This window comes from Suncus etruscus, chromosome 13 (assembly GCF_024139225.1).
Source record: "Suncus etruscus isolate mSunEtr1 chromosome 13, mSunEtr1.pri.cur, whole genome shotgun sequence".
In the NCBI taxonomy this organism is placed as follows: domain Eukaryota; kingdom Metazoa; phylum Chordata; class Mammalia; order Eulipotyphla; family Soricidae; genus Suncus; species Suncus etruscus.
The window spans coordinates 18,266,416-18,338,504 of NC_064860.1; the positions used below are offsets into that span (position 1 = coordinate 18,266,416).

General features: G+C 39.1%; 1 protein-coding gene, 1 non-coding gene and 2 pseudogenes across 2 annotated transcripts; 3 read left to right on the plus strand and 1 right to left on the minus strand.

Moving 5' to 3' along the window:
* Window positions 1-2,247: 2,247 nt before the first annotated feature.
* On the plus strand, window positions 2,248-6,791 carry LOC126025737 (NUT family member 2G-like). Its single transcript, XM_049785520.1, has 6 exons — window positions 2,248-3,092; window positions 3,844-3,972; window positions 4,454-4,593; window positions 4,955-5,202; window positions 5,524-5,640; window positions 5,877-6,791. Exons 1-6 carry the CDS (start codon window positions 2,248-2,250, stop codon window positions 6,789-6,791), a joined length of 2,394 nt encoding a protein of 797 aa, XP_049641477.1.
* A 6,568-nt stretch (window positions 6,792-13,359) lies between these two features.
* Window positions 13,360-13,791, plus strand: LOC126026467 (small Cajal body-specific RNA 2). The gene has a single exon (XR_007501726.1). It is a non-coding gene; the product is annotated as a small Cajal body-specific RNA 2 (non-coding RNA).
* A 2,128-nt stretch (window positions 13,792-15,919) lies between these two features.
* LOC126026462 (uncharacterized) lies at window positions 15,920-16,296 on the plus strand (annotated as a pseudogene).
* Window positions 16,297-29,664: 13,368 nt separating this feature from the next.
* On the minus strand, window positions 29,665-30,113 carry LOC126025738 (ras-related protein Rab-18-like; annotated as a pseudogene).
* Between the last annotated feature and the right edge of the window lie 41,976 nt (window positions 30,114-72,089).

The following is a 72,089-nucleotide window of genomic DNA, read 5'->3' on the forward strand; positions in this document are numbered from 1 at the left end:
CTTGTCTTGTTGAGTTTGAGAAATGATTTGCAGATAAGAGGGTTTGGGTAGAGTTTTTGCACTAGAGGTCCTTCTGGAGCTGAATCCGGTATCAAGCAACAGTCCACATTTAGAGGGGTTGTGAAGGAGGGCTACAGAGAAAGATTGCTTTAAGGAATTCATCTTTCTCTTTGTTTTTGTTTTTGCCATTTAGATTATTATACGTTTTGGTGTTGGTTTATTGGGATCTATTTTATTAGGGACTGTTTTTTGCCTCTTGGATTTGTACCAGAGCATCTTTCCAGAGGGTGGAAGAGTTTTCTGCTATTATTTCCCTGACCACTTGTTCTTCCCCTTTCCCTAATTCCTTCCCCTCTGGTATTCCTACAATCTGTAGGTTATTTATTTATTTATTTATTTTGGTTTTTTGGTTTTTTATTTTGGGCCACACTCGGCGGTGCTCAGGGGGTTACTCCTGGCTATCTGCTCAGAAATAGCTCCTGGCAGGCACGTGGGGACCATATGGGACACCGGCATTCGAACCAACCACCTTTGGGTCCTGGATCAGCTGCTTGCAAGGCAAACGCCACTGTGCTATCTCTCTGGGCCCAGGTTATTTCTTTTATCTTTGTTTATTAAATACCTAACTTTTTCTTCCAATGCTTTACCTCTTATTTCTCTATTGGCTTCTTTGACATTTTTGGCTTGTAGTTTTTCTTCAAGTTCCTCTGTGCGATTCTCCAACTGTGTAATTTTGCTACTATGGCTTGCTAAGATGTTTTTTATTTCCTTTAATTCCATTTGTATGAACTCTCTCATCTTCTGTAAAAGTTCTTCTTTGGTTGATTTGTTCATCTATGGATTTCTTGAACTCATTGGTTAGTGACTCCTTTATTTGTACTGCTATATCTTTCATTGCCACTTTTAGGTCCTCATCAATTGGGCTCATGCATTTTGGTGGGTTTGGAAACTTGCTAGGATTGCTCTCTATATCCCCGGCTGCTATTGTCTTCCTTTGTTTACCATATTTCTTTGCATTTGGTGGTGCAGAGCGTTCTGCCTACAGGTTTCAGCCCTAATTTGTCTCCTGTGGTGTGGTCTTGGTCCCTTCTTTGGAGTGGCGCCCTAAGCAGGGATAATGATGGCAGTCTCTGAGGTTTGGCCCCACCCTTCGGCTCTTCCCTCCCGATACCTGTGAGAAGGAGCAGGGTTGCCCTCCGCCAGCAATCTTCAATTGCCCACAATGGCTCCTTCCTATACCTGTGAGGAGGTGTAGAATCGCCCTCCACACTGCAGCCCACAATGTCGGCCTCCATGCTGGTTGTCCCCCCCCCTCCCAGTAATATAACTTTTAACTGCCATCATTTACCTGACATAATCATTAGTTTACAGTTCCTGGACCATGGCATTTGTCTTACAGTTCAAAAATTCAGTGTAGCAAATGAACTTCATGGCAAATTGACAACAGTTTGGTACTAAAAATTGTGATGGATTCTTATGTTTATGTAACCTGCTTAGTATTGAATATCTCTTCCAAGAGGATCATCCAGAGAACAATGCCATTATCATTTGCCCTTAATGACATCAGATTTTAAAAGGGCTTTCTGTGAACTTTGTTATTATAATTTTTGTAAACATTTTAGAAAGGATAACAACATTATTTTTTTATTTTGGTTTTGGTTTTTGAGTCACATCTGGCAGTGCTCAGGGCTTACTCCTGGCTCTATGCTCAGAAATCGCTCTTGGCAGGCTCAGGGGACCATATGAGATTTGGGGATTCAAACCACTGACCTTCTGCATGAAAGGCAAATGCATTACCTCCATGCTATCTCTATGGCTCCCACAGCATTCTTTTTATGTACTAATTCTGTTCATTAAAAGAAGCCAGGGACAGTTGATGGTATACATGAGTTTTTAACACAATAGACCAGTTCCTCATATTATGTTTATAGTAAGGAAATAAAACACTAACTTAATGTGTAAAAAAAAAAATGGGTGGCATAAAGCCATATTTTGTGCTGATTGTGTATCGTTGGAATGGTTCAGCCACTGTTAGTGGCTGTTCAGGGCCTTTAACCGTCATCAGGCTTATGACCTGAGTACAGTAACACATTCCCCATGAGTGTGTTAGGCAGAGGCCAGGTGTGTCCAGGCTCTCAGTGCAGCTAGTAAGATAACTCACATGTGCCCTAATCTCTGGGTCTGGTTGAACAATAACTGAGCTTGAGGGGAAGGATCCCATTGAGTCAGGAACCCAATGGTGAGACAATGTTCACTGTCATTTACCCCATCACAGGGCCTTTAGTAGTGAGAGCTGGGACTGAGGACGTCCTGGGGAATATAGATGGACACTCATCCCTTTCCCTCTCCATAATCCTCACTCTCATCCCCCCTTTCCTCTTCTCCGCAGAATTTCCTGAGCAGCTCCCAGACATGACCCTGAATCGGGGAGTGTCTGGCTCAGATGTCACGGTCATGCACTTCCCCACTCCAGGGCCTGTCCAGCAGTCTCCCCGGGAACCAATTCGGTTGCCGCCCCCAGAGACCTTGGTCGTTGATCCCGGTAGTCCTCTTTTGCTGTCGCCTTTCGCCGCTGCAATCTCCCCAGTGGCAGGAGGTGCCGGACATGGACCCCATAACCCTGAGCCTGGCAGGGTCATCATCCAGGTTGCGCCTGAACCAGAGCTTTTGGCATCAGCAATACAACCTGCCATCCGACCACCGTTTACACCCAACTGGGCTGCAGCAGGGTCTCTGCCTAGAGGTGTGGGTTATTATCCTGCACCCCTTGCCACAACACCTGTGCAGATGACCTCGATGTCCACCACAGCCTCCAGTGTTTCCCAGGCAGTCCAGGGGGGTGTTGCTCCTCAAGCTCCACCACCAGTGGCCCAGGTGGGTCCCAGCGTTCTCCCATCCAATAGTGAGCCCCTTGCCCTGTGGATCTGTGAAGACATTGGTGTGGCCCCTGCCCCAAACAGAGGGCCCCGTGAATACTCCTGCAGCTCCCAGAGCATTTACCAAAATTTCCGGCGCTGGCAGCGCTACAAGCCTCTGGCCCAAAACTACCTTCACCACACTCCAGACACTGAAGCCCTTGCCTGCTTTTTCATGTGAGTCCTTTGGAGCCTCAGGCTCAGGGTAGCTTTTCAGAAGGGGACAGAGGGGAATCCCCAGAAAAAATGTATGGGACAGCTGTAGGAAGGACCAGAACCCAGTCCACAGGGACTGCAGACACACAGGAGGCATCCTCCAGGTTAGAATGGCATTCAGAACTGTGTCCACACTGCCCAGCACAGTGACTCCAACCTCACTACCCTCATGTCCTCAGAAATGCCACCAGAGAAGTTCTAGACCCAGTATTCCATAGAGACCGAGTCATGCCCTAAACACCCACCTCAGGTGCTGGCGCGATAGACCTCACTCAGTTCGATCCCTGGTGTCCCATATGGTCCCCCAAGCCAGGAGCACTTTCTGAGCACATAGCCAGGAGTATCCCCCAAGCATCACCGGGTGTGGCTTAAACACCAAAAAAAACACCAACCCACCCCTAAAAGAAAACCCGATCATCTCAGTCACTCATTGGAGTTCATGGCCAGCCTCTGAAACTGAGGGACAGTTCTCAGTTCCTATGACAATACAAGAGACAAGAATGCAGTGGTTAGAGAGGACTATCTCTGCCTTGGGCGTGGGGGCCTCTTAAAGCACCTCTCACAATTGAGGGTGGACAGTAGCAGGACAAGTAAGGTGGGATGTGGCAGAAAGAGTCCCAGGTAGAGGGTGAATAGGACTGTTAGAGGCTGATTGCACAAGAGTGCAGGCACATGGCTGGAGCAGACACTTACCCTGACTGTAACGTTCCAGCCCAGTGCTGCGCTCGCTGGGCCGCTTACAGCCCACCATGACTCTGGAGGAAGGCCTGGAAAGAGCCATGCGGGAATGGCAGTGCACCAACAACTATGAACGCATGAACTATTATGACATGGCGGCAAAGTGAGTGTGGCCTCGGCTCAGGCTGCAGAGGTCCGGGTTGGCTGCAAGCCTGGGGTGGCTGGGGCCTCTCCAAAGAGAGGCTGTGTGTGTGTGTGTGTGTGTGTGTGTGTGTGTGTGTGTGTGTGTGTGTGTGTGTGTGTGTGTGTGTTGGGGGGGGGAGGCAAGAGCACAGGGATCCTGCAGCCCAGAGAGGCCCTTCCCTGAAGAAGCTTCTCCCTCCCTGGGGTCCGAGGCATTCCCCATTCCCAACCTGCTTTGAACTTCCTACAGCAGATGTAGTCTGTAGGCTACACAGATGTAGATGTAGTAGATGTAGGCACACAGGAGCCCATGTCTCCCTCATTCTCAACAGTCCCAGGTTGCTGCGCTATGAGAACCTCCAACCCCACCCCACCCCCCTTCTCTTTGACCCTGCCTGCCCTTGGACTCTGTTATAGTCTGGCTAGGCCTCTCTTAGAGGAACTGTGCTCCCCCACTCCAGGTTCATGGAGTTTGAGGCAGAGGAGGAGATGCAGGCATCGATGCTGCAACGCAGCCATGGGGAGCAGGGCCTACAATCTGCCACCACTCCAATGCCTGAGCTTCAGAGGGCATCACTTGCAGCTGTGGGCCAGCAGCCAGGTAGGACCCTATATCCACATGAAAAGTCACAGGACCTTGTGGGTCTGTCCCTTCACAGGAGCCTTTGGTCTTCAGAACCCCCCACCCCCAGTCCTAGAGTTCAGCTGCTCCTGGTCCCCTGGTTTCTCCCTGTCCTTCACCCTGTCAGTTCCTCACACACTCCCCTGAGAAGTGGGTAGAGGCCCTGCAGACAGTACGCCCCCTCCTCACACTGAGGGTCTCCTCACCCCCTACTCCAGGCATGGGGTTCAGGGGTCCTGACACATCCTTCAGAGACCATGTCCCCAACTCTGTCCTCAGTGCCATGTGTTTGTGCAGAAATTTGGGTCCCTCAACCCCTTCCTTCCTGCTTTCCCCTCAGTCTGTGCCTCTGTGGCAGCTCTACCCCAAATACACACTGATGAACAGCAGCTCCCCAGGACCCAGGCTTCTCCTGAGATCCCCCCTGAGGCCGTGCAGGAGTATATTGATATCATGAATGAGCTGCTCAAGGGCCCTGCCTTGGAAGAGGCCAGGAACGAGCAAGAGGAGGAGGCCCAGCCTTGGTCCGACTCCAATATCCTCAGCTATGTGGATGAGCTGTGCTCCCAGGAAAACTTTGTCACCCAGGTGGCTGGAGGGGAATGGGAGGGTGGGGTGGAAGAACTGTGTTTTCTGTGTCTAAGCTGTGTGTATACGCCCGTGAGAGCCTGTGTGACCACTGATATGTGTGTATGTGCATGCTTGGGTTGAGTTTCCATGGTTGAGTGTCCATGTATTTCTCTGTGTAGGTTTTTGGCTCCTTTGCATGTGCTCATGTGTGAGCACCTAAGTCATGTGTTGTGAGCAGCCATCCCAGCCCCTGCCCTGTACCTGAGGATGAGGGGGGTGTTTGCCCCCTCATTCCTCCTGCTCCCTTGACTGATCCTCATTCGTCTCCCTTCTACCCAGGCGGAGACCATCATTCAACCCCACTTCCTGGATCACCTGCTCTCCCCAGATCCACAGTTGGATATTTCAGCCCTGGCAGAGGAGTTGGAAGGGGTGGACGGACGCATCCCCTCGCAGGTGAGGAGCAGGACGCAGCTGCAGGGTTAGTTCAGGGAGGGGACTCCATTGAACCTCAGAGAGAGGAGGACATAGACATGGGGGGAAGGGAGAGGCCATGGGCCATCAGGAACCTGAGGGGCACCAGCAGAGCCAGGGTTGTCTGTTCCTTAGAAGATTTGGGTCACCTCTTCCCCCACACAGCTCATCACCGCACACCCTTCTCTCATCTACCACTTTCCCCTCCTTGCCCCCAGCTTGCGGATGAGCACAGGCAGGCCCTGCACGAAGATCAGGCTGGGAAGGCGATGACCCCCAAGGACTCGAGTGCAGAGGAGATTGCAGCTGACCACGGGGCCCTGTCACCCACCCAGGCACACAGGCTAGGGGCCAGCAATGTCACCTGCGTGCCCACAAGTCGCTGTGGGCACCCCTCAAGGCCTATCCCACCAAAGGTTTCCTTGGTGGCTCTCCCCACCCAGGAGAGCAGGGCTGACCACATTCTGGGCCAGGACCCTCCAGGCATGATAATGCCTGTGTCAACTGAGGGTTCTAGTGAGGAGAAGGCGCTGTCCAGCCTGGCCTCACTCCTGGCCTCTCAGCAAAGCCTGGAGCCCTGCGGTGTGCCCCTGAGTCTTGCCCTTGCCCCTGGCCCCCAAAGCACCAGAAGTCGTGCTTGTCCCAGAACCCGCCTTCCTTCCAGAAGGGCTGTCCACACCTCGGGCCCCAATTCTGCCTCTTCTCTGAGCCAAGGGTCTGGCTCTACTGAGCAGACCCCAAAACCTGAGGCGCCCCCAAGGATGCAAGGCGTTTACAAGGTTACCTTTGTACCGGACAGCCCCACACTCAGCCCAAAGAAGAGGGCTTTGTCCTCGAGTCCTGCCCGTGCCACTGGCCCCTGCTGCCCCCGCGGTCAGGGTCGGGAGGGTCTGCGGCCTCACCCTCCGCAGAGAAGGGCCTTTCAGCACCCTGGCCCTACTGCTGCCCCATCTAAAAGACGGCGAGTCTGCGTGGGGTCAGAGTCTCGCCCTGCGGAGCAGACCCCTCGGTCTGAGAGGACCCGCATCCAGTATAGGGGTGTGACCGTGGAGCTGGATGGCCACACGCTCCCTCTGGACAGGTTGCAGCCTGTGGTGGTCCTGAGGAGGATCAAGATCCCCGGCCTCCCTTAGGATGGGGGTGTGGGCCACTCCCTCGCAGCCTCCCCAGGAGCCTTGGCTGCTCCTCTTGGCCCTTAGATAGGGCTGTTAGTTATTTAATTTTATTTATTTTATATTATTATTTTGTTTTTATTTTATTATTTATATTATATTATTTATTTTATTATTATATTATTTCTTTTATTTTATTACAATATTTTAGTTTATTATTTTATATTAATTTTTTATTTTAATTTTATTTCATTGTATTGTATTATTTTATTTTATATTTTTAATTTAATTTTATTTTATGTCATTATTTTGTTTTATTTAGTTAATTATTTTATATTATTTTATTTTATGATTTTTTAAATTTCATTTTATTTTATTTTATTTTATTTCATTATTTCATTTTATTATTTTAGTTTACTATTTTTTATTTTATTTTATTTATTTTATTATATTATTTCTTTTATTTTATTTCATGTTTTATTTTAATAGTTTTATTTATTATTTGTATGTTTTATTTCACTTAATTTTACTATTTTATTATATTATTTTATTTTATTTCATTATTTTTATTTATTTTATTATTTTATTTTATTATTTTATTTATTTTATTTCATTTATTTCACTTATTTATGGGACGCCGGGATTTGAACCAATCACCTTAGGTCCCGGATTGGCTGCTTGCAAGGCAAATGCCACTGTACTATCTTTATTTTATTTTATTTTACTTATTTTATTATGTTATTATATTATTTATTTTATTTTATTATATTGTTTTATTTTAGTTTATTATTTCATTTTATTTTATAATTTTATTTTGTTTTATTGTATTGTATTTTAATTTATTTCATTTTATTTATTATATTATATTATATTATTTATTTTGTTTTATTTCATTATTCTGTTTTAATTGATTTCTTTACTTTATTATTTTATTATTTTATTTTATTTCATTATTGTAATTTTAATTATTTTATTTTATAACTTTTTATTTTTACTCTATTATTTTATTTTATTATTTTAGTTATTTATTTTTTGTTATGTTATTGTATTTATTTTATTATTTTATTATTCTCTTTTATTTTATTTTATTATTTTACTTTGTTTTATTATTATAGTTTTATATTTTATGATATTATTTTATTTTATTTTATTTTCATATTACATTATTTTATTTTATATTATTTGTTTCATTGTATTTTATTTTATTATTATATTTTACTTATTTTATTTATTTTAGTTTATTATTTTAGTTATGTATTTATTTTTATTTTACATTATTTATTTATTTTATTATTCTCTTTAATTTTATTTTATTAGTTTACTTAAGTTTATTATTTGATTTGATTTGATTTGATTTATTTTTATTATATTATTTACTTTTTATTTCATTATTTTATTTTATTTTATTAATTGATCTAATTTTTATATTCTTTTATGTTATTTATTTATTTTTATTTCATTATTTTATTTTATTTTGTTATTTACTTTAGTTTATTTTTTATTTTTATTATTTTATTATATTCTTTTTTATTTCATTTTTTGTTTTATTTTATTATTTAATTATATTTTATATTACATTTATTTTATTATTTTCTTTTTATTTTATTTTATTATTGTTAATTATTTTATTTTGTTACTTATTTTATTATATTTTTCATTTTATTATTTTATTATATTATTTTAATTTTATTTTATTATATTTATTGTATTTTATGATATTATTTTATAGTTTTATTTCATTATTTATTATTTTGGTATATTATTTTTTATTTATTATTTCATTTCATTTTATTTATTTTATATTTTTAGTTTTTCTTTTATTTAATTTTTTATTATTATAGTTTATTATTTTACTCATTTATTTATATTTATTTGATTATATTTTTATTAATATATAATATTTATTTTATTTCATTATCGTTTTTATTTTCGTAGTTTATTATTTTCTTTTATTATTTGAATATTTTCTTTTATTTTATTTCGTTATTTTATTTCATCATTTAGGTTTATTACTTTTATTTTAGCTTATTATTTATTATATTATTTATTTAATTTATTTATTGTATATTATGATTTTAGTTTTTATTTAATATATTTTATTTTATTCTTATTTCATTTATTTCATTTTATTATTTTCTTTTATGTTTTTTATAATATTATTTTAGTTTATTATTATAGCTTATTTATATATTTTTAGTTTTATTTAATTTAATTATTTTATTCAATCATTTTATTAATTTCTTTTATTTCATTATTTTATTTTATTTTTTATATTTATTTTATTTAATATTTAATTATTCATTTTATTTTGTTACTTTATTTTACTTTTCATTTTTTATATTATTTTTAATTAATTTTATTTTATTTATTTTATTATTTTCTTTTCTTTTATTTCATTATTTTATTTTTATTATAGTTTTGTATTTTATTTATTTTATTATATTATTTTCTTTTTTATATCATTATTTTATTTTACATTATTTTATTATTTTATTTCATTATTTTGTGTTATTTGATTTATTTTATTATTTTAGTTTATTATTTTATTTTTAATTTGATTTTATTTTTATATAATATTATTTGTTTCATTATTGTAATTTATTTTATAATTTTATTTTCTTTATTTTAGTTTATTTCATTTTATTTATTTTAGTTTATTATTTTAGTTATGTATTTATTTTTATTTTACTTTACTTCTTTATTTTACTATTCCTTTTTATTTTATTTTAGTTTAATTTAGTTTATTATTTTATTTGATTTTATTCATTTTTCATTATTTTATTTAATTTTTATTTTATTTTATTATTATTTTATTTAATGTAATTTCTATATTATATTATTTTACTTAATTATTTTATTTCATTATTTTATTTTATTAGTTTATTATTTTATTTATATTTATTATTTTCTTATTTTCTTTTTATTTCATTGGTTTTTTTAGTTTATTATAGTTTAATATTTAATTTTATTTTGTGATTTTATTTTATTTTATTATTTTTATTTTATTTTAATTTTATTTTATTACGATTATTGTATTTTTTGTGTGTGTGTGTGGTTTTTGGGTCACACCCGGCAGTGCTCAGGGGTTATTCCTGGCTCCAGGCTCAGAAATTGCTCCTGGCAGGCACGGGGGACCATATGGGATGCTGGGATTCGAACCGATGACCTCCTGCATGAAAGGCAAACGCCTACCTCCATGCTATCTCTCCGGCCCCCGATTATTGTATTTTTATGAAATTATTTTTATTTCATTTCATTAATTTATTGTATTTGTTATTTTAGTTTATTTTTATATTTATTTTATTTTTTATTTAATTATTTTATTTTGTTACTTTATTTTACTTTTTATTTTTTATGTTATTTTTTAATTCATTTCATTTTATTTATTTTATTATTATCTTTTATTTTATTTATTTTCTTTTATTATTTTCTTTCTTATATCATTATTTTATTTTACATTATTTTATTATTTTATTCCATTATTTTGTTTTATTTGATTTATTTTATTATTTTAGTTTATTGTTTTATTTTTAATTTGATTTTATTTTTATATAATTTTATTTGTTTCATTATTGTATTTTATTTTATTATTTTATTTTCTTTATTTTAGTTTATTTCATTTTATTTATTTTAGTTTATTATTTTAGTTATGTATTTATTTTTATTTTACTTTAATTCTTTATTTTACTATTCCTTCTTATTTTAGGTTAGTTTAGTTTATTATTTTATTTGATATTATTCATTTTTCATTATATTATTTTCTTTTTATTATTTTATTTTATGTTATTATTTTATTTGATTAAATTTTTATATTATTTTAATTTTATTTAATTATTTTATTTAACTATTTTATTTTATTATATAAGTTTATCTTATTTATTTTTATTATTTTATTATTTTCTTTTTATTTCATTGTTTTATTTTATTATTTTAGTTTATTATTTTATTTATTATTTATTTATTTGATTTAATTATTTTATTTTATTTTATTAGTTTATTATTTTATTTATTTTTATTATTTTACTATTTTATTTTTATTTCATTGTTTTATTTTATTATTTTATTTTAGTTTAGTTTATTGTTTTAGTTTGTCATTTTAGTTTGTTATTTTATTTATTTATTATTTATTTTATTTTATTTCATTATTTTATTTTATTATTTTATTATTTTATTTATATTTATTATTTTATTATTTTCTTTTTATTTCATTGTTTTATTTTATTATTTTATTTTAGTTTAGTTTATTATTTTAGTTTGTTATTTTATTTATTTATTATTTATTTTATTTTATTTCATTCTTTTATTTTATTTTATTAGTTTATTATTTTATTTATATTTATTATTTTCTTTTTATTTCATTGTTTTATTTTATTTTATTTTATTCTTAGTTTAGTTTAGTTTATTATTTTAGTTTGTTATTTTAGTTTATTATTTTATTTATTTATTATTTATTTTATTTTATTTCATTATTTTATTTTATTTTATTAGTTTATTATTTTATTTATTTTTATTATTTTACTATTTTGTTTTTATTTCATTGTTTTATTTTATTTTTAGTTTAGTTTAGTTTATTATTTTAGTTTGTTATTTTAGTTTGTTATTTTATTTATTTATTATTTATTTTATTTCATTATTTTATTTTATTAGTTTATTATTTTATTTATTTTTATTATTTTACTATTTTGTTTTTATTTCATTGTTTTATTTTATTATTTTATTTTATTTTAGTTTATTATTTTAGTTTGTTATTTTAGTTTGTTATTTTATTTATTATTTATTTTATTTTATTTCATTATTTTATTTTATTAGTTTATTATTTTATTTTTATTATTTTACTATTTTGTTTTTATTTCATTGTTTTATTTTATTATTTTATTTTATTTTAGTTTATTATTTTAGTTTGTTATTTTAGTTTGTTATTTTATTTATTTATTATTTATTTTATTTTATTTCATTATTTTATTTTATTTTATTATTTTATTTATATTTATTATTTTATTATTTTCTTTTATTTCATTGTTTTATTTTATTATTTTATTTTAGTTTAGTTTATTATTTTATTTATTATTTATTTTATTTTATTTCATTATTTTATTTTATTTTATTAGTTTATTATTTTATTTATTTTTATTATTTGATTATTTTCTTTTTATTTCATTGTTTTATTTTATTATTTTAGTTTAGTTTAGTTTATTATTTTAGTTTGTTATTTTATTTATTTATTATTTATTTTATTTAATTATTATATTTTATTTTATTAGTTTATTATTTTATTTATTTTAATTATTTGATTATTTCTTTTTATTTCATTGTTTTATTTTATTTTACTTTATTTTTATTTTATTTTAGTTTATTATTTTTGTTTGTTATTTTAGTTTGTTATTTTATTTATTTATTATTTATTTATTTTATTTTATTTCATTATTTTATTTTATTTTATTAGTTTATTATTTTATTTATTTTTTATTATTTTACTATTTTCTTTTTATTTCATTGTTTTATTTTATTATTTTATTTTATTTTATTATTTTATTTGTTATTTTATTTTATTGTGTGTGTGTGTGTGTGTGTGTGTGTGTGTGTCTGTTTGTGTGTGTGTGTGCGTGCGCGCCTCAGAGGTAGTGCTCAGTTGTCACTCCTAGCTATACACTCAGAAATCGCTCCTAGTTTGGCTGACCATATAGCACTCCATTGGATCGAATCACAGTGCTCTTATATTCCTGCATGCATGGCAAACTCCCTACTGTATACTCCACCACTACAATCACTGAAAAAAAATGTTGTTTTTTTTTGTTTGTTTGTTTGGTTTTTTTTTGCTTCTTTTGTCCACACCTGGTAGCGCTCAGGCTCAGGGGTTAATCCTGGCTATGGGCTAAGAAATTACTCCTGGCTTTGGGCCAGAGCTGTGGCACAAGCAGGAAGGCATCTGCCTTGCCCACACTTCCCTAGAAAGAAGAGTGGCTCAATCTGACCCTGGTCTCTACGGTCCCTCAAACCAGGAGACATTTTTAAGCACAGAGCCAGGAGTAACTTCTGAGTGACATCTTGTGTGGTCCATAGACCCCAAAATAAGAAATTGCTCCTGGCTTGGGGGGGGGGGTGGGGGATGGACACCACCATATGGAAAGCCTGGAATTGAAAAAAAAGGATGCCTTAGGTTATTGCGTGCCAGGCAGCCGCCCTACAGCTTCTCCACTGCTCAGCCCAAAGATTACTATTTTTATTGGAACAATTTGTTTTCAGGTTCATGGTCATGGATTCAACAACCAGTTTTCATATACAACTAAAAGAGTCTAAAGCATAAGTTCTTTTTCTGCTCTAAATTTGAGTCTACAAAGGTAGAGTGCTAATAGATGAAGGGGCAAAGGCACATTCTTACTACCAAGTAAGCTTCAGACTTTCTATTCAATTAATACTACTCATGTTTTGGTTCCTATATATCACCTAAGACTCAGGTTACAATTCAAACTCTAATTCAATAGGTCTAAGAATTGATGGAATAATTAATTAGATGGAAGACACTTTTACTTCTTGCCCAGTAAAAAGAGAGAAGGATTAAGATTTTATATGATGTGTTTTCATGATGTTACATAATAAAAATGAGCTTCTATTTCAGAATGCTTAAGGAATCTGAAAAATATTGATGTATAGTAAAAAAAAAATACATAAACTAGGGGCAGTGCAACCTGGGGTGTGGTGATGAGTGTGTGAGCATGAGTGTGCAAGGCAAGTATGTTAGCCCACCCCAGCGACCCTCCCCACCTACTCCTTGATCTTATTGGATCAGGTAAAACCCCCACCCTCAGCTCCACCAGTGTTGATCCGGGATGAGAAAAATCTCCCTTCTGCGAACCCCCTGCTTGGGCCCTGTGCAGTGAGACCTTCTGGAGGCTAGTTCAGTCCCAGCCCAGAGTTGGTTCCGAAAAGGTCTTGTGCTCGGAAATGATGAACTGATCAGATAAACGAGACCTGGAGGTTCGCCTCCCGGGTTACTGATTTATCAAAGAGGTTTCTGATCTGAGCCTTGAATGAAAAAATACATAAAATATATGTTTATAAGAGAAAAATTAATGGAGTATTTAGATACTGCTTGCACTAATCTTGAGGGAATCTCTCAATCACTACTCAGATGCTCAATGGACCCCATTGACAATTCTTGGTCAAGTTTTTCTACATTTCAATACAAAAATATAAGGAATAATCCTTTATTTGAGCACAGAGCTACATTCAAGAAATTAAACCTAGAGTTTTACCATGTGAAGCATGTTCTCTGTCACATAAAACTATCATACTTGTCATGCCTTAGCCTGTCCACATTGACCACCCTTGCAATGCAAGGAGGCTTCATGATGGGGACAGAATGATGGCTCAAGCAGTAGGCCTTTTGCTTGAAAGCGATGAACTAGGACAGACCTTGGTTCAATCGTCTGCTGTCCCATATGTTTCCCCAAGCCATGAGCAATTTCTAAGCACAGAGCTAGGAATAATTCCTGAATATTACCAGTTGTGTCTTAAAACCAAGAAAAATTAAAAAAAAATGAAATTGTTCCTGGCAAGTTTGGGATAACTTATGGGATGCTGGGGGAAAAATTCAGGTCCATCCTGGTTCAGTCTGTGCAAGGAAAATGCCCTGTTGCATTGCTAACTCTCCAGCCCCTCAATTTCTTATTTTGAAGACTTTAATTTTTCGTCTTAATACAATTTTGAGAATTTTGATGGGAGTCAAATCTTGAATATTCTGGAATAATCCTTTATTTGAGCACAGAGCTTCATTCAAGAAATTAAACCTAGAGTTTTACCATGTGAAGCATGTTCTCTGTCACATAAAACTATCATCCTTGTCCTCTTTCCTAAATTTTATATTATCAGAGTGCATTATATTTTATTTTATATTTTCTGTGGGCTACATCCAGTTTAGTTCAGGAGTTACTGTGGCTCTGTGCCCTAAAACTGCTTCTGGCTTGGAGAACAATATGGAATGCCTGTGGAGCAAACCACGGGTGTCATAGGTGTTTGCATGCAACTCTAATGCAATACAACTATCACCAATGCTCTTGCCCATAGAAGACTCTGTGTGTGTGTGTGTGTGTGTGTGTGTGTGTGTGTGTGTGTGTGTGTGTGTGTGTGTGTGTCTTGCGCCTCGGTGGTGATGCATGCTCAGGGTTCACTCCAGGCTTTGCACTCAGAAATTGCTCCTGGTTTGGGGGACCATATAGGACACCAGTGGATCAAAGCACAGTGCTCCTATGTTCCTGCATGCAAGGCAAACACCCTATTGCATGCACCACCACTCCAGCCACTGGAAAAAAATTTTTTTTTTCTTTTTGTCCACAACTGGTAATGGTCAAGATTTACTCCTGGCTATGGACTAAGAAATTACTCCTGGTTTCAGACCAGAGCTGTGGCACAAGTGGCAAGGAATCTGCATTGCCCGCACTAGCCTAGGAATGACCGTGGTTCAATTTCCTGATGTCTAATATGGTCCCCCGAGCCAGGAGCAATTTTTAAGTGCAGAGCCAGGAGTAACTTCTGAGTGTCACCTTGTGTGGTCCATAAACCATAAAAAGAAAAAGAAAGAAAAAGGAATTGCTCCTGGCTTGGGGGACCATATGGGATACCAGGAATTGAAACAAGGTATGTCCTAGGTTATTATGTGCCAGGCAACAGCCCTACAGCTTCTCCACCATTCCAGCCCAAAGATTACTACTTCTTATTGAAACAATTTTTTCAAATTTACTTTTATGTATTCAACAATCAGTTTTCATATACAACTAACAGAGTCTAAAGCGTAAGTTCTTAATGTGCACTAAATTTGGAGTCTACAAAGATAGAGTGCAAATATATGAAGGAGCAAAGTCATATACATGCTATCAAATAAGCTTCAGACTTTCTATTCAGTTAATACTTCTCAGGTTTTGGTTCCTCTATATCAACTAAAACTCATGTTACAATTCAAATTATAATTCAACAGGTCTAAGGTTTGATATCATAATTTATTAGATGGAGGACACTTTAGCTTCTTGTCCAATAAAGAGATAAGGATTAAGATTTTATAGAATGTGTTTTCATGATTTTACATAATAAAAATTAGCATCTATTTTAGAATCCTTTAGGAATCTGAAAAATATTGATTTCTATTTAAAAAATCATAAAATAGGGGGCAGTGCGGCCTGGGGTGTGGTGATGAGTGTGTGAGTGTGAGTGAGCAAGGCAAATGTGTGCGCCCACCCCAGCACACTTACCCTGCCTACACCTTGATCTTATTTGATCTGGTCTAACCCCAATCCTCAGCCCCACTGCGGTCAACACAAGATGAGGAAAACCTCCCTCCTGCGTAGTCCCCTGCTTGTGCCCTGTGGAATTAGGCCTTCCCGGAGGCAGCAGCATCACCTGCGGCCTAGTTCAATCTTGGCCCAAAGTTGGTTCCAAGGAGTCCAGTGCTTGGATGTGATGAATTGATCAGATAAACGAGGACCAGAGGTTCACCTCCCCAATTGCTGATTTATCAAAGGTAATTCTGATCTGAGCCTAGAATAAAAAATATACATAAAACATATGTTACTAAAATAAAAATTAATGTAGTATTTTGATACTGCTTGCATTAACCTTGAGGAAATCTCCCAAACACTACTCAGAAGGTCCATGAGCCCCATTGACAATTCTCAGTCAAGTTTATCTACATTTCATTACTAGAAGCTAAAGAGGTATTTGTTATGCTTTACCTTGTCCACACTGACAACCTTGCAATTCAATGAGGCCTCATGATGGGGCTGGCGCAGTGGCGCAAGTGGTAGGCAGTCTGATCATGCTAACCTAGGACTTACCATGGTTCATTCCCCTGGGGTTCCATAGGATTCCTAAAGTGATGAGAAATTTCTAAACAAAGAGCTCGAATAAGCTCTGAACTTTACTGGGTGTGGCCCAAAGACCAAGAAAAATAAAAAAAAATTGCTCCTGGTAGCTCAGGGGAACATATGGGAAGCCGAGAAACAAACCCGGGTCCATCCAGGTTCAGCCTTGTGCAAGGGAAATGCCCTGCTACTGTGCTAACTCTCCAACTCCTCAATTTAATATTTTTCAGATTGTTTATTTTTTCATCTTGATTGGTGTTTGATGTGAGTCAAACCTAACAATATGCTGGAGTAATACTTTATCAGAACACAGAACTTCACATAATTAAAGAAATTGAGCCTGGTATTTTACCATGTAAAACATGTTCTCTAATGCATAAAGCAATCATCCTTTCCTCTTGACTAATTTGTATATTATCAGACTGAATTTTATTTTATTTTAATATTTTTCTTGGGGCTACCCCCTGCTTGAGTTACACAAGGCTATGCACTAAAAAATTGCTCCTAGTTGAAGCACTATATGGGATGCCAGTGGCTCGAACCAGGGTCTGTCCTAGATTAACTTGTGCAACTCTAATGCAATGCTGCTTCTACTAATGCTCCTACCAGTGGAAAACATTTTAGTTTTTTAGCTTTTTGCGCCACATTCTGTGAGGCTGAGGGGTGATAACTCCTGGATATGAGCTCAGAACTCCATCCTGTCTTAGGGACAATATCAGATGCCAAGGGATTGAACTGAGGTTCATTCTAGGTTTGAGCATGCAAGGCAAATGGCCTACAGCATGTACCACAGTTCTATCTCCTGGAAAACATTTTTTTTTTTTGGCCACACCTGATTATGCTCAGGGGTTTCTCCTTGCTATGCGCTCAGAAACTGCTCCTACCTTTCGGGACCACATGGAATGCCAGGTAATCTAACCAATGTCTGTTTTAGGTTAGGTCATGCCAGGCAAACGCCCTACCATTTGCGCCACTGCTCCAGTTCCTGGAATATTGGGTTCTTTTAATGGCAAGATTTGTTCTCAGATTCACATTCACTGCATTCTACAAAATTTTCATATATAACTAAAACTGTCTAAAACATAAAATTGGGGGTCAGCGAGGTGGCGCTAGAGGTAAAGTGTCTGCCTTGCAAGCATTAGCCAAGGAAGGGCCGCAGTTCGATCCCCAGTGTCCCATATGGTCCCCCCAAGCCAGGGGCAATTTCTGAGCACTTACCCCTGAGCATCAAACGGGTGTGGCCCGAAAAAAATAACCAACAATAAAACATAAGATTTATGCTCTAGATTTTTTTGCTCTAAATTTGGAGTCTACATTGATAGAGCACAAATATATGAAAGACCAAAGTAATATATTTACTATAAAATAAGCTTCAAACTTCATATTTAATTAATATTTTTCATGTTTTGGTTTCTATATATCACCTAAAAATCTTGGTACAGTTCAAAATTATTATTTAGTAGGTCTATAATTTGATGTACCAATTTTTTAGATAGAGGACACTTTTACTTCCTGCTCAATAAGTTTCTATAGGATGACTGTTCATAATTTTACATAATAAAAATTAGCATCTATATAAGAATGCTTAAAGGAATCTGAATAATTTTTATTTATGGTAAAATGTAAAAAATACAGAAAATATATTAATAAAATAAACATTAATGGATAATTTAGTTACTGCTTGCATTAATCTTGAGGTATTCTCCCAATCACTTCTCAGAAGTTCCATGGACCCCATTGACATTTCTTGTCACGTTTAATTTATATTTAAATACAAGAGGGTAAGGAGGTACCCGTCATGCCTTAGCTTGTTCACATTGAGCACCATTGCAATGCAATGAGGCCTCATGATGGGGCCAGAGCAGTACTGCAGGCTATTTTCCTTGCATGCGCAAACCTTGGACAGAATGCATTTCCATCCCCTGGTATCCTATGTTTCCCCAAGCCATGTAAAATTCTTTTTTTTGTTTGTTTTTTTGTTTTTGGGGGGCCACACCCATTTGACACTCAGGGGTTACTCCTGGCTCTGAGCTCAGAAATCGCTCATGACTGGGGGGACCATTTGGGATGCCAGAAATTCAACCTGGTCCTTTCTACTCTAGTGCTTGAAGGGCAGATGCCGTACCTCTATCATCACCACTCCAGCCCCTAGCCATGAACAATTTCTGAGCACATAGCCAAGAAAAAGCCCTGAACAACACAGGTGTGGCACAAAAACAAACAAAAAATCAGAAAAAGGAAAAAAGAATGAAATTGCACCTTCAGCTCAGGGATACATATGGGATAACAGGTAAGAAACCCAGATCCACCCTGGTTTGGCCATATGCAAGAAATATGCCCTGCCACTGAGCTAAATATCCAGCCACTAAATTAGATATTTTTAGGACTATTTAATTTTTGTCTTATTTTATTTTTTTGTTTTATTTGAGTCAAAGCTAGCAATATTCTGGAGTAAGCCTTTATCAGAACACAGAGCTCCATGCAATTCAAGAAACTGAACCTGGGGTTTTACCATATGAAGCATGTTGTTTAATGCATAAATATATCATCCTGTTCCTCTTCTCTAATATGTATATTATAAGACTGTGTTTGTCATAATACCTCTTGCACCAACACTCCTAAAACTGGAAAAAAAAATTTTTTTTTTGCTTTTTGTACCATACCCAGTGACACTCAGGGGTAAATCATGGCTATTCGCTTAGAAATGACTCCTGGCTTGGAGAATGATATGAGATGTCCATGTGTTGAACTGCAGTCTGGCGTCACAAGCGTTAGGCCTTTTGCTTGAACAAGCTCAACTAGGTACAGACCATACATAGTTCAGTCCCCCTGGCGTCCCATCATGTCCCCCAAGTCATGAGCAATTTCTAAGTGCAGAGCTAGGAATAACTCCTGAATGTCACCTGTTGTGTCTTAAAACAAGGAAAAATAAAAAAGCAAATGAAATTTCTCTGGCAAGTATGGCATAAAATATAGGATGCTGGGAAAAAAAACCCAGGTCCATCCTGGTTCAGTCTTGTGCAAGGAAAATGCCCTGCTGCTGTTCTAATTCTCCAACCCCTCAATTTGCTCTTTTGAAGCGTACTTAGTTTTTCATCTTGATGGAGTTTGATGTGAGTCAAACCTAGTAATATTCAGTAGTAATCCTTTATCAGAACAGAGCGCCATTCAAGACATTAAACTTAGAGTTTTACCATGTGAAGCATGCTCTCTAACACATAAAGCTATCATCCTTTTCCTCTTCTCTAAATTTCAAATGATCAGAGCGCATTTAAATTTATTTTATTTAATATTTTGCTGCGGGCTACACCCGGTGTATCTCAGGAGTTACACTGGCTCTGTGCTCAAAAATTGCTTCTTGCTTGGAGAATGATATGGGATGCCCATGTGTTGAACCGCAGTCTGGCCTCAATATGGGGACAGAGTGATGTCGCAAGCGTTAGGCCTTTTGCTTGAACAAGCTCAACTAGGTACAGACCATACATAGTTCAGTCCCCCTGGATGCTGGAAAAAAACCCAGGTCCAACCTGGTTCAGTCTTTTTTTTTTTTTGGTTTTTGGGCCACACCCGGTGACACTCAGGGGTTACTCCTGGTTATGCGCTCAGAAGTCGCTCCTGGCTTGGGGGACCATATGGGACGCCGGGGGATCGAACCCCTGTCCGTCCTAGGCTAGTGCAGGCAAGGCAGGCACCTTACCTCCAGCGCCACCGCCCGGCCCCTGGTTCAGTCTTGTGCAAGGAAAATGCCCTGCTGCTGTTCTAATTCTCCAACCCCTCAATTTGCTCTTTTGAAGCGTACTTAGTTTTTCATCTTGATGGAGTTTGATGTGAGTCAAACCTAGTAATATTCAGTAGTAATCCTTTATCAGAACAGAGCTCCATTCAAGAAATTAAACCTGGAGTTTTACCATGTGAAGCATGTTCTCTAACACATAAAGCTATCGTCCTTTTCCTCTTCTCTAAATTTCAAATGGTCAGAGTGCATTTAATTTTATTTTATTTAATATTTTGCTGCGGGCTACACCCGGTGTATCTCAGGAGTTACACTGGCTCTGTGCTCAAAAATTGCTTCTTGCTTGGAAAATGATATGGAATGCCTGTGGAGCAAACCATGGGGTGTCATAGGTGTTCGCATGCAACTCTAATGTAATATTACTATCACCAATGCTCTAGATCACGGAAGACATTTGTGTGTGTGTGTGTGTGTGTGTGTGTGTGTGTGTGTGTTGTGCCTCATTAGTGACGCGCTCAGGGGTCTCACCGAACTATGAATTCAGAAATGGCTCCTGGTTTGGTGGACCATATAGGACTCCAGTGGATCGAAGCACAGTGAGTCTGAAGTTCCTGCATGCAAGGCAAACTCCCTAATGCATGCTCCATCATTATTATTGTATTATTTTAGTTTAATATTTTATTATTTTATTTTATTATTAAATTTTATTTTATTTGTCTTATTATACTATTGATTTTATTTTATTATTTTATTTTTATTTCATTTTATTTATTTTATTATTTTTTCTTTTATTTTAATTATTTTAGTTTAGTTTATTATTTTATTTATTTTTATTTTATTTTATATTATTCTCCTATTTTATTTTATTATTTTATTTATTTATTTATTTTGTTTTTTGGGTCACACCCATTTGACGCTCAGGGGTTACTCCTGGCTATGCGCTCAGAAATCACCCTTGGCTTGGGGGGACCATATGGGACCCAGGGTATCAAACCGCGGTCCTTCCTTGGCTAGCGCTTGCAAGGCAGACACCTTACCTCTAGCGCCACCTTCCCGGCCCCTTATTATTTTCTTTTAGTATATTATTTTAGTTTATTGTTTTATTTATTGTATTTTTATTTTATTTAATTTTGTTATTTAATTTAATTTTTATTTAGTTATCTTTATTTTCTTTTCTTTTATTTAATTCTTTTCTTTTATTATTATTGTTTTTATTTTATTTTATTTCTTATTTCATTTTATTATTTTTGTTTATTATTTTATTTTGTTATTTTTATTTTATTTTATTTCATTTACTTTATTTCATTATTTTATTTTATTGTTGTAGTTTATTATTTTATTTTACTTATTTATTTATTTATTTTTGGTTTTTGGGCCACACCCGGCAATGCTCAGGGGTTACTCCTGGCTGTCTGCTCAGAAATAGCTCCTGGCAGGCACGGGGGACCATATGGGACACCGGGATTCGAACCAATCACCTTAGTTCTTGGATCGGCTGCTTGCAAGGCAAACACTGCTGTGCTATCTCTCCGGGCCCTTACTTATTTATTTTTATTTTTCATTTTATTATTTTATTTTATTTGTTTTATTTTATTTTATTTCATTATTTCATTTTATTTTGTTTTATTTACTTTATTTTATTTTGTTATTTTATTTTATTTATTTTAATTTATATTTTTATTATTTTATTTTATTTTATTTCATTATTTTAGTTTAATATTTTAGTTTATTTGATTAATCATATTTTATTTTATTTATTATTTTATTATCTTATTTTATTTCATTTCATTATATTTTTATTTTACTATTTTAGTTAATTATTTTTTATTTATTTTATTATTTTATTTTATTTCATTTCATTATATTTTTATTTTATTATTTTAGTTAATTATTTTATTTTTTTTTTTCAGGTCTTGGATTTGTTATTTATTTATTTTTTTTTTTTTTTTACTTTTTTTTTTTTTTAATTTTTTTTTATTTAAACACCTTGATTACATACATGATTGTGTTTGGGTTTCAGTCATAAAAAGAACACCACCCATCACCAGTGCAACATTCCCATCACCCAAGTCCCAAATCACCCTCCTCCCCACCCAACCCCCGCCTGTACCCTAAACAGGCTCTACATTTCCCTCATACATTCTCAATATTAGGACAGTTCAAAATGTAGTTATTTCTCTAACTAAACTCATCACTCTTTGTGGTGAGCTTCCTGAGGTGAGCTGGAACTTCCAGCTCTTTTCTCTTTTGTGTCTGAAAATTATTATTACAAGGGTGTCTTTCATTTTTCTTAAAACCCATAGATGAGTGAGACCATTCTGCGTTTTTCTCTCTCTCTCTGACTTATTTCACTCAGCATAATAGATTCCATGTACATCCATGTATAGGAAAATTTCATGACTTCATCTCTCCTGACAGCTGCATAATATTCCATTGTGTATATGTACCACAGTTTCTTTAGCCATTCATCTGTTGAAGGGCATCTTGGTTGTTTCCAGAGTCTTGCTATGGTAAATAGAGCTGCAATGAATATAGGTGTAAGGAAGGGGTTTTTGTATTGTATTTTTGTGTTCCTAGGGTATATTCCTAGGAGTGGTATAGCTGGATCGTATGGGAGCTCGATTTCCAGTTTTTGGAGGAATCTCCATATCGCTTTCCATAAAGGTTGAACTAGACAGCATTCCCACCAGCAGTGGATAAGAGTTCCTTTCTCTCCACATCCCCGCCAACACTGTTTATTCTCATTCTTTGTGATGTGTGCCATTCTCTGGGGTGTGAGGTGGTATCTCATCGTTGTTTTGATTTGCATCTCCCTGATGATTAGTGATGTGGAACATTTTTTCATGTGTCTTTTGGCCATGCGTATTTCTTCTTTGTCAAAGTGTCTGTTCATTTCTTCTCCCCATTTTTTGATGGGGTTAGATGTTTTTTTCTTGTAAAGTTCTGTCAGTGCCTTGTATATTTTGGAGATTAGCCCCTTATCTGATGGGTATTGGGTGAATAGTTTCTCCCACTCAGTGGGTGGCTCTTGTATCCTGGGCACTATTTCCTTTGAGGTGCAGAAGCTTCTCAGCTTAATATATTCCCATCTGTTAATCTCTGCTTTCACTTGCTTGGAGAGTGCAGTTTCCTCCTTGAAGATGCCTGTAATGTCCTGTAGTGTTTTGCCTATGTGCTGTTCTATATATCTTATGGTTTTGGGGCTGATATCGAGGTCTTTAATCCATTTGGATTTTACCTTTGTACATGATGTTAGCTGGGGGTCTAAGTTTAATTTTTTGCAAGTGGCTATCCAATTGTGCCAACACCACTTGTTGAAGAGGCTTTCCCTGCTCCATTTAGGATTTCCTGCTCCTTTATCAAAAATTAGATGGTTGTATCTCTGGGGAACATTTTCTGGGTATTCAAGCCTATTCCACTGATCTGAGGACCTATCCTTATTCCAATACCATGCTGTTTTGATAACTGTTGCTTTGTAGTACAGTTTAAAGTTGGGAAAAGTAATTCCTCCCATATTCTTTTTCCCAATGATTGCTTTAGCTATTCGAGGGTGTTTATTGTTCCAAATGAATTTCAAAAGTGTCTGATCCACTTCTTTGAAGAATGTCATGGGTATCTTTAGAGGGATGGCATTAAATCTGTATAATGCCTTGGGGAGTATTGACATTTTGATGATGTTAATCCTGCCAATCCATGAGCAGGGTATGTGTTTCCATTTCCGTGTGTCCTCTCTTATTTCTTGGAGCAGAGTTTTATAGTTTTCTTTGTATAGGTCCTTCACATATTTAGTCAAGTTGATTCCAAGATATTTGAGTTTGTGTGGTACTATTGTGAATGGGGTTGTTTTCTTAATGTCCATTTCTTCTTTATTACTGTTGGTGTATAGAAAGGCCATTGATTTTTGTGTGTTAATTTTGTAGCCTGCCACCTTGCTATATGAGTCTATTGTTTCTAGAAGCTTTTTGATAGAGTCTTTAGGGTTTTCTAAGTAGAGTATCATGTCATCTGCAAACAGTGAGAGCTTGACTTCTTCCTTTCCTATCTGGATTCCCTTGATATCCTTTTCTTGCCTAATCGCTATAGCAAGTACTTCCAGTGCTATGTTGAATAGGAGTGGTGAGAGAGGACAGCCTTGTCTTGTGCCAGAATTTAGAGGGAAGGCTTTCAGTTTTTCTCCATTGAGGATAATATTTGCCACTGGCTTGTGGTAGATGGCCTTCACTATATTGAGAAAGGTTCCCTCCATTCCCATCTTGCTGAGAGTTTTGATCAAGAATGGGTGTTGGACCTTATCAAATGCTTTCTCTGCATCTATTGATATGATCATGTGGTTTTTATTTTTCTTGTTATTGATGTTGTGTATTATGTTGATAGATTTACGGATGTTAAACCAGCCTTGCATTCCTGGGATGAAACCTACTTGATTGTAGTGGATGATCTTCTTAATGAGGCATTGAATCCTATTTGCCAGGATTTTGTTGAGGATCTTTGCATCTGCATTCATCAGCGATATTGGTCTGTAATTTTCTTTTTTGGTAGCGTCTCTGTCTGGTTTAGGTATCAAGGTGATGTTGGCTTCATAAAAGCTATTTGGAAGTGTTTCTGTTTGTTCAATTTCATGAAAGAGTCTTGCCAAGATTGGCAGTAGTTCCTCTTGGAAAGTTTGATAGAATTCATTAGTGAATCCATCTGGACCTGGGCTTTTGTTTTTCGGCAGACATTTGATTACTGTTTTAATTTCATCAATGGTGATGGGGGTGTTTAGATATGCTACATCCTCTTCCTTCAACCGTGGAAGATTATAAGAGTCCAAGAATTTATCCATTTCTTCCAGGTTCTCATTTTTAGTGGCGTAGAGTTTTTCAAAGTAGTTTCTGATTACCCTTTGAATCTCTGTCATATCAGTAGTGATCTCTCCTTTTTCATTCCTGATACGAGTTATCAAGTTTCTCTCTCTCTCTTTCTTTGTTAGGTTTGCCAGTGGTCTATCAATCTTGTTTATTTTTTCAAAGAACCAACTTCTGCTTTCGTTGATCTTTCGGATTGTTTTTTGAGTTTCCACTTCGTTGATTTCTGCTCTCAGCTTTGTTATTTCCTTCTGTCTTCCTGTTCTTGGGTCCTTTTGTTGAGCATTTTCTAGTTCTATTAGCTGTGTCATTAAGCTACTCAGGTAAGCTCCTTCTTCCTTCCTGATGTGTGCTTGCAAAGCTATAAATTTTCCTCTCAGTACTGCTTTTGCTGTGTCCCATAAGTTCTGAGAGTTTGTGTCTTTATTGTCATTTGTTTCCAGGAACCTTTTTAATTCCTCCTTGATTTCATCTCGGACCCACTGGTTATTGAGCATGAGGCTGTTTAACTTCCAGGTGTTAAAGTGTTTCTTCTGAGTCCCTTTGGAGTTCACAAATAATTTCAGAGCCTTGTGGTCAGCGAAGGTAATCTGCAAAATTTCTATCCTCTTGATCTTATGGAGGTATGTTTTATGTGCCAGCATGTAGTCTATCCTGGAGAATGTCCCATGTACATTGGAGAAGAATGTGTATCCAGGTTTCTGGGGATGGAGTGTCCTATATATATCCACTAGGCCTCTTTCTTCCATTTCTCTCCTCAGGTCTAGTATATTCTTGTTGGGTTTCAGTCTGGTTGACCTGTCCAGTGTTGACAAAGCCGTGTTTAGGTCCCCCACAATTATTGTGTTGTTGTTGATATTATTTTTCAGATTTGTCAGCAGTTGTATTAAATATTTTGCTGGCCCCTCATTCGGTGCATATATGTTTAGGAGAGTGAATTCTTCCTGCTCTACGTACCCCTTGATTAATATAAAATGTCCGTTTTTGTCCCTTACAACCTTCCTGAGTATAAAGTTTGCATTATCTGATATTAGTATGGCCACTCCAGCTTTTTTATGGGTGTTGTTTGCTTGGATAACTTTTCTCCAGCCTTTTATTTTGAGTCTATGTTTGTTCTGACTATTCAGGTGCGTTTCTTGTAGGCAGCAGAAGGTTGGATTGAGTTTTTTGATCCATTTAGCCACTCTGTGTCTCTTAACTGGTGCATTTAGTCCATTGACGTTGAGAGAAAGAATTGTCCTGGGATTTAACGCCATCTTTATTTCAAAATTTGGTGTGTCTTTTGGGTAGTCTTGTCTTAGATTAGGTCTTTCAGTTTTTCTCTTAAGACTGGTTTTGTGTCTGTGAAGTTTCTGAGCTGTTTTTTGTCTGTGAAACCATGTATTCTTCCATCAAACCGGAAAGTGAGTTTTGCTGGGTATAGTATTCTGGGTGAAGCATTCATTTCATTCAGTCTTGTCACAATATCCCACCACTGCTTTCTGGCATTGAGCGTTTCTGGTGACAGGTCTGCTGTAAATCTCAGGGAAGCTTGCTTAAACATGATTTCCCCTTTTGATCTTGCTGTTTTCAGAATTCTGTCTCTATCTGTGGGATTTGTCATTGTGACTAGGATGTGTCTTGGGGTGGTTTTTCTGGGGTCTCTTTTGGTTGGTACTCTTCGGGCATGCAGGATTTGATCACATATATTCTTTAGCTCTGGAAGTTTCTCTTTAATGATGTTCTTGACCATTGATTCTTCCTGGAAATTTTCTTCCTGGGTCTCTGGGACTCCAATGATTCTTAAGTTGTTTCTGTTGATCTTATCATAGACTTCTATTTTCGTCTGTTCCCATTCTTTGACTAATTTTTCCATTGTCTGCTCATTTGCTTTAAGTTTTTTGTCCAATCTCTCCTGCTGTATGGAATTGTTATGTATCTCATCTTCCACAGCACCAAGTCTATTCTCAGCTTCTGATACCCTGTCCCAGAGCTTATCCATTTTGTCATTCACTTCGTTTACTGAGTTTTTCAGGCCTGTTAGTTGACATGTTATTTCAGTTTGGAGTTTTGTCATTTCTGCCTTCATATTTTCTTGGTTCTTATTAGTGTTCTGTTCAACTCGATCCATGGTTTCTTGGAGTCTGTTGAGCACCTTCCATATTGCTAGTCTAAAGTCCTTATCTGAGAGGTTGATTAGTTGTTCAGTCATTATCTGGTCCTCAGAATTGTCATCTTCATTCTCTATGTCTGATGCTGGCCTGCGCTGTTTCCCCATTGTCACATTTGTATTGTGGGTTTTTCTACGTGTTGTAGTGGTATTCATTGTCTATATGATGTAGGCAGCACACTCCTCTGGCTCCTCCCTTTCTGGATGGGCTGACTTGCCTCTAATGGAGGGGAGTCCTCCGTGGATGAAGCCTCACACTGGGTCAAATCTTAGGCCCGAGCATGTAACAGAGAAGACAGTCCAGAGAGAAATGTTTGCTTCTGTGATATAGCGCCGTTCTTAGTGTGATTTTTCCTTCTTGTTGCAATGGAGTTCTTTCCTTAGAAAGAGTGCACGGCCGCGTAGCGAAGCGGAGCGGCCGTGCTCCTCTGAGCCTCTTTTTGCCCCACTCGCAAGAGTTTCACGCAAGAGGACAGTAGACAGACATAGACAGGTCACACTCACAGTCTTTCACAGCTGAGCCCCACTGGGCCGGTGTACTTTCGCGGATTTTCCCCGCCTGGTGTCACACACAGGGAGCCAGCTTTTGCAAAGGTTAGCCGGTTTTTATGCTCTGAAGTCCCTCCCTGAAAATGGCGTCTGGGCGAGCGAGGTTTCTGGAGGCTCTTTTTGCCCCACTCGCAAGAGTTTCACGCAAGAGGACAGTAGACAGACATAGACAGGTCACACTCACAGTCTTTCACAGCTGAGCCCCACTGGGCTGGTGTACTTTCGCGGATTTTCCCCGCCTGGTGTCACACACAGGGAGCCAGCTTTTGCAAAGGATAGCCGGTTTTTATGCTCTGAAGTCCCTCCCTAGTTAATTATTTTTATTTATTTTATTATTTTGTTTTTGTTGTTGTTGTTGTTGTTTTTGGTTTTTGGGCCACACCCAGCGGTGCTCAGGGGTGACTCCTGGCTATCTGCTCAGAAATAGCTCCTGGCAGGCACAGGGGACCATATGGGACACCAGGATTCGAACCAACCACCTTTGGTCCTGGATCTGCTGCTTGCAAGGCAAACGCCACTGTGCTATCTCTCCGGCCCCCTATTTTATTTTGTTTTTTTTTTTTTTGTTTTGTTTTGTTTTGTTTTATTTTATTTACTTTAGTTTATTGTTTTATTTTACTTATTTATTTTTCTTTTTATTTCATTTTATTTTTTATTTATTTTATTTTATTTTATTATTTTATTTTATTTTATTTTATTTTATATTTTGCTGCGGGCTACACCCAGTGTAGTTCATGAGTTACTCTGGTTCTTTGCTGAAAAACTGCTTCTGGCTTGGAGAACGATATGGAATGCCTGTGGATCAAACCACGGGGTGTCCTAGGTGATCACGTGCAACTTTCAGCATCTGAGCACCTCAGTGCTATACCCTCAAAAATCGCTCCTGATTTGTGCGACCATATAGGACTCCATTGGATCGAATCATAGTGCTCTTATGTTCCTGCATGCGTGGCAAACTCCCTACTGCATGCTCCACTGCTTCAACTACTGAAAACATTTTCTTTTCTTTCTTTCTTTCTTTATTTTATTTTATTTATTTATTTATTTATTTTTGCATTTTTTGTCCACACCTGGTACCGATCAGGGGTTAATCCTGGCTACGGGCTAAGAAATTACTCCTGGCTTTGGGCCAGAGCTGTGGCACGAGCACTATGGCAACTAACTGCCTTACCGTAGAAAGAAGAGTGGCTCAATCTGACCTTGGTGTCCCATACAGTCCCTCAAAAACTGGAGACATTTTTAAGCACAGAGCCAGGAGTAACTTCTGAGTGACACCTTGTGTGGCCCATAGACCCCAAAATAAGAAATTGCTCCTGGCTTGGGGGACCATATGGAAAGCCTGGAATTGAAAAAAAGGCATGCCTTAGGTTATTGCGTACCAGTTTATTATTTTATTATTTGTTTATTCTTTTATTATTTTATTTTATTTTATTTATTTTGTTATTTTCTTTTATTTCATTATTTCATTTTATTATTTTATTTTATCTTTTATTTTATTATTTTAGTTTATTATTTTAGTTTATTATTTTATTTTAATTATTTTATTTTATTTTATTTTTTATTTTATTATTTGGTTTATTTATTTTTATTTTGTTTTATTATTTCAGTTTATTTATCTTATTTTATTATTTTAGTTTATTATTTTAGTTTATTTTTTATTTTATTTTAGTTTATTTTTTCATTTTATTTTAGTTCATTTTATTTTATTTTATATTTTGCTGCGGGCTACACCTAGTGTGGTTCAGGAGTTACTCTGGTTTTGTGCTCAAAACTCTATACACAACATGGAATATTTTCGGGCAAATTTCGGTTCTTCATTTCTATCTACTTCACGATTTTCCTTGTCACTTTTATTTCCAACTAGCATGTTTACTCTATCATTTCTCGTGCAGTGTTTCCAATTCATTTAACCAATTATCCAGCTTAACAAAAGCATCTCTTCTTGTGGCATTACAAACTAATATTACAACCTGTGCACCTCTGTCATAGCTGGGAGTTCATGTTCTGAATCTCTTGACCTGCAGTAGCCCATATTGCAAGTTTGGCCTTCTTTCCATCCACTGGGATTGTTTTCACTTGAAAGTCAACACCTATTCTTGCTGCAAGTTCTGGATCAAAAGTATCATCTGTGAACCTCAAGAACAAGCTAGACTTCCCCACGCCACTCTCGCCAAGGACAAGGATCTTGAGGGTGGTCGACAAGTCCTCGTCCATCCTGACCCTGCTCTGTTCCACCTGCCGCCGCCCCGCTGTGGTTTTCCTCGACCCTTACACAGCGACCCGCGCATGCCGCAGCCGCAGCTCTTCTAAGGATAGTTAGAATCAGAAAACTGCAGGTATGCGGGGCAATTTGGGGGGAGATTTGCCAAGTGTTTCTTTTTTTTTTTTTTTTTTTTTTTTTTGGTTTTTGGGCCACACCCGATAACGCTCAGGGGTTACTCCTGGCTATGTGCTCAGAAGTTGCTCCTGGCTTGGGGGACCATATGGGACACCGGGGGATCGAACCGTGGTCCGTCCAAGGCTAGCGCAGGCAAGGCAGGCACCTTACCTTTAGCGCCACCGAACGGCCCCAAAGTGTTTCTTTATGTTGCTGACCAGAAATAAAATTTCACTCCTGTGAAATTTTACAGGGTTGGCAGGGCAAATCTGCCAGGCCATTTGATTCTTATTATAGTTATGAATCTTTTGAGCATCTCTGTAGTTTTGTCCAGTTCTCAAGAGAGGCTGAAATATATTACGTTGTTCTTTGTAGACCAGAAAATCAGCATGAACTTTATGCTGGGCTATCATTTTATTTCTGCACTTTAGAGCTTCAGAGCTCAGTCACTCATCTCAGGGACTCCAGTTTATTCATCAAAGGAGTGTTATTAGTCAAACAACATCACAATTATATGTAGTAACAGATGAAGTACTTAATGTATCTTGATCCTTCCAAGCAACAGGCTGAGAATTCTTTTTCTTCTGTGTCTACAAAAATTGTGAACACTAGAGTTGATCTCTAATTTATGAGGGTAGAGAGGCGGAGTGAAACATTCTTATCATACCTTACCATATTCACCAGCAGAATACACTCTCTTGTCATACTCTCATGGACTATTCTTCTGACAGACAGTAGTGTGAACTTTGAAAGAGAGCACCATGAACTTAAATAAATATAAACCAGACAAAGGGAAATAGGTTCCCTGGACAGGTCCCTATCAAGTAAAGAAATATAATGAATAATAAATGTTTTCTCCAAAATTGTTGCAAACTCATATGATTTCACTAGAGATTTGTACCGAAATCTAGCAAAATAGTCTTATCATATAATCAACCAATCTACCAGTACATTTTCAGAGTTGATCAGAATAAAGATATTTACACAGAATCTTGTCCAGAAGTGTTATAGCCCCTTTAGTGATAATAACCAAACAGACAGTGGTCAATGTATTTCAAATGGTGAGTTAAAATAGAAAGACAGGGGCCAGAGAGATAGCATGGGGGTAAGGCATTTGCCTTTCATACAGAAGGTCATCAGTTCGAATCCCGGTGTCCCATATGGTCCCCCCGTTCCTGCCAGGAGCAATTTCTGAGCCTGGAGCCAGGAATAACCCCTGAGCACTGCTGGGTGTGACCCAAAAACCACAAAAAAAAAAAAAAAAAAAAAAGAAAAAGGAAAAAAAAGAAAAAGAAAGAAAGACAGGGACCAAAGAGTCAGCATAGCGGTAGGGCACTTACCTTGCACTCAGGACAGATGATGGTTCGAAACCCAGCATTCCATTTGGTCCCCTGACCTGGCAGGAGCGATTTCTTAGTGCAGAGCCAGGAATAATGCCTGAGCGCTGCAGCTGGGGTGGTCCAAAACCAAAAGGAAAAAAAATAAAGAAAATCTCAATTCTAATTCTAAAAAATAGTGTTTGAACTCTTGGAATGAATTGCTTATTTATGATTAAAAAGAATCAGTGACTGAAACTGAGATTTAAAAACAGTTCCTAGAGCTGTCTACCAAGTATACTTTGCACCCATGTTCTACTTGTCTAGAAATCTTGTAAATCCAATACAGCTATATTCAGTTAACATTTTAGAAAAGAGGAAAACAAACCAACCAACCAACCACAGTAGCTCTCTGACTTCATCAGAAATCTTAGTCCAATCTCTAGCCCCTTTGCAGGTTACTGGAAGAATGAAATGACTTGTCTGAAACACAACAAGAAGGCTCTTTTGTTTGTTTGTTTGTTTGTTTGTTTTATGGATCACACCTGGCAGTGCTCAGGGCGTTACTTTGGTTCTGTACTGACTGAGCAGTTACCCCTGGCAGGCTCAGGGAACCATATATGATGCCAAGGATCAAACGCAGTTCAGCCCTGTGCAAGGCAAATGCCTTACCCTGTGCTGTCGATACGGCACCTCAACAGAACTTTTTTTTTTTTGGTTTGTTTTTGGGTCCTACCATCTGCGCTCAAGGGTTAATCTGGGCTCTGCAGTCAGAAATTGCTCCTGGGGGCACGGAGCAGTCCTGCAAGCAGTAAGGTGTTTGCCTTGCACACGCTAACCTAAGAAGAACCATGGTTGCATCCCACCATGTCCCATATGGTCCCCCATGGAGGAGCGATTTCTGAGCACATAGCCAGGAGTGACCCCTGAGCATCACAGGGTGTGCCCCCACCAACACTCCCCAAAAATAACTCATCCTAGCAGGCTCGGGTGACTACATGGGATTACAGGAATCGAACTCAAGTCTGTCCGCCATGGATCATCCCCGTAAAAGGCAAATGCCCTACTGCCGTGCTATTGCACCAACCCCAATAGAAGTTTTTTGTTTTTGTTTTTGCTTTTGGTTTTGGTTTGGGGTCACACTTGGCAGCGCTCAGGGGTTACTCCTGCCTCTGTGCTCAGAAATCGCCCCTGGCAGGCTCGGGGGACCATAACAGATGCCGGGATTCTAACCACCTCCATACGCTCGGTCTGGCCCCAAATTTTCAGGTGTCTTATTTCTGTGTGTCACGCCAGCATCGCTCAGTTTCTCCTGGTTCTGCGGTAAGAAATCGTCCCTGCCAGGCTCAGGGGACCATATGGGATGCCAGAAATCGAACCTAGGTCTGTCTGTCCTGGGTCAGCTGCGTGCAAGGCAAATGACCTACTGTTGTGCTATCTCTCTGGTCTCCTCTAGTATCATCATCTTTTTTGTTTGTTTGTTTGTTTGTTTTTGGCATTCCGGGATTAATCCTTGCTCTGCACTCAGAAATCGCTCCTGGCAGACGCAGTTACCATTTGGGATGTCGGGATTTGAACCAGGTTTATTCTGAATCTGCTGCATGCAAGGCAAATGCCCTATTGCTGTGCTATAGCTCTGGTTCAACAGAACTCTTTGAATCAAGGATCTTCAACCTTTTACACCTGAAAACAGGGACAATGGAGACTTATGTTGTGATCTCTAAGGAAGATAGTTTTTGCCTGGGGGAGTTTTGGACCAAACCCAGAAACACTCCAGGTACTCCTAACTGCACTGAGAAGTTGCTCCTGTGGCCAGAACTGTAGCACAGCAGTAGGGCATTTGCCTTGCATGCAGCTGACCCAGGCCAGACAGACCTGGGTTCGATTCCTGGCATCCCATATGATCCCCTGAGCACAGAGCCCGGAGTAACTCCTGAGCTCACCGGGTGTGCCTCCCCCCCAAAAAAAGTTAAACTGGGATCAATGCTCTGAAAGACAGTTTTTTTCTGCTGAATTTAACAGTAAGTTGATACCCAACATTAGCTTCACATGAATGAACACCGGAGTTGTAATTGTATGTTTTTTTGGTTTTGGGGTGTTTTATTTTTTTGTTTATTTTTTTTTTCTGTCACACCCAGCAGCACTCAAGAATTACTCCTTGCTGTGTGCTCAGAAATCACTCCTGGTAGGCTCAGGGGACCATATGAGATGCTGGGATTCTAACCACTGTCCAGCTTGGATCTGCTTCCAAGGCAAATGCCCTACTGTTGTGCTATCTCTCTAATCCCCTCTTGTATCTTTTTTTTTTTTTTTGGTCAAAATGGCAGCATTCAGGGGTTACTTAGGGTAGGCACCCATCTACTCATTGTGCTATCGCTCTGACCCTAGGGAAGATTTTATGTGTTTTTTTTGTTTTTTTGTTTTTTTGTTATTTGGGCCATGCCCTTTGATGCTCATGTTTTACTCCTGGCTGTGCGTTCAGAAATTGCTCTTGGCTCAAGGGATCATTTGGGATGCCGGGGACTGAACCTAGGTATGTCCTGGGCAGCCGCATGCAAGGCAAACACCATACTGTTGTGCTATCACTCTGGCCTCCCTAAGGAAGATTTTTAATTTTATAATAGGTCCAGAAAATACAGTGAGTAGGGCATTTGCCTTCCATGCAGCCAAATCAGCTTCAATGTCTGGCATCCTATGTGGTCCCCCAAGCATCACCAGCAGCAATTCCTGAATGCTGCTGAGCCACAAATAGCCCTGAGCATTACTGGGCAGGACACAAAAGGCTATATATATATATATATATATATATATATATATATATATATTTTTTTTTTTTTTTGGTTTTTGGGCCACACCCGGTAACGCTCAGGGGTTACTCCTGGCTATGTGCTCAGAAGTTGCTCCTGGCTTGGGGGACCATATGGGACACCGGGGGATCGAACCGCGGTCCGTCCAAAGCTAGCACAGGCAAGGCAGGCACCTTACCTTTAGCGCCACCGCCCGGCCCCAAAAGGCTATATTTAATATAAAGTAATTTTATAAGGGGCTGGAGCGATAGCACAGCAGGTAGGCATTTGCCTTGCACGCAGCTGACCCAGGATAGATCTCTGGCATCCCATATGGTTCCCTGAGCCTGCCAGAAGTAACTTCATTTTTTTTTTCATTTGGAGTCACACCTGGCAGGTGCTCAGGGTTTATTCCTGGCTCTGAGCTCAGAAGTCCCATCTGGCAGGCTCGGGGAACTCCAGTCCCATATGGGACTCCAGGATTCAAAGCAGGGTCCATCCTGTGTTAGCCCCGTGCAAGGCAAATGCCTTGCTGCTGTGCTATTGCTCCAGTCCTCAGGAGTAAGTTCTGAGCACCGCTAGGTGTGGCAAAAAAAAAAAAAAAAAAAGACAAAAAAAATTATCTATACATAAAAACTTTTTTTGAGGGGATTGGGACACACCCAGCAGTGCTCAGGGGTTACTCCTGGCTCTACATTCAGAAATCACTCCTGGATGGCTCAGGGGACCATATGGGATGCTGGGATTCGAACCACCAACTGTCCTGGATGGTCTGTATGCAAGGCAAATACCCTACCATTGTCATTGTGCTATCTCTCTGGTCTCCCCTAGTATCATCTTTTTTTTTTTTTTTTTTTTTTTTTATTGGCTCTCAGGGGTTATTCCTGGCTCTGTGCTCAGAAGTCAATCCTGGCAGGAGCTCAGTTACCATATGGGATGCCGGAATTTGAACCAGGGTCTATCCTGAATTGGCTGTGTGCAAGGCAAACACCCTACTGCTGTGCTAGAGCTCTGGCCACAACAGAACTCTTTTAATCAAAGGTTTTCAACCTTTTACACCTGAAAACAGGGACAATCAGGAGACATATGTTGTGATCTCTAAGGAAGATTTTTTTTGTTTTTGCCTGGGGGAGTTTTGGAGGAAACCCAGAAACACTCCAGGTACTCCTAACTGCACTGAGAAGTCACTTCTGTGGCCAGAGCTATAGCACAGCAGTAGGGCATTTGCCTTGCATGCAGCTGACCCAGGCCAGACAGACCTGGGTTCGATTCCTGGCATCCCATATGATCCCCTGAGCACAGAGCCAGGAGTAACCCCTGAGCTCACCAGTTGTGCCCCTCCAAAAAAAAAAAAAAAGTTAAACTGGGAGCAATGTTCTGAAAGACAGTTTTTTCTGCTGAATTTAACAGTAAGTTGATACCCAACATTAGCTTCACATGAATGAACACCGGAATTGTAATTGTCTGTTTTTTGGGGTTTGGGTTTTTTTTATGTTATTTGTTTTTTGATTTTTGATTTTCGGTCATACCCAGCATCACTCAGGAGTTACTCCCTGCTTTGCACTCAGAAAGCACTCCTGGTAAGCTCAGGGACCATATGTGATGCCAGGTTCGAACCACTATTTATCCAGGATCTGCGTCCAAGGCAAGAGCCCTATTGTTGTGCTATGTCTCTGATCCCCTTTTGTATCATCTTTTGTTTTTATTTTTGTTTTTTTACTTCTTTTTTTTTTTTTTTTTTTGGTCCTACCTGGCAGCACTCATGTTATTCAGGGTAGGCAACTACCCTACCCTCTGTGCTATCGCTCTGACCCTACAGAAGATTTTTTGTGGTTAGATTTGTTTTTTGTTTTTGTTTTGTTTTTGCTATTTGGGCCACACCCTTTGACACACATGGTTTACTCCTGGCTATGCACTTAGAAATCTCACCTGGCTCGGGGGACCATATGGGAAGAAGGGGACTGAACCCAGATATGTCCTGGGCAGCCATGTGCAAGGCACACCCTCTACTGATGTGCTATCACTCCAGCTCCCTAGGGAAGATTTTTAATTTTATAATAGGGCCAGAAAATACAGTGGGTAGGGCATTTGCCTTGCATCCAGCTGACTCAGCTTCAATGTTTGGCAACCTATGTGGTCCTCCAAGCATCACCAGCAGTAATTCCTGAATGCTGCTGAGCCACAAATAGCCCTGAACATTACTGATTACAATCCAAAAAACTATATACAAAAAAAAAAACAACTATATACAATATAAAGTACTTTTATAAGGGGCTGGAGCGATAGCACAGCACGTAGGCAATTGCCTTGTACGCAGCTGACCTAGGATAGATCTCTGGCTTCCCATATTGTTCCCTGAGCCTGCCAGGAGTAACTTTTTTTTTTTTTTGTTTTTTGCTTTATATTTTTTTGTTCTGGGGTCATACCTGGTGGGTACTCAGGGATTATTCCTGGTTCTGTGCTCAGAACTTCCTGGCAGGCTCAGGGGACCATATGGGACTCCGGGATTCAAACCGTGTTAGGCTTGTGTAAGGCAAATGCCTTACTGCTGTGCTATTGCTCCAGCCCTCAGGAGTCTAAGTTCTGAGCACCGCTGGGTATGGCAAAAAAAAAAAAAAAAAGACAAAAAAATTATCTATATCTAAAGAACTTTTTTTTTGTTGTTGTTGTTTTTTTGTTTTTGGGTCACACCAGCAATGCTCATGGGTTGCTCCTGGCTCTACTTTCTAAATCGCTCCTGGCAGGTTCGGGGTCCATATGGGATTCTGGGATTCGAATCACTGTCCTTCAGCATGCAAAGCAAATGCCCTAGCTCCATGCTATTATCTCTCTGGCCCCTATAAAGAAGCTATTTATTTTTGGCTTTTTGTTGTTTTTGTTTGTTTGTTTTTGAGCCTGGCTCTGTGATCACAAATCACTCCTGGCTGGCTCGGGGAACATATGGGATGCTGAAGATCAAACCCAAGGCCATGCCGACTCAGCTATGTTCAAGGCAAATGCCCTACAGCTGTGCTATTTCTCTCAAACCCAACAGAACTTTTTTTTTTTAAATCAAAGATTTTCAACCTTTCAACCTGAAAACAGGGACAAATGGGAGACATATGTTGTCATGTCTAAGGAAGATATTTGTTTTAGCAGGGGAGTATTTGGGGCCACATCCGGCAGCACTCGAGTTATTCCTAACTGCACTGAGAAGTCGCTCCTGTGGCCAGAGCTATAGCACAGTGGTAGGGCATTTGCCTTGCACGCGGCTGACCCAGGAAGGACAGACTTGGGTTCAATTCCCGGCATCCCATATGGTCCCCCCAGCCTGCCAGGGATTATTTCTGAGTGCATACCCAGGAGTAACCCCTGAGCTTCACTGGGTGCCCACCCACCAAAAAAATTGTTTCTGGCAGAATCAGGGACCATATGGAATGCCAGGAATTGAACCCATGTATGTCCATCCTGGGTCAGCCTCTTGCAAGGCAAATGCCTTCTGTGCTATTTTTCCTGACCCAACAGAACTTTTTTAATCATAGATTTTCCACCTTTTCCACCTGAAACAGAGACAATATGGAAAATATGCTGTGATCTCTAAGGAATATATTTTGGAGGGGTGAGTTTGAGCCAGACCCTGCAGCACTCAGTTACTCCTAACTGCACTCAAAAGTCGCTCCTGTGGCCAAACTATAGCACAGCAGTAGGGCATTTGCCTTGCACATAGCTTACCCAGGACGGAGAGACTTGGGTTTGATTTTTGGCATCCTGTTTGGTCCCCCAGCATGCCAGGGAGAAATTCTGAGTGCAGAGCCAGGAGTAACCCCTGAGCACCACCCCCCCAAAAAAGTTAAACTGGGAGCAATGCTCTGAAAGACAGATCTTTCTGCTGAATTTTCACAGTAAGTTGATATACTCAACATTAGCTTCACATGAATGAACAGCTGAATTGTAATTGTATGTTTTTGGGGGGGGTTTTGTTTGTTTGTTTGTTTGGTTATTTTGTTTTGTTTTGGTTTTTGGTTTTTGGTTTTTGGGTCACACCTGGTGGTGCTCAGGAGTTACTCCTGGCTCTGAGCTCAGAAATCTCACTGAGCAGGGATGCTGGGATCGAACCACCATCTTTCCTGGATCAATTGTGTGCAAGGCAAATGCTCTACTGTTGTGCTATTTCTCTGGTTCGCCCCTTGCAGGCTCAAGGACAATATGAGATGCCAGGATTCAAACCACTGAATCAGCTGTGTGCAAGACAAATGCTCTACTGTTGTGCTATTTCTCTGGTCCTTTCTTGTATCTTTTTTTTTTTTTTTGGTCACACCCAGCAGCACTCAGGGGTTACTCCTGGCTCTTGGCTCAGAAATTGCTCTTTGCAGGCTCAGGGACCATATGAGATGCCAGGATTCAAACCACTGAATCAGCTATGTGCAAGACAAATGTCCTACCACTGAGCTATAGCTCCAGCCCCAACAGAGCTCTTTTAATCAAAGAATTTTTTTTTTGGTTTTGGGGTCACACCCAGCAGTGCTCAGGGGTTACTCCTGGCTCTATGCTCAGAAATCGCTCCTGGCAGGTTCGGGGGACCATATGGGATGCCGGGATTCAAAACACCAACCTTCTGCATGAAAGGCAAACACCTTACCTCCATGCTATCTCTCCGGCCCCTAATTAAAGAATTTCTATCTTTTACACCTGTAAACAGTGACAATGGGAGAAATACATTGTGATCTCTAAGGAAAATATTTTGTGGTGGGGGCAGTTTGGGGCCACAGCTGGCAGCACTCCGAGTTACTTCTAATTGCACACAGAAGTAGCTGTTGGGGCCGGAGCTATCGCACAGAAGTAGGGTGTTTGCCTTGCATACTGCTGGCCCAGAACGAATAGACTTAGGTTTGATTCCTGGCATCCCATATGGCCCCCCCCATATCAGGAGTAATTTCTGAGTGCGTAGCCAGGAGTAACCCCTGAGTGTCAATGGGTGTGGCCCAAAAACCTAATTTAAAAAAATTTTTTCTCCTGGTAGGCCTGGGGCAACCATATGGGATACCAGGGGGCTCGAACCTGGGTCTGTTTCAGGTTGGCTGCATGCAAAGTACCCACCCTACCCACTGTGCTACCACTCTGACCCTAGTGAACATTTTTTGTTGGTGGTTTTTTTTGTTTTGTTTTGTTTTGGGGTGTTTTGTTTTTGTTTTTTGATTGTTTTTTTTTGTTTTTTGTTTGTTTTTATTTCTTTTTTTGAGCCATACCCTATGACGCTCATGGTTTACTCCTGGCTATGTGCTCAGAAATCGCTCCAGGTTCAGGGAACCATATGGGATGCAGGGGACTGAACCCTGGTATGTCCTGGGCATACTTGTGCAAGTCAAATGCCCTACTGCTGTGCTATCGCTTCAGCCCTCCAGGGAAGATTTTTAATTTTATTATATGGCCATAAAATACAATGGGTAGAGCATTTGCCTATGCTGAGCCACAAATAGCCCTGAGCATTACTGGGTAGGACCAAAAAAATTATATACAATATAAAGTACTTTTATAAGGGGCTGGAGTGATAACGCAGCAGGTAGACATTTGCAGCTGACCCAGGTTAGGTCTCTGGCATCCCATATGGTTCCCTGAGCCTGCCAAGAATAACTTCTTTTTTTGTTTGTTTTTGCTTTTGTTTTGGGGTCACACTTGGCGGGTACTCAGGGGTTACTCTTGCTCTGTGCTAGAAATCCCTCCTGGCAGGCTCGGGGGACCATATGGAACATCGAGGGATTGAATCATGGTTCATCCTTGGTCAGCTGCGTGCAAGGCAAATGCCCTACCACTGTGCCATTGCTCTGGCCCCTGTTCATTACTTTATTTTAGTCTCTATCTGAATGATTGAGGTCACACCACATTCCTCTGAATTACTTAGTTTGTCATGATGCTCTCTGGTTCATCCAAGTTGCAGTATACTGCAAGATTTCATCTTTCCATATGGCCGGATATTTTCCAGGTGTGTATTTACAATCATTTCTGATCTGTTCATGTCTTGTTAGACATTTGGTCATTATCCTTCCTGTTGTACTGTGAAATGCAATGAAGATACATGGGCCTATATAGTTTTTATTTAAAGGGCGTTTTTTTTTGGGGGGGGGGGTTATGTGTAGCATCACTAAGTCCTAAGCAACCTATATTCTTTCTTTTTGATAAATCTCCAAAGTTTTCTACATCATTAAAAAATGACGCCCATACCACACTCCACCAACACTGGTTTTACAAGCTTTTTGTGAAGAGAATAAGTTCATCTCTCTGTTATGATAAATTTCATTGTTTACCTGATATCAAGTTATCCTTTGATAGCAAGCGAATGAACCCTTTTCACATAACTGCATGTGACTACACAAGAGTATATGTCCTTCTCAGGGATATGTATGTTCATCTTTATTTTTATTGGATATTTTGAGCTTTATGAGTGCATTATATATTGTATTTTTGAAATCAATCCTTTGTAAAAAAAAGGGGGGGGAATTATCAAGTTGATTTCTTCAAATAACTTTAGAGATCACCACAAAGAGTATTGAACTCTGTTAGGGAAATAACTACACTAACAACTCGTATGATAATGTTAAAGAATGAGAGAATTAGAATGCCTGTCACAAATACAGGGGGGAAGTGGGGGGATTGGTGGTGAGAATGTTGCACTGGTGAAGGGGGGTATTCTGTTTATGACTGAAACCCAACTACAAATGTAATCATGGTACTTAAATAAAGATTTATATATTTTTTCTTTTAATTTTTTTAAATTTTATTTAAACACCTTGATTACATACATGATAGAGTTTGGGTTTCAGTCATGTAAAGAACACCAACCATCACCAGTGCAACATTCCCATCACCAATGTCCCAAGTCTCCCTCCTCCCCACCTGACCCCGGCCTGTACTCTAAACAGGCTCTCCATTTCCCTCATACATTCTCATTATTAGGACAGTTCAAAATGTAGTTATTTCTCTAACTAAACTCATCACTCTTTGTGGTGAGCTTCCTGAGGTGAGCTGGAATTTCCAGCTCTTTTCTCTTTTGTGTCTGAAAATTATTATTGCAAGAATGTCTTTCATTTTTCTTAAAACCCATTAATGAGTCAGACCATTCTGCATTTTTCTCTCTCTCTTTGACTTATTTCACTCAGCATAATAGATTTCGTGTACATCCATGTATAGGAAAATTTCATGACTTCATCTCTCCTGACAGCTGCATAATATTCCATTGTGTATATGTACCACAGTTTCTTTAGCCATTTGTCTGTTGAAGGGCATCTTGGTTGTTTCCATAGTCTTGCTATGGTAAATAGTGCTGCAATGAATATAGGTGTAAGGAAGGGGTTGTTTTTGTATTGTATTTTTATGCTCCTAGGGTATGTTCCTAGGAGTGGTATAGCTGGATCATATGGGAGCTCGATTTCCAGTTTTTGGAGGAATCTCCATATTGCTTTCCATAAAGGTTGAACTAGATGGCATTCCCACCAGCAGTGGATAAGAGTTCCTTTCTCTCCACATCCCCACCAACACTGTTTATTCTCATTCTTTGTGATGTGTGCCATTCTCTGTAGTGTGAGGTGGTATCTCATCATTGTTTTGATTTGCATCTCCCTGATGATTAGTGATGTGGAGCATTTTTTCATGTGTTTTTTGGCCATTTGTATTTCTTCTTTGTCAAAGTGTCTGTTCATTTCTTCTCCCCATTTTTTGATGGGATTAGATGTTTTTTTCTTGTAAAGTTCTGTCAGTGCCTTGTATATTTTGGATATTATCCCCTTATCTGATGGGTATTGGGTGAATAGTTTCTCCCACTCAATGGGTGGCTCTTGTATCCTGGGCACTATTTCCTTTGAGGTGCAGAAGCTTCTCAACTTAATATATTCCCATCTGTTAATCTTTGCTTTCACTTGCTTGGAGAGTGCAGTTTCCTCCTTGAAGATGCCTGTAGTGTCAATGTCCTGGAGTGTTTTGCCTATGTGTTGTTCTATATATCTTATGGTTTTGGGTCTGATATCGAGGTCTTTAATCCATTTGGATTTTTACCTTCGTATATGATGTTAGCTGGGGGTCTAAGATCAATTTTTTGCAAGTGGCTATCCAGTTGTGCCAACACCACTTGTTGAAGAGGCTTTCCCTGCTCCATTTAGGATTTCCTGCTCCTTTATCAAAAATTAGGTGATTGTATGTCTGGGGAACATTTTCTGAGTATTCAAGCCTATTCCACTGATCTGAGGGCCTGTCCTTATTCCAATACCATGCTGTTTTGATAACTATTGCTTTGTAGTACAGTATAAAGTTGCGAAAGTAATTCCTCCCATATTCTTTTTCCCAATGATTGCTTTAGCTATTTGAGGGTGTTTATTGTTCCAAACGAATTTCAAAAGTTCCTGATCCACTTCTTTGAAGAATGTCATGGGAATCTTTAGAGGGATAGCATTAAATCTGTATAATGCCTTGGGGAGTATTGCCATTTTGATGATGTTAATCCTGCCAATCCATGAGCAGGGTATGCGTTTCCATTTCTGCGTGTCCTCTCTTATTTCTTGGAGCAGAGTTTTATAGTTTTCTTTGTATAGGTCCTTCACATTTTTAGTCAAGTTGATTCCAAGATATTTGAGTTTGTGCGGCACTATTGTGAATGGGGTTGTTTGCTTAATGTCCATTTCTTCCTTATTACTATTGGTGTATAGAAAGGCCATTGATTTTTGTGTGTTAATTTTGTAGCCTGCCACCTTGCTATATGAATCTATTGTTTCTAGAAGCTTTTTGATAGAGTCTTTAGGTTTTTCTAAGTAGAGTATCATGTCATCTGCAAACAGTGAGAGCTTGACTTCTTCCTTTCCTATCTGGATTCCCTTGATATCTTTTTCTTGCCTAATCGCTATAGCAAGTACTTCCAGTGCTATGTTGAATAGGAGTGGTGAGAGAGGACAGCCTTGTCTTGTGCCAGAATTTAGAGGGAAGGCTTTTAATTTTTCTCCATTGAGAATAATATTTGCCACTGGCTTGTGGTAGATGGCCTTAACTATGTTGAGAAAGGTTCCTTCCATTCCCATCTTGCTGAGAGTTTTGGTCAAGACTGGGTGTTGGACCTTATCAAATGCTTCCTCTGCATCTATTGATATGATCATGTGGTTTTTGTTTTTCTTGTTATTGATGTTGTGTATTATGTTGATAGATTTACGGATGTTAAACCATCCTTGCATTCCTGGGATGAAACCTACTTGATCATAGTGGATGATCTTCTTAATGAGGCATTGAATCCTATTTGCCAGGATTTTGTTGAGGATCTTTGCATCTGCATTCATCAGCGATATTGGTCTGTAATTTTCTTTTTTCATAGCATCTCTGTCTGGTTTAGGTATCAAGGTGATATTGGCTTCATAAAAGCTATTTGGAAGTGTTTCCTTTTGTTTAATTTCATGAAAGAGTCTTGCCAGGATTGCTAGTAGTTCCTCTTGGAAAGTTTGAAAGAATTCATTAGTGTATCCATCTGGGCCTGGGCTTTTGTTTTTGGGCAGACATTTGATTACCGTTTTAATTTCATCAATGGTGAAGGGGGTGTTTAGATATGCTACATCCTCTTCCTTCAACCGTGGAAGATTATAAGAGTCCAAGAATTTATCCATTTCTTCCAGGTTCTCATTTTTAGTGGCGTAGAGTTTCTCAAAGTAGTTTCTGATTATCCTTTGAATCTCTGTCATATCAGTAGTGATCTCTCCTTTTTCATTCCTAATACGAGTTATCAAGTTTCTCTCTCTCTCTTTCTTTGTTAGGTTTGCCAGTGGTCTATCAATCTTGTTTATTTTTTCAAAGAACCAACTTCTGCTTTCGTTGATCTTTCGGATTGTTTTTTGGGTTTCCACTTCGTTGATTTCTTCTCTCAGCTTTGTTATTTCCTTCTGTCTCAATAAAGATTTATATTTAAAAAAATCTTTAGAGCTTATTTTCTCTGCCCCTAAGCCCCCAACAAACCCCCAATAAGTCTCACTGTAAACGCGGGACTCTGTGTGTTCCCACGTCACAAAAGTACATAAAGGAATGTGTGTGTGTGTATGTGTGTGTGTGTGTGTGTGTGTGTGTGTGTGTAGAATTTTTTAAACTGATTGTATTTTACATTAGTTTTAAGAGGTACCACCCCTCACAACACAACATATTTAAAACCTCATTCTTATTTTACTCTTTGAGAACATCCCATTGTCTTTAGAAACCTCTGACTCGTTCTTCTAGGATTTATCCAGTCTTTCTGTGTGCTCTTAACACCTTCTGTTGTTTATCTTTTTTATTAATTAGTTCTAAGCTCTGGTTGGCACTTTATTATGTCTTAGTGTTGAAGTATTTACTGTGTTCATTCAATTATCCTCTGACCATTTTAAATTTTTAGCATGAATAGTATGTATTTCTTTTCACTTTTCTGTTCTGCTATTCACTCCTATGGGATATATATATTGGTTTTGGGGTCACACCCAGCAGCGCTCAGGGCTTACTCCTGGCTCTACACTCAGAAATAGCCCCTGGCAGGCATGGGGGACCATAGGATGTCAGGATTCGAACTACCGACCTTCTGCATACAAGGTAAATGCTTTACCTCCATGCTATCTCTCCAGACCCTGGGATATATTTTTATATCTTCTATCTTTGCTCAAAATCATTTCTATTTGTTAAACTAACTAACTAACTAACTAACCTAGGGCGGACTGCAGTTTGATCCCCCAGCGTCCAATATGGTCCCCCAAGCCAGGAGCAATTTCTGAGCACATAGCCAGGAGTAACCATTGAGTGTCACTGGGTGTGGCCCAAAAAGCGAAAAAAGAAAAAGGAATGTACATCACTCTTCTCCAGTATACTTTTCCTGCCTCCAATGTCCCAATTTCCCTCCCATTTTTCCCCAACCAAGCTCTACTTGTCTCTAGGGCAGCCATTTTACTTCTCTCTCTTTACCTTTTATTGAAACTGTGGTTTGAACTATTGTTAATGAAGGAGTAACATGCATATAATTTTACCCTGTCAGCACCTAGTTCTTGTCCAGAGTGATCATTTCCAACTATTATTGTGTGAATGGACCCTTCTTCTCTACCCTAATTGTACTCACTGCTCTTTGTGACAAGCTTCCTATCATGCCATCACTTGGGCCCCTATATATTTTCTTTAAAAAAAAAAATTCTCCATGTGATTCCAATGCACAACTATATTGAAAATCCCAGCTCTTATAAGACATGCAGGCACCTTCAAAACTTCAAAAACAAGTCACATTTCTCTCATCACAAGTTCAGACCTAATTGGACTAAATTGCTTTAGGAATGTCCTACAAAAAGACTGATTGTCTTTTGTATATTCCAGAATCCTGTCTGGGGCAGCACTGTTGAGTCAAAGAGCATTTATCCTCAAGTAATAATTTCTTTCCACCCTCAAGTAATAATTTTCAGGACAAGATTATTGAGCCTAAGGATACGCTTGAACATTATCTTCCTTTTACTCCTAGAGTAGAAAATTTAATAATATCAAAAGAAAGCTCCAATTGCTTGAAAATTCTTCTTATGAATCCAGAACTATCAACTTTATAAAGGGCCTGGGAGGGATAATGGGGCTGTAGGCCCATGAGTTACCATCATCTGTTGGCAAAGCTTATCATTGAGAAGTTTCACTTAAAGATCATTCTTTCCATTATCATCACTGAAGTGAAGCCAAAAGGTGGGGGTGGGGAATTGACAGCTTGAACTCTAGAAACTTGGCTTTAAAAATGCTTATATTAATTCAATACAATAAAACTTATTCCCAGTAATTCTCAAGGTGCTCTTCAAATTGAAATTGATTCTGTGAAACTGCTTTCACCTACTGTCATTAAGGAGAATTCTATTTTAACTTCACTCTTAGTAGAAAGTATTTTGAGCAGAAATGCAGAATAAAACAAATACTGGGTCTGGAGACAGCAGAAAGGAGAACTGGGTGAGCCCAGTTCAGACCTTGTTTGCCTTCTGCTGCAGCAAGTTCTGGGTTTGGCAACTGCTCATTTCCTTTAAATGGAGGAAAGAGCCCGTCCTTTCCCATCACACAACAGTTAAATGGAAAACTATTTTCCACAAAAACAGATTTATAGTAAATGCTCCTCACATTAAAACCTTGGGTTGAAGATTGTGGTGGGGGCAGGGAAGATGTACACAGGGAGAATAGAGGGAGCAGAAGACAATGACATACTTCCTGGGCCAGAGATAGAAAAGGACTTCAGGGCCCGGAGAGATAGCACAGCGGTGTTTGCCTTGCAAGCAGCCGATCCAGGACCAAAGGTGGTTGGTTCGAATCCCGGTGTCCCATATGGTCCCCCATGCCTGCCAGGAGCTATTTCTGAGCAGACAGCCAGGAGTAACCCCTGAGCACCGCCGGGTGTGGCCCAAAAACCAAAAAAAAAAAAAAAAGAAAAGAAAGAAAGAAAAGGACTTCATTTGACCAAAAAGTTGGCATTGGAGGGGAGTGTTGCTTTATCTTTGCAGTATTCAGCTATTAGGTACCAAGGGTGGGGATAGGGATTGCTAAATTACGGAGTCCTGATTTCTGATAGTCTATTAATTCGCCTTGTAACTTTGGTTCAAGACTTCAATTTATTTATCTTTTTTTTTTTTAGTTTTTTGGCCACACCTGGTGACACTCAGGGGTTACTCCTGGCTATGTGCTCAGAAATCCCTCCTGTCTTGGGGGACCATATAGGATGCCAGGGGGGATCGAACCATGATCCATCCTAGGTTAGCCTTACCGCTAGCACAACCATTCCGGCCCCTGGTTCAATACTTTTTTTTTTTTTTTTTTTTGGTTTTTGGGCCACACCCGTTTGACACTCAGGGGTTACTCCTGGCTATGCGCTCAGAAATCGCCCCTGGCTTGGGGGACCATATGGGACACCGGGAGATTGAACCGCGGTCCGTCCTATGATAGCGCTTGCAAGGCAGACACCTTACCTCTAGCGCCACATTCCCGGCCCCTGGTTCAATACTTTTAAATGTTTCCTATCAATTTCCTTTATTTTCTGGGACCAGTGAGATAACTCAGTTGGGATAAGCACATTCTTTGCATGCAGGAGGCTGGGGTTCTATTTTCATCATTGTACATGGTCCCCAGACCACTACACCAATAATAGCCATGAGCACTGCCAGGTGTGGTCCCTAACATATGTGCTTTTCCTGACAGCATCTTCACTGCAAGCCGTTTCCTCAAAAAACATTTTCTCAGCATAACTAATTGGCCATAAGGCAATTGTTTTCTTCCTCCACTGACAACATAAGAAAGAGAGCTCTTTACAAGCATATTTGCTCTTGGTTTTTTTTTTAGCATATTTGTATGAGATCTGCTTTTACACTGATTTCACACTTCTCATAAGTTTGGTCACCATAAAAGGTATGTTCTGTGAAAGGCATGTGGTTGAGTGCAATCTGCAAAAGAAAATCCGTTCTTTGGACAAAATTGCCATGAATCTCCACACATTTTCCAAAAAAATTTTGCAGTGATTTGTTTTATAACAGTTCTGTCTTCTTGTTTTACACTGGCAAGGCTACTCCACCACCCGCAGCACCACCTGCCAGTATCCCTCCACCCAGACCCTTCCTTCTTCCCCCTAAACCCTCCCTTCTATCCTCAATTCACTGTTCTGTTGGCAGTATCTCAGGCTTTGTTTCCAGTGACTCTATAAACATATTCAAAGTATTTGAAGAGCCAGGAGAGGAAGTTCAAAGGACCGAATCTCTACTTTGCATGCTGGAATCCTGGATTCAGTCCCCGACAACCCCCACCCCTCCCAGCACCAATTTCAGAGTAGCCTCTGATATCACCAGGTGCAACATCGAAGCCTCAAAATAAAATTATTTGGATATTTTTCATTGTTTGCAGTATATTTTTACTGGGGTATTTTGTAGTTTGCATTTATAGTTGCTATAACTTTTTGTGTTTCATTGGCTTCCTTTTGAATGTTCCTTCATGACAAAATCACCTTATGATTCCATAGTTTTACAGGAAAGCAGTTTAGGGAAAAGCTTTATATAGCTGCCCATTTGTGCCCAGCAAATCCATCCCTGACAACAATGCAGATTCTGCAGTGAACGAGACAAGAAATGATGGCCAGGTGGTGTCTTAACTACTTTTAGAAACTGGCCTTTTAAAGCTCTCATTTATGAGCCTGGCTAAGAGGCTAGTTACGAGACAGACCATTCTCTTTTCTTTCTGCAGAATGAAAATGAGTTTAATAGATTAACCACAATTTTTCCTTTTGACCTCAATTCCTAATATCCCATGACTTTCTCAGCTTTGTACCAGGACCTTCAGCAATTGTAACTCATATGAACAATAACTGAAAGCAACAGGGGAAAGCTGTCCAGTGACTTTTAGCACTGGCTACATTGTCCAGCCTAAACACAGAGCCAGGATTAGCTCTGAGCACCACTTGGTGTGGCCTCTGAACTAAACCAAACAAACAACAACCGCAGACAAATAAATAAAAATCAGATCAAATATTAATTGATTATCTCATAGGGCAGGAATCTCTCACTGTTTTACTTTATATTTCACTTTATGCTTTTTCATTTCCTCTCCCCATATAACCAACCTTCCTTCTCTTCAGATAACCTCACAAAATCTCATTTTTGAGGGAAAGCTGGGGTTGGGTCATATCCAATGATGCTCGGAGGCTATTCCTGACTGTGTTCAGATGAGCATATACATATATGATCTGTGTTCAAACCAGAATCAGCTACATACAAAACAAGCCCCTACTTTCTGTACTATTTGTAACCCCCAAATCTCATTTTATAGGGGCCTCACCAGTACAGCAGAGCTCTTGTCCATGATACTCATCTGTCCCCAGAAGGGGGAGACCATGCTATGCCAGGGATTAAACTCAATGCCTTGCACAATGATAGCAAATGAACTATCTCCCAGCCCCATAAAAAAGAAATCTCTGGGCCGGAGAGATAGCATGGAGGTAAGGCATTTGCCTTCCATGCAGAAGGGCAGTGGTTCGAATCCCAGCATCCCATATGGTCTTCCATGCCTGCCAGGGGCAATTTCTGAGCGTAGAGCCAGGAATAACCCCTGAGCAAAGCCAGGTGTGACCCCCCCCCAAAAAAAAAGAAAGAAAGAAAGAAGAGAAAGAAAGAAAGAAAGAAAGAAAGAAAGAAGAAAGAAAGAAAGAAGAAGAAAGAAAGAAAGAAAGAAGAAAGAAAGAAAGAAAGAAGAAAGAAAGAAAGAAAGAAAGAAAGAAAGAAAGAAAGAAAGAAAGAAAGAAAGAAAGAAAGAAAGAAAGAAAGAAAGAAAGAAGAAAGAAAGAAGAAAGAAAGAAAGAAAGAAAGAAAGAAAGAAGAGAAAGAAAGAAAGAAGGAAAGAAAGAAAGAAAGAAAGAAAGAAAGAAAGAAAGAAAGAAAGAAATAAAGAAAGAAAGAAAGAAAAGAAAGAAAGAAAGAAAGAAAGAAAGAAAGAAAGAAAGAAAGAAAGAAAGAAAGAAAGAAAGAAAGAAAGAAAGAAAGAAAGAAAGAAAAAGAAAGAAAGAAATCTCCTTTTGGATAGCAGAATTATTTCCACTTAACTACAGGGAAAACTATAGTTAAAGAAAAGCAATGACTTTCCCAAGGTCATACAAATGGATAGCCACAGTTCTGAGGGTTGGCAGGTTTTGAATGCAGTGATATGGTATTATCCCCTTGATGCCTGTCTGGACAGTGTCTCTGAAGGCATCTCCCACTCTGAATCAGCTGTCACCCTAAGATCCAGGCAGTGATCTGAGGCTGACTAATTGCAACCCACCTGTTCCCCAGGAGCATACTACTTGAGATTCTGAGCAAAAAAAAAACAAATTGTTTTCTCAAAATTGATCCACATGACTGTGTGGGCTATCAGGCCTTACCATCTTTCCACCATTATCCTTGTTTGACTGACCACTGCCAGGTGTTATGACAGCCAGCATGGATTCATTAGTTAGTATAAACCAAGTTCAGTGTGATTAATCATGCAAACTTGAACCCTAATGTCCAATATCATGAAAAGTGTGCCATAAACTTAAGACACTGTGAAGGATTAATGACCCACACAGAAATGGATCAAACCTTGACTGTACCCAATGCATATTGGAATCAAGTCAGAGACTGTGCCCAGCAGGAACTCCCAGCACACTTTTGTTATCAATGAAAAATTCATGTGGCCTGAACGCCTATGGATTTCTGGTCATGTGATCACTGTAGAAAACCACAGACCAGCCCTCAGTGCTCCCTTCCCCTTGCTAGTTCCAAGCAATTAGCCCCATACATCCCACGCCTACTTGCAAGACAGGAGTTTCACAGTGCCCAGGTTACCATGGTAGCCTTCAATGTCCCCCCTGAGAAGCACCCCTTCCCCTCTATTATGGGTCTCCAGCACATTAATCACCTTCACTTCCCGCAGGACCTCTGGACTCTGTCATCGATTTTTCAGCAATTGACCAGGTAGGAACTTTGAGAGACAATTTGTTACGTGCTTCTTCCTCCCTTCTTAAAAGCTTCTCTGTGCTAGTAATGGTGAGAAAATATAGCAGGTTGAGCTCTTGTCTTGCCTGAGGCAGACCAGGATTCAATCCCTAAAACCAAGGATGATTTATCAAGCCTGCTTAGAGTAGGCACTGAGTACCTCTGGGTTTGACCCTATACCCCCCAAAAAATTTCTGCTGTGCTAATTAAATCCCCTCAAGGAGGTTGGACTGCTTGAACTGCCTGATTAGATAGCCTACAGTTTAGCTACAAGACTAACAAAGCTCTGTGGCCACACTATGCCCCTAGCTGATGTAGATTGGGCACCAAGACCTTGCTCAGTTCAAAGGACTGATCTTGTTTAAAGAATCTGACTACATTGATTTAAATGATTCTTTTAGGGGCCAGAGAGATAGCATAATGATTGGGTGTTTGCCTTACACACGTGGCTGACCCAGGACAGACCTAGGATTGATTCCCAGCATCCCATATGGTCCCCCAGCCTGCCAGGAGCGATTTCTGAGCACAGAGCCAGGAGTAACCCCTTAGCATTGCCGGGTTTGCACCACTAACCCCCACCCCCCACAAAAATAAAATAGACTTTTTTAAACTTCCACTTCCCAAGGTCAGGGCAATTAGGAGTGGTAGGGTTTTTGCCTTGCACATGGCCAACCTGGGTTTGATCCTCCACATGCACTAGGATGCCCTGAACACTGCCAGGAATAATCCCTAAGCACAGAACCAGGAATAATCCTGAACATTGATGCTGAGTAGCCCCCCAAAAAACAAAATAAATAAATAAACCTTAACCTCTTTCCAAAGATGCAGCCAGTCACATAGATAATGGAAATGGCTGGAATAGGAAAGAATAAAATATTAAAAGGGGCTCTGGTGGAGCAATTCCTTTTTTAACCTCACATTAGCCCCCTACTGTGACCCTGAGGACAATAGGAAAGCTGTTCTTCTCTTCCAAGTGGCCTGAAAATAAAGAAAAGCCAATGAACAAAGCAGCAGCGAAGGACCACAAATTCCAGGTTTCCAAACACAGGATCCAGACTTCTCAGGAATCAAATACTGAATCAAGTACTGCATACGACAGGGCCCATTCTTCAAACGCTGGAGGGAAAAAAAACAGTGGAGGTCATAATATACTTGGACCAAGAACAGTGAAGAGACAGAACAAGTGATAGGATACTAGATTAAAAAGAGAGCAAAGGGGGGCCGGCGAGGTGGCGCTAGAGGTAAGGTGTCTGCCTTGCAAGCACTAGCCAAGGAAAGGACCACGGTTCGATCCCCCGGCGTCCCATATGGTCCCCCCAAGCCAGGGACAATTTCTGAGCATGTAGCCAGGAATAACCCCTGAGCATCAATCGGGTGTGGCCCGAAAAACCAAAAAAAAAAAAAAAAAAAAAAGAGAGAGAGAGAGCAAAGGGCCAGAGTGGTGGTGCAAGCAGTAGGGCTTTGCCTTGCATGGCTAACCTAGGACATTCTATGGCTAGATCTCCCAGCATACCATAAGGTCCCCTGAGCCAGGAGCGATTTCTGAGCGCGTAGCCAGGAGTAACCCCTGAGCATCACCGGGTATAGCCAAGAAAGAAAGAAAAAGAAAGAAAGGAAGGAAGGAAGGAAGGAAGGAAGGAAGGAAGGAAGGAAGGAAGGAAGGAAGGAAGGAAGGAAGGAAGGAAGGAAGGAAGGAAGGAAGGAAGGAAGGAAGGAAGGAAGGAAGGAAGGAAGGAAGGAAGGAAGGAAGGAAGGAAGGAAGGAAGGAAGAGAAAAAAAGAAAAGAAAAGAAAAGAAAAGAAAGAAAAAGAAAGAAAGAGAGAAAGAAAGAGAGAAAAGAAAGAAAGAAAAAGAAACAAAGAAAAAGAAAGAAAGCGAGAGAGAAAAGAAAGAAAGAAAAAGAAAGAAAGAAAAGAAAAGAAAAGAAAGAAAAAGAAAGAAAGAGAGAAAGAAAGAAAGAAAGAAAGAGAGAATGAAAGAAAGAAAGAAAGAAAGAGAAAGAAAGAAAGAAAGGAAGAAAGAAAAAGAAAAAGAAAGAAAGAAAGAAAGAAAGAAAGAAAGAAAGAAAGAAAGAAAGAAAGAAAGAAAGAGAAGAAAGAAAAGAAAGAAAGAAAGATAAGAAAGAAAGAAAGAAAGAAAGAAAGAAAGAAAGAAAGAAGGAAGGAAGGAAGGAAAGAGGTAAAGAAAGGGGTAAAACAGTGAGGATTTCCAAGAATTCAATGACATGGGCTGAGTGGTGTTAGCTCAGTAACGAATAGTCTTGGGACAGATACATGCTCTTGGCTCCTGGTCTAAGATAATGAGGCTAACAAGTTATATCATAGGGAGATGTTCCTTGGATAATGCATGGGTATTGCTCCATATTAGATTAACAAAGAGTCTACATCCTGGCTAACTCATTTACAGAATATAGATGATGGAAATAGAACAACAATAGCAGGTCAGATCTATATTCTAGGGAAATTTCTGGTGCTTCTTCACAAATGCTAATGGGCTCATTTCTGCAGAATCCAGTTCTGAACACCTCTGCCTGATCATTTCTCACAGTTATATTTGGATGAAATACTTTTGTTACACTATGACATATAAAAAATAAGAGGAGACATATAATGCCATTTTGTTCTCTGAACCAATCCCTCACCTCACTGCAAAGATACTTTATTGAACAGTCTCACTCAACTTTGGAAATTTCAGTCTTTGGGATTTAAAACATGGGCAGGTAGGTATAAACTCCATTAAAAATAGTATGGAGTCTTCTCAAAAAACTAAGACTAAAGTTTCTCCTAAATGATTCAGTAATTCCACTTTGCAGCTACTTCAATAACACGAAGCTTCTTCTTAATTCAAAAAGATTGGTCACACCTTTGTTCATAGCAACATTAAGTATAACAGCCAATAGTACAGTGACTAAGGGCACTTGTCTTGCACCTTGGAAGTCCATATGGTCCCCTGAGCCCTGCTGAGAGTGATCTCTGAACACAGTGACAGGATCCCTGAGCACAATCTATTTGTACTATCTCTCCAGTCCACTTGGGGTTGTATTGAGACTTAAACAGAGCATATGTACAACGGGTATGCCTCCTAATGTATCTTGTCCACGTTGAGCTGAAACAGGGTCTCCACACTCAAGCTTATGCAGGAAGTGCGTATCTCTACCTGAAGTTATTCCCATACTCTTACCTTCCCTCAGATTGTACATACCTGGCACCCAGAGGAAGATCAGACCCATTCCTTTCTTCTGAGGTGGTGGTGAGTAGAGACCATGCCTGGTGTTGCTTTGAGTAGCCATGCAGTGGCAGGGATCCAACCCAGGAGTTCATGCTTGCAGGATATAGACTCTATCATTTGAACTACATACTAGCACAAGACGACCTTTCTATGGTCTTCCTGAATGTCCCAATTATAGGTCTGGCTTTGCTAGGCACAGAGTTATATTTTAATAGATTCCAGAGTTATATGCATTCACCTTTATAGCTCAAGTCTTACATAAATATTTAGCAGATGAGTGATGAATTATCTCATGCAAAAATGGGAGGGGCATCAAAACAAAAGAACTACGAACGTTCTCTTCATTAGCTTTATCATAGGTCTTACCATTTGCCGAAACTCAAACTATTGTTCTTGTTTTATAAGCTTGGGCACTAAAGAATGTTAGAAACCAATATGGCAGTTCCAGGGGCCTCTCCACATTATCTCTTTGTCTTTCCATGATATCACTCTCATCTGACTTTTGTGGCAAACACTGTGGACTGCCACATCCCAGGATGTGTGTGCCAGTCACTAATAAGTTGATGATATGTGTCATCACATATAGATAAGGATAAGGACCAGAGGTGACATGGCTTATTAAATAGTGCTGTTCATTGTCAAAATTTTTTATTTGCTGGGGAAGGCCAAGAAGACTTTAAGGCAGAAAGTTTTAGGAGAGCCAGAGATGTTGGAAGTGGGGCTTCCAGTTGGGGAAACAGGGGGCACGAGTTTTTAGGAAACACTGAGCAGGGTGGATGACACTTGCGATTGCTAATAAAGAAGAGCTTGAAGTACATGGAGAGCAAGGAGAGATTAGGCCAGAGAGTGAGAAATGTGGAGAGAAATGTCTCTAAAATGATAATGTAAGGAAAAATGGGATCATTCTGTAGAGGTGACATGATTTTTCCCCTTTTCTATTAAAGCAGCACTTAGAGGTGATTTGTGCATTTTAATATTTCTTATTCTTTATGCACATTTCTTCATCTTTTTATATTTTTCTTCCTTGTCAGGAGTATCAATTACCTAGAGACAGAAACTGTGAGAAATGGCAAGTGTTAGGACTTTTTAAATTCTTGTTTCAGTATCAAGTTGAAGGAAGGCCTTCTGGCTTTTTGTAGCTGAGCAAACATTAGAGTCACATGTGAGTTTTACCTATGAGGAAATCAAATGGCTCATGAGGATAATTGTGTGTGTGTGTGTGTGTGTGTGTGTTTTTTTACTCTCCTAATTGTTTTCCAACTCTGCTCAGAGGCAGCCAGTGGGAACAGTAACAAAAACTCCCACAAGAAAATTCTTTCCTTCCACGGGGCTCCGGAACTCATCCTTTCAAAATGCTTTTTTAAGGGGCTAGAGTGATAATAAAATGGATAAGGCACTTGTTTTTCACCAAATTGACCCTAATTTGATCTCCAACACCCCCAAATGGTCGCCCAAGCCCTAGTGAGAGTGAGCCCAGGTGTGGATCCAGAATAAAAATAAAATGTTTTTTAGAGTCCAGCATTTTTGAAGCAGGTTTTCATGGACTCCCTTCATGGCAGATTTTCGCTCCTTACTAACCTCAGGTGATCAATTACTTGGGGAAAAGGCGCCTATCCTGTCTCTCAGGTAAAACTTTCCAGAGTCCTCGGCAGCCTGGCAGGATCTGCTGTAGACTGAATCTCACCTTTGAAAAGGCCCGTATTTCCTGCTGGCTGTCTAAAATCCTGAAGACCTCAGAGCAGGTAGGAGTTGGCTCTAGGCTCTTGAGGCCTCAGTCCTAAGGAGGGAAACCCCGAAGGGCAGCCAGAAATGCTAATGCTTTCTATATACTTCTGCAAAGAGACTTTGCTCTAACGAGACTCTCCCAGTCACCCTGAGACCAGGGCATGGGTAAGAACAAAAGGATGGTTAAAATAACTGAAAATATGTCACTTAAAAATATTTGAAAGACAAATAATTTTCATTATATTGTTGAAATTACAAGGCAGTTTTTCTCAAAAACTATCAGAAATAGAATTATTGCTGTTGCTTCTCCTCTTCTTCCTCTTCCTCCTCCCCTCCTCTTCTTCTTCCTCCTCCTATGTCCTTCTCTTCGTTCTTTTCCTTGTCCTCTTTCAACACTCTCAAGCAGTGCTCAGGAGGTGAGGCAACCTCCACTGGTGATTCTCAAACAACTGGACCATCAGTTCAACACAAGAACTCAAGGATGTGATGTTGCTTGGACTCTTCAGTGCTGAAAATACCTGGACCACCCTAGTATATGGGTTCTGGGGGCCCTAGATGATGCTTGGGGTTCCATATGGTGCTGAGAATCAAGAATGGGTTGGAGCATGCTAGGGTATACCCTAATAGCTTTCCTGTATTTTTACCTGAGAATTATGATCATAATTTAAAAAGCCAAATGCCTTAAAAATACAATTTGGGTGTGATGAACTCAAGAGTTATTTAGAAGGCCTCCTTTTCCACGACCAGAATACTTTTTTTTCTTAGTATACATGGAACATTTTTTTTGGCCACACCCAGCTGCACTCAGGGGTTATTCCTCTGCACTCAGAAATTACTCCTGGCATGGGGGCCGGAGAGATAGCATGGAGGTAGGGCATTGCCTTGCATGCAGGAGGACAGTGGTTCGAATCCTGGCATCCTATATGGACCCTTGAGCCTGCCAGGTGTGATTTCTGAGCATAGAGCCAGTAGTAACCCCTGAGTGCTGCCGGATGTGACCCAAAAACCAAAAGGAAGGAAGGAAGGAAAGAAGGAAGGAAGGAAGGAAGGAAGGAAGGAAGGAAGGAAGGAAGGAAGGAAGGAAGGAAGAGAAAGAAAAAGAAGGAAAGAAGGAAAGGAAGAAAGAAAGAGAAAGAAGAAAGAAAGAAAGAAAGAAAGAAAGAAAGAAAGAAAGAAAGAAGAAGAAAGAAAGAAAGAAGAAGAAAGAAAGAAAGAGAAGAAAGAAAAAAAGAAAGAAAAAAGAAAGAAAAAAGAAAAGAAAAGAAAGAACTCCTGGTAGGCTCAGAGTATCATATGGGATGCCAGAGATTGTACCCTGGTTTTGTCCGGGTCAGCCGAGTGCAAGGCAAATGCCCTACAGCTGTGCTATTGCTCTGGCCTTCCATGGAACATTCTTTTTTTTTTTGGTTTTTGGGCCACACCCGGCGGTGCTCAAGGATTACTCCTGGCTGTCTGCTCAGAAATAGCTCCTGGCAGGCACGGGGACCATATGGGACACCGGGATTCGAACCAACCACCTTAGGTCCATGGAACATTCTTAAGGATAGACCAATATATTGGGACATGAAACAAGTTTCTACAGATTCAATATGATTAAAACCAAACTACCCAGGACACAACCCGGTTCGATCCCTGGGCATCCCATATGGTCTCCCAAGCCAGGAGCAATTTCTGAGTGCATTGTCAGGAGTAAACCCTTGCATCACTGGGTGTGGCCCAAAACAAAACAGAACAAAATTAAATTTAGTGCCTTTTCAATTTATAATAACATTAAATTGAAAATCAACTTAAGTAAGAAAGAGAGAAAACAATTTTTTTTAAAAAACAAAAGTCATAAAAGTCTCAATATTGCAATTCTTTTTCGAAATTTTGATGCTGCAAGATAGGACTTTCAAATTTATGTCATTCTGGTGTAGAATACAAATAAAAGTTTAAATAATTAAAAAAAGAGGGTCATCTAACATTCATGTAAGTCAAAATAGTCTAGAGCTCAGAACAATGATAGAATGTCAAAATTAAGCTTTTTAAAATTATTTTATTTAAATAATTTACATAATTGAAATAGGGTTTCAGGTATTCAATATTCTCATCTCCAATTTCATCACATCAGTACATGTTTCCATTCCTCAAAGGCTTACTTAAAATTCCCTCCCACTTCCACAACCCGAATTTTTGATAGTTATGCTTTTAAATTTTGTAGCTTGGATCCCAGGCTTATGGTTATGTTGGATCTGGTAGTATAAAGACATACAGATACTTTGCTTATTTTTTCTTTTCTTTTTCTTTTTAAGACTTTTGTATCACACTGGGTTACTCCCTAAATAGTGATCGTGTGTGTGTATATGTGTGTGTGTTTGTGTGTGTGTGTGTGTGTGTTGGTCGGTCTTTGCTGGAAGTGCTCAGGGGACCATGCACTGCTGATGATCCAAGACTGGACTTCTTCATGCAAAATATGTTCTTCAGTCCTGTGAGCCACCTCCTTGACCATAAAACTAAATCTTGGAAACTATTTGGACTCTCCTTGTTTATTTTGCTCCTTTTATGTTCTGCTTCTAGAAAGATTAATTGTCTTCCCATTTTCCTACTTGAGTTATAATGATTGGAATATACTAGAAGATAAAAGGTGGAAACTTGGGAGTGCTCCCCTCAATGAGGATTTCCCCACTTTGAGGATTTCCTACAAAATGCAACCACAATAGGAAGGACACATCTACTGACTGTTTGATACCACTAAAGGACATGTAGACTATATTTGAAATCAGTTCATAAGTTGGGAATTTGACACTGTGATAGAGCTTTTGGCTCCCCTGGGTGACATTCTGGGTTTGAGCCCCAGTACTATAAGAAAAATAAATCTTGTAAAACTCAAATGTTTCTGAAATTTAATGGTGTAAGGACCAAGATTCTCTCCCTCAGTCCATGATAAGGAACTCTAGACTAAGACAAGCCCAAACCTAGTAAAGTATACTTTTCCACTCCTGGTTGAAGGCAGAAAATGAGTTAACTCAGAAATAAAACCAAAGCCAGTGCCCTCCTGGAATAAGGAAGTAGAGGTTGAGTGAGCTTGAAAAAAGGCTCCCATAACAACCAAAAGTCTAAATCAGAGTATCCCGCTGACAACCTGGTTCTGTTTTAGAGATCTCTCTGACAACTAGGTTATGTATTAGAATATCCCTTGACAACCAAGGTTTGAATCAGAGATCCCCCAACAACCAAGAATATCTCTAAGCAATCGAAGAAATCAGTGATTAAGACATTTATACAATAAAATGATTATACCGTTACTGCTTGTGATTATACTGTTACTGCTTGTAATTTCTGTATAAGCTGCTTGAAGATTTGACTCGGCGTCCGTGTCAAGTCTCCCCTAGTGGGATGAGGCTCGGACCTTGGTTAACCAAATAAACTCCCCTTTAGCACCTTGAATTATCAGAAGTGGTCTTTGATTCTCAATGATAGGTGTCAATTCGAACCCTAACAATGGTGGGTAATCTAGAGTGAACCCACATACTGTCACTTCCAGTATTTTCTTACCTAATTATCAGTGTTAAATGCCACCACTGATATATACCTATTAGTTTGCAATTAGATTGCAGCCACTAGCAGTCTATGTCAGGTGTAAGCCCTGAATATAGCTGGGTGTGCCCCTCCCTGAAATAATCCAAATTAATTGGGAGCTGGAGAGGTAGGAAAGAGGCAAGACACTTGCCTTGCATGAAGTCAACTCTGCTTTCATTACCTGCACCACATAGGGTCCCCAGAGAACCATCAGGAATGTTCCTGTGAACATAGCCAGGAGTATGCCCTGAAAATCATGGGATATAAATATTCCCTCAAAATTATAATAAATAAATGAGGACTACATCAAGCTTAATTTGAAGGAGTCAATTCTGACTAAACTGGGAGATGTGTTCTCCCAAGACTCCACAGTACTGTTGTCTGCTTAACTTTGCATGAAAAAAAATCCTCTCATGATTTAATTCTTCAAGCAAGCAACTGATTCAGGGGTTCACTTAACGTCTGGCACAGGTGGTTTAGTCAAATGTTATACCAAACCTCACTCCAGACCCCATACTCTGAGATCAATTGGTACCATACGAGACACATCTTACTTTCAAAAAGCAAAATATGGACTCCTAGAGGCCTCCTCTCTACGCCTCTGTTTTCAAACACATGGACTTCCCTTTCTTCATCACCTTCCCAGCACACTTTACTTTTCTTGGCCCTCCAGATATACCATTGCCTCTCTCTATGTGTGGGACACTTGGAGCTTGGCAAGAACTTGCTGCCAAGTTCTTCATCCCATGCTCCATCGCCCAGGCTTGACACTGCTCTTCTAGGAAATTATCTCAGCCTAAGCTGCATCTTCTAAGAGTATTCTTTTTTGGGGGGAAGGGGTTGAGGCCACACCCAGTTATACTCAGAGGTTACTCCTGGCTATGCACTCAGAAATCACTCCTGGCTTAGGGGACCATATGGGACACCTGGAATTGAACCTAGGTTCATCCTGGATCCGCACGTACAAGGCAAATGCCCTACTGCTGTGCTATAGCTCCAGCCCCTCTAAGAATATTCTTGACCGCCTGCTTGGAAAGTCTGTCTTCGTCTCAGCCCACATTCATTATCCACATAACAAACCACTTCTGTCTCTGCAACCACTTGGTTTCTTGGCTTCTTCATTTGCTCAACAGCCCCTGCCATGAAGATGTAAGACACAAGTTCTTTTCCTCTGCTTAGTCTCATAACTTAATTTGGTGGCTGGTCCAATACATTGACAAAATCTTAGTTGGATGAGTCAATAACACACATCTTATGGAAAGTGCAAAATACCAATCCAAAAGTTACAGAGAGGTTGAACTCAGATGATTTGAAAATGTTGCTTGCAAGGTCAAGTTTCTAAAAAGGAGTCTTATTTTCATAACTACTTTGAAGAGGAATGTAACAAGGCTAAGGGCCTAGTGTCTTGTCTCTGTTATTTCAGCCCCACACCAAAAGCTATTTTGTACATAGAATCACTCCAATCACTCAGGGTTCAGACATGGTGCAGGAGACTGTGAATCATTATATTACTCTTTCTTTCATATTTATACCTTCATAAGCCTGGCCTTGTGTGGAATTGTGGCTTTTGAAATTGAAGCAGTTTTGCCAAATGCAGGAGTTAGCCATTGTTTTTATAATAGGGGTCTCAAACTCGAGGCCCACGGGACGTTTGCGGCCCTCCATACAACATTTTGTGGCCTGCGGCGGCCTTCAAATATCGCAGTATTCGCAATTATTCACTTACTGAAAAATCGCAATAAAAATCGCATTAGTAAGAAAAAAATAGCATTAAACATTCGCATACCCTGAGCAGTTCCATTCGGGCTATGCAAATGTTTAATGCAATTTTTTTGCTATTTTTGTTCTTAAAAGTGCGATTTTTTTATTGCGAATATTCAATAAGCGAATAATCGCGAATACTTTGCACCTAGCGCAGACAGGTGCATTTCTGCTGCTCCTGCCCGCTGTCCCTGGCATTATCGGAGGCCTAAGGGAGAGAAGTTTATTACAGAATTAGATTTTGTCATACCTTCATCATGACTTCATCAAAGCCTTCTTCAAAGATTGATGACGAGCACAGACAATTTCAGGAAAAGTGGGAGATGCAGTATTTCTTTGTTGAGCACAGGGGCATCCCCACATTTCTTATTTGCTCAGAGAAAGTTGCGGTGCACAAGGAATACAACTTGAAACGCCATTATTCAACTAAACATGCTGAGGAATGTGCAAAATATTAAGCAAATGAGAGAGCCACGCAGGTTGCCAGTCTTAAAGCATGTCTAATGAGGCAACAAGATTTCTTCAAGAAAGCAACCAAAGAGAATGTTGCATCAGTCGAAGCTAGTTACATGGTTAGTGAGATGATTGCTAAGGCAGGGAAACCATTCACAGAAGGAGAGTTTGTTAAAAAATGCATGTTACAGGCTGCAAGTATTACCTGTCTGGAAAAGAAAGGTCAGTTTAGCAAAATCAACCTTTCTGCCAACACTGTGGCAGAGCGCATTTCTGACATGTCAAGTGACATTTATCATCAACTGTGTGAGAAAGCCAAATGTTTTGATGCATACTCAGTTGCTCTTGACAAGGGCATAGATATAACAGACACTGCACAGCTCACAATTTATGTCCGTGGTGTTGATTGCAATTTTGAATTGACAGAGGAGCTGCTCACAATAATTCCAATGCATGGCCAGACCACTGCTAATGAGATATTTTGGCATCTGTGTGATGCCATTGAGAATGCAGGTTTGCCATGGAAGAGGTTTGTTGAAATAATAACCAATGGAGCACCATCGATGACAGGGAGGAAAAATGGACTGCTGACACTTGTTCAAAAAATAAACTTGAAGAGGAAGGTATAGAGAAGGCCATTACTCTTCACTGCATTATCCATCAGCAGGCTCTTTGCAGTAAATGCCGGTCGTGTGACAATGTGATGTTTGTTGTTGTGAAATGTATCAACCAAATCAGATCCAGGGGCTTAAAGCACAGGAGGTTCCCTGCTTTTTTAGAGAAAATGGAGTCAGAATATGGAGATGTGCTCTATTTCACTGAGGTACATTGGCTCAACAGGGAAAATGTCCTGAAAAGATTTTTTGAGTTGAGAGAAGTGAAAGCCTTCATGGAGAAGGATGGGAATGCTGTTTCTGAGTTCAGTGATCACAAATGATTCATGGACTTAGCTTTTCTTGTTGACATCACACATAAGCTGAATGTACTAAACAAGATGTTATAAGGTCCGGGGCAGCTTATCAGTGCTGCCTATGACAACGTGAGAGCATTCTCCACAAAACTTGTGTTATGCAAATCCCAGCTCTCTTAGACAAACTTTTGCCATTTCCCAGCATGCAAGGAACTTGTGTATGCAGGCATACCATTCAGTGGTGAGAAATATGTTGATGCTATTTTTAAACTAGAGAAGGAATTTGATCACAGATTTGCAGACTTCAAAAAGCACAGAGCCACTTTCCAAATTTTTGTGGACCCCTTTACCTTTGATGTGCAAGATGCCCCTCCTGTACTTCAAATGAAGCTCATTGACTTGCAATGCAACTCTGATCTCAAAGCCAAGTTCAGGGAGATTAGTGGAAAAGCAGACATGCATGGGCAATTTTTGAGAGAATTGCCCCCCCCCCCCTTCCCTGAGCTTTCCCAAATGTTCAAGCGCACCATGTGCCTTTTTGGGAGCACATATTTGTGCGAAAAGTTATTCTCCACATTGAACTTCAATAAGTCAAAGTACAGGTCTAGACTTAATGATGATCATCTTCAAGCCATACTGAGGGTAGGTCTCAACTGCTTCCTCTCTAAAGCCAAATGTGGTTTAGATTTCTGAGAAGAAGCGCTGTCAAGTCTCTGGTAGCAAGGAATAGGCAAAAGATGCCATGTTCAGAAGAACTGTTCATGATCTTCACTCAATGTTCTATTCATGTTCAGAATAATTAAAACTGTTAATAATGACGTTTGAGGACTTTTTTTTTGTGAAATCCCTTATGCGGCCCTGCCTCACCCCGACTTTGCCTCCTGTGGCCCCCAGGTAAATTGAGTTTGAGACCCCTGTTTTATAAGCTGCTAAACAACCATTAATTCCTGAACTTGAGAAGCATGCTTCCTTTTTAGCTGCATTTCTGTCTTGAAAATTTTCTGGTCTCTGAGCACATTTCTTTCAGATCTTATATAGTTTCTGAGAAAGAAAATAAGCATGTTATATTTTACATTTAAAAAGATAATCTAAGGGCCAGCAAAGAAGTTGTTCCAAACCAGACTGCCCAGGAGTGGGGAAATTTCCTGCTATGGAGAAGCAAGACACTGAAGCAGGAAATGTCGAGACCTGCAACCACCACATGGGTTTTGCCCTCAATGTGAAAAAGAAAGGCCACTGAAGAAATGATATTCCCATCCATAGCAAAGATTTCAGTTCTTGCTCAGAAGGAGAATAACACGACATTACAACATGGTGTTTGAAGGAAATTAAAGAATACTTTATGATTCACTACATTTTGCTGATTATTTTTGGTTCAATGCAGTGGAAAACATAACTAAAGAATTCCATAAGGCTTTCCACTTGGAAAGCAATGCTTTAACAGCAAGGATTCAAACTATTTTACTGATAGGGACCTGAATAAGTTCTAAGAATTCACACTATCATATTACTTAATACAATTTCTAGGTCATCTTTCCAAGATAAAAACCCACTTTACTTATATCACTCAGTGATGAAACGGAGAGAAAATAATCAGACTGACTCCTGTGAATTCATTGAGGACCACAAACTTGATTGTGAGTTCCACAAATTGTTCCACAATATATTTTCCCAAAAGGGAAGTATCACATCTGTTTAATAGAACTTCCATATTCTGAAATGCCCCTGTCAGAAGATTTAACAAGGACAACTATGATATATTAAGTGGAAAAGGCAGGAGCTATAAGCATGTAGCGTGCCATTTTTAATGAAAGAAATGAGATAAAAGATCAGATATAATATTAAGTTACATTATTAATGACATTTTCTTGACTGGAAAGAACACAAATGATCCATCTTTTGTTCTTTCTTATCTTTTGAATATGCCTTTTGTGCATTTATTTAAGGGGGACTTGAGGGCCACATCTGGCATTGTGCAGAGCTATTCTAGGCTCTGTATTTAAGAAATCACTTTTTATTTGGTTTTTGTTTTTTGGGTCACATCCAGGGGTTACTCCTGGATCTGTGCTCAGAAATAGCTCCTGAGAGGCTCAGGGGACCTTATGGTATGCCGGGATTCAAACCACTGTCTGTCCTGGGTTGGCTGCATGAAAGGCAAACACCCCACCACTGTGCTATCTCTCTGGCTCCTAAGGGTCACTTCTGAACATGTTCAGAGAGCCACATATGGTGCTAGTGATTTGACTGGGGTAAACTGCATACAAGTTGGTGCATTTATTATTTAGAAGAAATCAGTAACTAGTTGTGATCAATTAATTGTAAGTACTGCTGCACTCAGACTAGTCTTTTTATTTTTTACAAAAACACTAGCATTTTCGATCACTTTCAAACTATATCAACAATTTCATGTGAAGCTATTTTCATGCATGTCATTCTTCATTACTCTGTCAATCCTTTTATCAGAATGTATGACTCTTCCCCCCCATTATAATGATAATTCTGCAAGTTGTCACTAATCTTTGCTAGTGCTTATATTTCTCTTTATTGTTGTTGTTGTTGTTGTTGTTGTTTTGTTTGGGGACCATACCTGGTGATGGTCATGGGTTACTCCTGGCTCTGAGCTCAGAAATCGCTCCTGGCTTGGGGGACCATATTGGACGCTGGGGAGATCTAACCGCGGTTCATCATAGGCTAGTGCAGGCAAGATAGACACCTTAACACTTGCATCAGCATTCAGGCCCCTAGTACTTATATTTCTTAAACAAGTGCACTTCACCATAAGTTTGTATGTTTGTGTGCTTTTATCTGTAGGTTAAATTTATAGACTAGAATCACTGAATCAAATGGTATGGGACATCACTTTTGTTTGCTTTCTAGTGTGTTCTAAGATGTTGCTAATTTGTGCACTCACCAAACTTAAGAGATTGCACACATTTTTTTTTTGTGACTCTCAGGGGATATCAAATAATAGAGCTATAATGATTGAACTCAAACAAATGGGAAATGTGGATCATTAATCCCTGGCCCCAATTTGCAAGGTGAACTCTCTACAGGTGATTAGGCCCCTTCAACCCAATACTATCTACTATATCTCAGTATCTTTTGCACACATCTGCCCTATACACAACATACAAATGCATATACAGCCTTCTAGGAAATACCTCTGACATTAAAGAACTGTAGATATGCCTATATATTAAGTGACTTGAAATATAGATATCATTGCTATAGTGAGCCCAAGAATAGAAATTAGCTGATAGGGAATACTTAATGTGTAGTTATGAACACTATGAACAGATATCCAAAAAGTTTTTAGTTTTCACTTTTGTAATTCTTTTTACCTTAAACTGACTTTTTGTATTATATCTTTTATTGGGTGCTTAAATTACAAGGAAATATTTATTGTCAGAACAATAAATTCTTTACATTTTATTGTATAGAACATTTCTCTTTTTTATCAACTTGTTTGATTTTTTAAAATAACATCTTTATTTATTAACTTTGGTCATTTTTTAAGGAAGTTTAAAAGAGTTTAAGCCACACCTAGAAGTGCTCAGAGGTTATTCCTGGCTTGGTGCACAGGGGACACATGTGGACGGCCTGTGGGACCATGTGCAGTTTCAAGGACTCAAACCAGGGCTGGCCACATACAAGGCATGGACCTTATGCCTCTATTATCTCCTTGGCTTAAATTGTAACTTAAAAGGAAATCCAAAGGGAAAGTGCAGATAAGATCATTATTTCATTGTAAACATGTCTAAGGGAGGAAATCTAACTGTTAAACCATTCAACGCCTTCCAGAATAGTCATCAGTGGGGATTCCATGATGAACTAACTCACTGACAAGCATAAGTACCTCTATCTTGGGAATGTTTTTCTTTGGCAGGATAGTGTTTGGTTTACACCCTGCAGTCTCCTTTGCCCTGTGCTCAGGAATCACATCTGGTGGGGTTGGGGGCCCATATGTACTGCTGGAGATTGAACCTGGGCCTGCTGCAAGCAGAGCAAGCTCCCTACACTATGTACCTCTTAAGTTCCATTAGGGGGCCGGGTAGGTGGCGCTGGAGGTAAGGTGTCTGCCTTGCAAGCGCTAGCCAAGGAAGGACCGCGGTTCGATCCCCCGGCGTCCCATATGGTTCCCCCAAGCCAGGGGCGATTTCTGAGCACATAGCCAGGAGTAACCCCTGAGCATCAAACGGGTGTGGCCCAAAAAAAAAAACCAAAAAAAAAAAAAAGTTCCATTAGAAGAATTTTAAAATTACCTTTTAACACGTTTTGTTAATGGTACACAAGTTCCAAAGGAATTTTTATATATTGTTATTTATTTTGTTAATTATGGGAACCACACCTAACCAAGTAATCCTAGGTGTGAGGGGAGTTTGTTTTTTTATTGGGGGGGGGGGAGACACAGCTTTTGGTTCTCAGGACTTACTCCTTGCTCTGTACATAGGGATCCCTTTTGTAGTATGTGACATAGAATCAAGGTTTTAACTCTGTACTATCTCCAGTCCAGTAAATTACATTCTAATGGATATTTGTACCTGATTCATTCGACAGAGCTTCCACTTAGTTCTGATTTTTGGTTTGGTTGAACTCTCTTGACTTTCATATTGAAGTCCAACCATTATAATCGAGAGGTTTCCTGCATAATATTTTTTTACTAGTTCATTTTAAGCTGTTATCTGCCAATGAGCTTTACCTTTAAGCTATTTGGATCATTATGCCACAGACTGGATTCTTTAGAAATGCTGCTATATCAGCTGGAGACCCCACTGGATATTTGACACTTATTTTGGTACTGGTGGAGTGTCTCACCTTCTTTTTCTCCTTCATCTCTCAAATCGTTGATGAGAGCCCCTAGAAGGATTCCGCCCATTTTCAGCGTATTAGACTCTTACCCCAGTTTATTACTTTTCTCTTTTTCAAACAAAACCATGCATCTTGAACTACCTAGTCCTGCCTCCAGTTAGAGGGGGAAATAAGGGAGACATCAAGACCAAACAGGTGCAAGACTACTAAGTAGTAGGTCAGATACAGAGGGGAACACATATTCTAGCCGTCCTGGGGTGAGGGAAGAGGAAATGGGAGGGAGGACAAAAATGGAAGTGTAGGGAGAACAATTTGGTGATGGGAATCCCCCTTTATTTTATGTAAATATGTGCCTAAAATAATATTGTCAACAATATGTAAGTCAATATGATCAAAATAAAAATTATATTAAAAAATAAGAAATGCTGCTATATCATACCCTGACAAAATTACAATGTACAATCACTAAAACATAATGCTAGCAAACAAGTTAGGAATTAAGAGTAGAATTTCTGCCTTCATCTACTTTCTTGATTATAAAAATCAAGTCAAGAAGGCGCATGTGGAGGGGCCAGAGTGGTAGCGCAAGGGGTAAGGCACCTACCTTGCCCGTGCTAGCCTAGGACGGACTGCAGTTCAATTTTCCCAGCGTCCTATATGGTCTCCCAAGCCAGAGCGATTTCTGAGTGCATAGCCAGGAGTAACCCCTGAGCATCATCAGGTATGACCCAAAACCAAAACAAACAAAAACAGAAGGCATATGGAATCAACAGCACTTATGTGTCCATTTGAGCATGTGGGCATCAGACACACCCAGCCATGCCCAAAGGTCACTCCTTGGAGTACTAGGGGACCATATACAGTGTCTAGGATATAACTAGAGTTGGCTGCATGACAGGCAATCCTCTTAACCTCAGGTACTATCTTTCCAACCCCTTGCCATCTGCTTTAAGTGCAGTACAGGAAGGTTTAATATTATGGTTGAGTTTATTAGCAATTTTAAATGTTTCAGGAACAGCATAACACATTCTTTTGACCGTCCTATTTTTTTTACCTAAATTTTTATTTTCTTTGATTCTTTTTTTAATGTAATTTTTATTTTGATCATAGTGGTTTACATGTTGACAATAATATTTTAGTTAAATATTTACATAACATCAGGGGGGATTCCCATCACCAAATTGTCTTCCCTTCACCTCCGTTTTTGTCCTATCTCCCATATCCACTTCCCTCACCCCCAGGGCTGCTAGAATATGTGGTCCCCTATGTACCTATCCTACCACATAGTAGTCTTGCATCTAATTGGTCTGGGTGTCTCCCTAATTTCCCCCTCTAACTGGGAGGTAGGCCTAGCTAGTTAAGTTTGCGTGGTTTGGTCTGAAGAAGAGAAAAGTAGTAAACTGGGGTAAAAGTCTAATACTCCAAAAGTGGGCAGAGTCCTATAGGCTCTCATCATCGATTTGGGGGGCGATGGAGAAAAAAGAAAATGAAACATTCCATCAGTACAAAAAAAAAAAAAGTGTCCATTATCCAGTGAGGACTCCAACAATCTTCTTTCACAAGGCAGAGATTAAGTGTAGGAAGCAGAACTTTATGCATTTTTCAAATTCAATAATTTTGAATGGAAGCAATGGTGGTGATCTTTGTTTTAGACTATTTTCCAATCCTGGTTGTCTAGCAAAGTGCGCCAGACCAATGATTGGACATGTTGACCATTCTGTATGAAAAGCTGTTTTCCTTAACCTCAGTATTTCACTTGAACTCTGGCACTGGTAATAGCTGTAAATAACAAAGTCCTTTGTCTCTGACCCATGCATTTTTTACTTTAACAAAATTGTGGCAAGCTAGTATACTCAGCTAGAAAGTAGGGTTAAATTGCATATCCTTGCTAGTTTGTGAGATGAAACTCTCAAGGCAAAAAAAAGTGCTTCTTGAATTAACAAATATTAACAAATTTTAAATTTAAAAAATGCTTTGGGGACTTATCACTGTTCAGATTAATCAACAGTTACCTAGGCAAAAAAGTCCAAGAACTCTTGGCAAGTTGCTATTTCACAACGTATTTTCATTAGAGTACCACTGTGTGTAAGTCAGCCTGTGTTGACTTTAGATACCAATGTTGACTTTTTAACGTTGGCAGCAGAGTGTCTGGGACTTGGCTCAACCCTGAGCTGTCTGATGGGAACAGATTATTTATTGAAGCATTACCTAGTCATATAGGAACTATAGACTTTGGACTGTTTCTACCGGCTCCTTCATCAGTATCCCTAATGCATAATGAGGCGATAGTTTTTGTTCACAGAGCTCTTCCAAAAACAAAACAAACAAAACAAACAAACCCAACGACCTACAACACCCCCCTTATCTTGAGAAAGGTTTCATTTGGAATGCAACATCCTAATTTGGTTATTAATTTTTCTCCATTTGCGTCAGAGGCAGATTTATGTTTCTCTTCACTTTAGAATGTCTAACCAACCTGCAGCTGGAAACCCTTTACTCTGGAAAGCAGTGCTTTGCATTTCTGCATGGCATATAGTCAAACTACAACCTGTTCCCTCTGTGAATCATGACCCCAAAGGATTAAGATGAAGGTTGTCATCAGGCAGAAGGTATCCTGGAAGAAAGAAGTTTTCCAAAGTAAACAAATGGTTTAACTATCGCTCATGATTCTTGCATGTCAGTAAGGATCTTGGAGGCTTTGGGTTTGCTTTTGACTGTCAGTTTTTCTATGAACTTGCTCAAAGAAGTCGACATTTCTGGGTGTGTGTCCCCACAGTAATAATTTGGATGCTAAGGATACTAAAAAATGGAATCTTAGCCACAACACATTATTTAGATCATGGCCAAATTTGTTTGAGGATGGTCTTATGTGATGGTTTTATGAATCTAAACAATCAAAACCAATACCAAAATCTCTTCAGCCCTTTGCCAGATTTTCTTTCTTGTTTTGTTTTGTTTGAATCCCCTTCCCCCCAAGTTGTGCTCAGAGTTTACTCCTGACTCTGTGCTCAGGACTCACTCCTATTGAGAATTGGGGCACCATATGAATTGCCAAGATCAACTAGGTTGGGCTTGTGCAAGGCAAAAACTCAGGGCTTACTATGGTTCTTCACTCAGGAATAACTCCTGGTGGTGTTTAGAGACCATGTGGGATGCTGGGAAGCACAAGTCAATCGTGTGCAAGGCAATTGTCTTAACTGTTGTACTATCTCTCTAGCCCTACTCATTAGATTTTCTTAAGGAAGTTTAAACTTGGACATCCCACCTCCATAATATCCTCAGGAGGGAAAGAAAGTTTTTCCACAGATTGTCTACTTCTGGTTTGGTTCTGCTTCCTGGGTGGTAAGAAAACTTGTCCTGATGCTCAAGACGGAGAATGGTTTACAAAGGGAGCTGCTCTTAGTCTTTTGAAAAGCTGTGCATCTTAACAAGAATGGGAAACGAAAGTTAGCATATAATTCCTTTTTTTGTTTTGAATTTTGAAAGAAACCTTATGTTTGTGCTAGGTTCTGTGGTTTGGGATCTTTCATGGAAGGTGATTGGGAAATCAAAATTAGAGCCAAGGATTGAACATCTTATGCAAAGAAAGCACTAACTCACTTTCCCTCTGTCCCTTAGTATAATTTATTTTAAATTTTATATTAAATCTCATGGCAATACAATAATTAAGACCAATTTTTTGTGGAAATATTTAATGAAATATTTAAGTATATATTTATTGAGATAGTAATAAGTGATGAAAGATACACAGTCCTTTTAAAAATGGCTAAACTCAGAAATTTTATCATTTCCTTTTCATTTTAAATGTCATTTCTAAATGTTATATATTTGTCTTAATATAAAATTTTAATCATGATGAGGAACATGGTTCAAGCTTTTTCAAATGCCCCCATTTAATAATGGCTGATTTATAGTTTTGCCTTAATAAAATGCTATCACTAGTTTATTTATATTGAGATAATCTTTTTAATAATGAATGGATCTGGGGCTGGACCGATAACACTGGGGTAGGGCATTTGCTTTGCACGAAGCCAATCCAGGATGGAAAGTGCTTCGAATTCTGGCATCCCGTATGGTTCCCCAAGTCAGGAATGATTTCTGAGATCATAGCCAGTAGTAACCCCTTAGTGTCACTGGGTGTGGCCCAAAAATAAAAAAAATGAATGGATCTATGTCTTATGCTATGAGATAATTGGTAGATTATTTACGTAAAGACATAATCTCAAATTGTGACTCACTAGTTACTTTGAAAGATATCTTTATAATGTGGAAGATATTGCATGTAATTTCTATATTGGTGGCCTGTTTATTCCCTAAAACACAGTAAGTAGTATTATAAATTTTATTATGTTTTGGAATTTTTGGGCTACTCTCTGTGGGAGTCAGGACTATTCTTGGCACTGTACTTAGGGGTCACTGCTGGCACTGGTTGGGGGCCATATGCAATGCTGGAAATAAAACCAGAATAGGCCTCATGCAAGGCAAATACCTTACTCCTATATTATCTCTGGCCTGCTTTTATGAATTTTAATTCTTCTTTAAACATCTTCTACATATTTTGACACAAGCCTTTAAGTTGAATGCTTTTTTGACTGATCATCATATGCATTTTCAAGATAAACTTATTCTAGTCTTTTACTTTAAACCTGAGCTTCTTAAATTATGAGTTTGACATGGATGACATAACTAATTGCAGGGGGTGTTACTATGAATAAAATAAATTTGTGTTTTAGTATCAATATATTATTTCTTATCAGTAAATATTTTATTTTTAATATAATTTTTATTTTGATCATAGTGTTTTACATAT

Coding starts and splice junctions, on each gene's coding strand:
- LOC126025737 (XM_049785520.1), top strand. CDS start 2,248: ATGTTCACTGTCATTTACCCCATCACAGGGCCTTTAGTAGTGAGAGCT. Junction 4,594..4,954: donor AGCTGTGGGCCAGCAGCCAG/GTAGGACCCTAT, acceptor CTTTCCCCTCAG/TCTGTGCCTCTGTGGCAGCT. Junction 5,203..5,523: donor AGGAAAACTTTGTCACCCAG/GTGGCTGGAGGG, acceptor CCTTCTACCCAG/GCGGAGACCATCATTCAACC.